Source organism: Malus sylvestris, chromosome 13 (genome assembly GCF_916048215.2).
Source record: "Malus sylvestris chromosome 13, drMalSylv7.2, whole genome shotgun sequence".
Classification (NCBI taxonomy): Eukaryota; Viridiplantae; Streptophyta; class Magnoliopsida; order Rosales; family Rosaceae; genus Malus; species Malus sylvestris.
This window is the reverse complement of record NC_062272.1, coordinates 37,441,025-37,501,972: the sequence shown is the minus strand read 5'-3', so window position 1 is coordinate 37,501,972 and position 60,948 is coordinate 37,441,025. Positions and strand designations below refer to the sequence as shown.

At 37.5% G+C, this 60,948-nt stretch overlaps 1 protein-coding gene and 1 long non-coding RNA gene across 3 annotated transcripts; both read left to right on the top strand.

The window, feature by feature from the left end:
- Positions 1-21,773: 21,773 nt before the first annotated feature.
- Positions 21,774-23,316, top strand: LOC126597261 (uncharacterized). The gene is made up of 3 exons (XR_007614188.1): positions 21,774-21,885; positions 22,380-22,446; positions 23,119-23,316. It is a non-coding gene; the product is annotated as an uncharacterized LOC126597261 (long non-coding RNA).
- Positions 23,317-41,124: 17,808 nt separating this feature from the next.
- LOC126595621 (aspartic proteinase 36-like) lies at positions 41,125-47,366 on the top strand. Of its 2 annotated transcripts, none has more exons than XM_050261904.1 (10): positions 41,125-41,506; positions 41,592-41,721; positions 41,856-42,103; positions 43,353-43,580; positions 44,282-44,435; positions 44,554-44,627; positions 45,105-45,192; positions 45,592-45,667; positions 46,625-46,696; positions 46,858-47,366. In XM_050261904.1, the coding sequence occupies exons 1-10, from the start codon at positions 41,220-41,222 to the stop codon at positions 47,007-47,009; spliced, it is 1,509 nt and encodes a 502-aa protein (XP_050117861.1). In that variant the 5' UTR covers positions 41,125-41,219; the 3' UTR covers positions 47,010-47,366. The 2 variants fall into 2 exon arrangements, with proteins under 2 accessions (XP_050117861.1, XP_050117860.1); XM_050261903.1 differs by having other exon boundaries at positions 41,126-41,506; positions 44,282-44,444.
- The last annotated feature ends 13,582 nt before the right edge of the window (positions 47,367-60,948 follow it).

Sequence of the window (60,948 nt, the reverse complement as noted above, 5' to 3'; positions counted from 1 at the left end):
CCATGATATATGGTTAGATGTCACTCATGACTTGTGAGTTCTTCTAGATGATTAAATGTAGTCGTCAAAGAAGAAAGAGAATTAAAAGTAAGTTTTAATTCACTAAGTGATTGGATTAAAAATAATCAATTGGATTGGTGCCAATCACCTCACTGCCTTGCTAATTAGAACCTAAAATGATTGTTCACCAATACACTCTTGTAGTGAGTAACTAATGGATGATGGAAATAATTAATTGGATTAATTAAGTGTTGTGATTAATTAGAATGTCTAAAGAAATCATAAAAGCGATAAAAGATCGTTTTGGGCTTAAAGAAAAGTTCGGGTCTAATTGGGCCCATTGGGCCTAAACCCATTGGGCTTTTATTCAAGCATATGATGACTTGAAATAATAAAAGCACAAAGCCCAAACAACACTAAAGGGGCCGGCCAAAGGAGGGAGCGAGAGAGTCAAATGTTGACTTGTTTCTTTTTTGTTATAAAAGGAACTTTATAGCACAAAGTTTTATTAGGGTTTTTGAAGTGTTAAAACAACAAAAGAGAAAAAGAAAATATCTCTCTCAACACTCAAAGGGCCCGCCACCAAAGGGGGGTTTAGCTAATCATCTTCTCACCATTTTGGTTATTCCTTCATCCTTCTCACTACTCTAGTGGGTGAGGATCTTTAGAGGTCTTCAACTTTGGAGACTTAAGGAGAACCAAGGAGCACTCATTCTAACAAAGTGGAGGAGGCAAGGAGGGAGGCTAGGCTCAAGGAGTTCCAACAACAAAGGGCTTGAAGGTGGTCCATCCTTGGTCTAAAGTCTAGATCAAGAGGTATAAAACTACTCCTACACTTTGTTCTTCAATAAATTGTTTTTGATGCATCTTACATAAACCTATGCATCTTGAAAGGGATTTGCATGACTATAGCTTTGATATTATTTGATAACATGCTTCCGTTGCTTTCGTATATAAATTTTGAATTGTATATGCATGCTAGTCACTAGAAATCCCACATGAAAACTCATTATTTTCCCTTCAGTCTTGTCGTACAGGCCCCTTTTTAGTGGTTCCGACTTATGTGCAGTGTAGTGCCATATAGGTCATAGTAGTGACTCCGGCTAGATTGACTAATGAGCTATGAATTCAGCCGTACAGATTTATGCAGAGGTTCCGACTAATATGTTATTTTAGTGGTTCTAACATATATAAATAATTGTAGGACATCTTATGGTACTGTATAATTAGTACTCGTCCTACTGGACTGCACCTAAACTTTCTATGCTCTGATTAGGAGTATTTACACTTATATCTCACTCTTATTTCTTCTTGTTTATTAGTACACATTAGTAGCTTTCGATTTTTGTTTATTCGTATAACTCTTATCTTTATCGCTTCCGCACTGTGCACATGGCTACGTCACTCTCACGTGACGGCCAACATGCCTTGATCTCGATCGGGGTGTGTCAGGAACCCCCTCCAAATTGGAAGATTCTAATCCAAATTTTCCGATCTCTCACAGATAATTTTCGATTCAACACAAATATGATTTGTATTGTGGTTTTGTTGAATTAAAATGGGTTTTTCTTTTAATTATTTTGTTGGGGTTTTTCATATTGTTCATATTTTGGGGCTTTCCATATTGACATTTGTTTATTTTTCGATCTCTCACATCTGTTCATTGCTTCAGGAAACCATGGATTTCAAGTGGTTGTTGCTGGGCATCATTTCGGAAATGCAAGTGTGATGGCTCCTCGTTCACAACAATAATTCTAGATCCTTGTTGCAATGATTTGTTTGTGCTTTTCTACAGCTAGAAGATTCACTTAGGAATTTTTTAAGGAATTTTTTCTTAGGAATCAACAATATTTTGAATTGAATCATTTGGGACGTTTTAAACTGAATCAACAATGTTTTGTTAGGATTTTTTTTTTGTTGTTGAAGAAAAAAAAAACCCAAACCAGGCCGAAACTGAACTGGAAAAAAACCGAAAAAAAATTGAACCGAACCAAAATTTTGGTTCGATTTCGGTTTTGGCAAAAAACCAAACTATTTCAAACTGAACCCAGCCCTAGAAGAAACAGGGAAAATGGGTCAATTAAAGAGGTTATTTATTTACTTTCTTTTTTACAAATAATTGAATAATTTACATTCCACTAGGGAAGGGTGAATGATCATTATCAACAAAGGTTGTCACATTTTGTCCTTAATTTAATGTATTTTATCCTCTGGTACTGAGAAGCTACAAAAGTGCCCTTGGTAGGATAAGTAGAAATCCTACGTGGACATTTGTATCCTTGTCACTCTTTGTCCTTTTTCTCGCCTTACTTGATACTACGTGACCTTATGAACACGTAAGCACGAATGAGACGTAAATCGAACGCGCAACGACCAATTTACTCACTTTTCCCCAGGGGGCAAAATGATAATTTTGCACTCTCAAACTTGTTTTTCGAGACAATAGTGGCCTCTCAGTATTCAAGCATGCTGAAAATGGTACCAGGTGGAATATTCTGTAATTAAAATTCAATATATGCTTGACTAACTAGTTAGCGTCATCAATTAATGAAGATCAAAATTGTTAGTTTACCAAAAGCAAGAATAATTAATTATACTTGGTTTACTGAAGAGGTCATAGTTAACTAACGTCCAGTTCAATATACATGTCAATTTGCAAACCCTAGAGACCATAAATCACATGCAAAGGAATAAGGTGTTAGAGATATGCCTTGAAAATCAATCTTTGGAAGAAACCTTTCAGGACAATGTCTGAATGTATGGTTAAGTCTAATACATCAAAAAGGGTAAAGTCAATTATTAGGACTATCTCAATGAACAATATACGTCCAAATAGTGAGTGAATGGACAATGGATCGAAGGAATAAGTAATCTAAAGATGTTAGACTACAGAGACTTTTTTCACATAACCATAATGTCCAAAAAAATCCTGGTCATAAGAGTGTCAGAAGGGCATTGACAATCCGGATAGACCAGTACGTGCTATGTCTGCTTCAATTGGAAGGATGACAAGTCTCAAGCCATTCGTATAGGGACACTAAGACACGTATGTAGGTGCTCGTTAAGGGAATGAGTCCACTTAATGATACGACCAATATTGCATACATTTTAACGCCCTTTAGTTTTTATTCTTGTTATGTTTTTGAGTGAATTTAGTCTGTTTCACTTAGTTTTATGTTTTTCTTAGATTTGAAAAGTGAAGATGAAGAAAGAAGAAAAATGAGCACTTTTGCGATTAAAATGAGTTGGCATGCTGGAAGCAGAAGCTGTTTGTGATCAGTCAACTTTACGGATTAAACTGTACTTCCTCAGAATGAACCAGCTGTTGAGCCTTATACCATTGGAAAGATATGAAAGTTAGCTTTCAGAGGAATTTTACGGTTCGTGATTCCGAGTTTCCTAGAAGACGTTATAGTGGGTTTTGTACCGGATGTCCGCCAGCAAGATTTTACGCGGGATTTGCAAAGAGATTTCAGATTTACAAAGTTTAACTAAAGGAAACAAGCAGAGTAAAAAAAAAGGAAGCTTTTAGAAGAGTTAAAGACTATTCTAAACGGTGCATAGCTAATATATTTAATAGTTTAGTGTGCCACATCATCAACGAACTAATCCAAGTCAGAAGATAAATTCAAGAGTCCCATTCAAGTAAGTATGCCAGCAATTATTCAGGAAAAGAAAGAGGGCAGACCGGGGGACTTTAGGAGGCGGACAGAGAGAGTTTTTGGGGTTTTTTGGGGGTTTTCGAAGGTACAGAGAAGAAGTCGCAGCAAGGAGTGAAACAGAGTCGCCGATCACCTGGGCAATCCATCATCATCGTGTGGAAGTATTTTATGTTTTTCATAATTGTAATTATGTTTTCAGATTTTATGAGTAACTAAACTCTTTTTCTAGGGTTAGGATGATGCCCTAGCATGAATGTTTATGGTTTTTAATGTTATTCATTGGATTTCTAGATTCTTTTAGATGAATGCTTAATTACTGTTTGAATTGTTACTCTTTGTATGAGTTCTTTGATTGATCACCTTAGGGCTTTGCATCTAGTAAGATTGGAAGGTGAATTTGAGGCTGAACTAGCAATATAATTCAATTAGCTTCTTGTGGTTAAGTGTGGTAAATTACATTATTGCTTGACAAAGAATAATGGTTTGCTTGGTTCCCTTGTTTTCTAGAGCGTAAAGAGTCCTACTTGTTAAATTTATGCCTTACCCAGGATAGACTGCATGTTAGGATATATGGTTAGATGTCACTCATGGCTTGTGAGTCCTTCTAAATGATTAAATAAGTAGTCATCAAAGAAGAAGGAGAATTAAAATAAGTTTTAATTCACTAAGTGATTGTATAAGTACTAATCAATTGGATTGATACCAATCACCTCACTGCCTCACTAATTAGAATCTAAAACGATTGTACACCGATACACTCGTGTGGTGTGATAACTAAAGGATGATGGAATTAATTAATTGGATTAATTAAATGTTATGATTAATTCGAAAGTCTAAATAGATCATAGAAGCGATGAAAGATCATTTCGGACTTAAAGAAAAGTTCGGGTTCATTCGGGCCTATTGGGCCTAAACCCATTGGGCTTTTATTCAAGGATAGAGTGGCTTGAAATGATAAAATCCCAAAGCCCAAAAAAAAAATCACTAAGAGGGCAGGCTGTTAGGGTGAAGAAAAGAAAAGGTAAAAGTCAATTTGTTGACTCACTTGTCCCACCTCTATGGAGGAGTTTGAGTGAAAAAGTATTTTAAGGGCTTTTGTGTATTCTTTTCACATATAGAGAAAACAAATCTCTCTCTCTCTTTCTCTCTCTCTCCACACACACACACATAGCCGGCCACCAAGGGGAGAAAAAAAACTAATTATCTTTTCTCCTTTTGGTCATCCACTCATCCATCTCACTACACTAGTGGGTGTGGATCTTTAGAGGTCTTCTACACTTGGAGGCTTAAGAAGAACCAAGGAGCTCTAAATCTTCGAGGTGGAGAAAGCAAGGAGGGAGGGTAGACTCAAGGAGTTCAAAGAACAAAGATCTTGGAGGTGATCCATCCTTCGTCTAAAGTCTAGATTATGAGGTATAAAACTCAACCTTCACTTTGTTCTTCAATATTTTGTTTGATGTATCACTTATGAACCTATGCTTCTTGAATGAGATTTGCATGACTATAGCTTTGATAATATGTGATAATATGCTTCCGTTGCTTATGTATATAAATTTAGAACTATATATGCATGCTAATCACTAGAAATCCCATAGAAATCTCAATATTTCCCTTCAAATGGTATCAAGAGCCAATGTTTATATTTGATGTGTCATTTTGGATTTTATGCATATGGGTTTTGATTTTGTTTTTAACATACTAGTTCTTCATTCTAGATATGTTTATCTTTTGTTTTTAAAGACTTGAAAAGTTATGTATGCAAAAAGTGTTTTGGATACATGAATGAAGAGTGAGTTTTGAACAAAAATCTGGGGCTTTTCTACTATAGGGGAGGGTACGGTTTTGGGGGTGTTTTTGGGCTTGTATTTGTGTTTCTTTTGAGTCACACACACACACACACACACACACACACACTCTTTTAAACTAGAAAGCCAAGGTCACTTTTGTTTTTGGTTTGAAAAACCACCATGAAAGTGCAAATCTTGAAATTGTTTTCATGGTTTTGTTCTTGGTGTTCATCCTTTGCTTTTGTATTTGGGTATTAAACTTTGTTTCAAGAACTTTCCTTGATTTCCTCCATCCTAGACTAGACTAGGACACCATACCCAAACCATACCATTAAGGTCAACAAGTACAAAAGGTAACAAGGAAAAGTATGGGCTCTTATTTTCTTTTAAAGGCTTTTTAGCCAAAATGGTCATTGATATTTGCACAACTCCTCACTTTGGTCCGTGAGATTTGAAATCAATAGAATTGGTCATTGATTTTGTCCACAATCAATCATTTTAGTCCTTGGATAAAAAATTATGTTAAATAAGGATCAAAATGATAAAATTAACCTCAATTTAATAAACAATAGGCCAAAATGATTTGACAAAAATTGAGGATATTTTTGTCATTTTACCCTTATTTTATGGAGATTTTTCATGGAAGGCCCAAACAATTGATTGTGCACATACTTAGGGACCAATTCTATTGATTTCAAATCTTAGGGACCAACGTGAGGAGTTATGTGAATCTCATGGATCATTTTGGCTAAAAAGCCTCTTTTGAAATAATGGGAAAAGTTTGACCTTCTCCCTCTCCCCATCACCATAATCGGCCATACCTATTGATGAGACCTTTGTGGGCTCTTTTGTAATTTTAAAAAGTTGATTATAAACAAATCCCTTGGTGGATAAGTTCAACGACTCAGCAAGAGTGCGGAATTGAGTCTCTCGTTTGGTGGATCTAATCTACTTTCTAATATTTGCGGTTTCACCCATAACTTTTTATATTTGCATTTTGGCCCCACCTCACTAGAGGACAAAAATGTATTGATATTTTATTTTTGTTTGTAGTTTAAACTCATTATAAAATTATTCCCATGTGTACTAAATCTAATTGTTATGTTGCATTCCAATTTAATTATCTAATGTGATTAAGTAGTTAGAAAAATGTTTGGCTATGGACTTGTGCCTTAAACAAAAATTGAACTATGTGATAGGCTGTTAAATTCAAATGGTTTGAACCTTGGGAAAGTGTTTTAATTACCAATTCAATTGGACCACAACACGTTAGACTTTAATTTTTCTCTCCCCCTTAGTATATGGTAATTTGTAGGAATGTGTACAAATCAGTTTGTGATTCTTATTACTTCTCTATTAGTTGAATCCCTCTAGTGCTAGACTACAGTTTCTTTAACTTATGGTAAGGAGACATTAAAAGGGGTTTTAATGAGACTAAGAAATGTTGGGTCCAATGCCCTAATTAGCAATGAATGATTGTCTTTCGTTTCTGATGGCTCAATGAAAAATATTTTAATTGGATTGAAAGTGCATAATTAAAACGACACTACCTTCCCTAGATCTTATTCAACAATGTTGACTCATTGTTGAATTAACCTTATAAGTCCATAGTCATCCAAAGAGTCTAAGATAACTATAAAGTCCAAATTCAGAAGGAATGCAAAACTTCTCTTAGTAGTATATATACATCAAATAGGAATGATGAGGGTTCGAGAAAATCTTAGGGTTTCTTCATCTTCCTCTTCTTAAATTTGGCCGCTTACATCATGGGTGATCATCTTCCTGTAATTCCTTGGTCGTTTCTAGCCAATTTGAATTCATCTCCTTTGAAGTCATCCTATGCATATCGAGTTTCTACGGTTTCACCACAACCTAAGATTGATACTTTGTTGGTGCCTACAATAAAGGGTGGTTTAGTCTCTATTCAGATTTCGAAAGATTCCTATCAGAGGAGTCTTGACAAGTGCACGCATAATCTTGTGGGTAGAGTCTTGCTGCAAAAAGGAAATAAGCCATGGCCTACTTAGGACATGGTTATTCGTTTAAAGAAGTTATGGCCTTCCTTGCAATCCTGGTGGTCCATCCCTATGGTGAAGGCTTTTTATGTTTTCCAATTTGCAACCCCAGAAGATATGCAACACGTTTAGGTAGGTGGTGTTATTTCTCTTCAACCTGGCAACTTGAGGTTTTACCAATGGACCCCTAATTTTTCCCCAAACAATTTCAAAAACACTACTGCACAATTATGGGTCTGGTTTTGGGATCTAGGTCTTGAATATTGGGACCCCACAACCTTATTTGAAATTGCTGAAGGAAGATTTTGTGAAAACATGTTCATTTGAGCAACATCATATAGCATGCAATTAACAATTAAAGACGGAATCATGCTTGCATGCACTTAAAAACAAAACATTACCCATGAAATTCAAAGCCTAGTAGATTGGTGAACCAAAACTCAACTCAAAACAAAGTGAGTTGAAATCATACCTTTGTAGATTCCTCTTTGCATAAGCAAAGGCTAATCACCCAAAGAGAGGGCCTTCATTCCTTGCATCTAAAATCTATGGATTTGGATGGATGAAAAGGTTTCTCCAAGTTCCCAAAATTGAGAACCTCTAAGTATCTTCACCAAGGTTAGATTGGAGAAGAAATGAGTGACCTTGGAGTAGTTAGTATGGCTAGATACACCCTCCAAGGGGCCGGCCTCTTTAGAGAGAAAAGGAGAGACAAGTTCTCACCAATTTTCTCCAAAAGAAACCCTTAATGAATTTTGGCTATAAAGTCATATTTATACCTTAATTCATTGGAGTGGCAAACTTGTAAATAAGTCCAAAACCCACTCCATCTCTAATATGGCCGGCCATTGGGATATTTTTGGACTAATTGGGCCTTTGTGAATCATTATTCATTAAGTTGTCATACAACTTAAGTTAATGGACTTGACGTTCAAAGCCCATTGGGCCTTAAGGTCCAAAACTATCCCGAGGTCTTTAACGAACTTATTTGTTTGATTAATTAACATATTAATTAATCCTTTCCATATATAATTAAACCATTTAATTATTCTTACTCATTTCCATTGTTTCTTCAATCTCCACCTTACACGGTGTACGATCCATTAGGTTCCTTTTAGCGAGGCAGTGGGCGATTAAAACCATTTCAAATCGATTGTGAATTGAAACTTACTTTCAATTCTCCCTTTAGTGATTATACACGTTTAGGGCTTCCACAAACCATGAGTGACACCTAGCAGCATATCATGGTTACCCAAGCTAATCAGAAGAGGTGGAGAACCTATTCAGTTTAGGACAACAAATGCAATACGATCTTTCTCTAATACAATACTCTTGACCACATTGTTTGGTTTGATAGTTTATTTATTCATGTCTACTATCCAATGTGATTCATGTGCTTATATGATTACCTTGAATGTGATTTGGAACGACTTCCTAAATCTCATTCATACTCTGGCGCCAGAGATTCTAAATTATATCATAGAGTATTCTCCCTCAAACGGTTTGAAGGTTAGAGATCCCTTGTTGCGCATTCACTTGTCTCCATGGCTAAGTGGCTTAACCCCAACGATGCTGTGGACACCCCGATGGGTTGACTTTGACATAATCAAAGATCAAGGACTTAACCACAAGACAACTGTGATGCCTCAGGTCAAATGACTACTTTGCATTATCCCAACCATGAGTTCTCATGTGACATGAATATGAGAACTCTTCGTTGATCGTGTTCAGTGAACTCATTCTCTATTGAGCACCTACGTACTTGTCTTGATGTCACACACACCAATGACTCGAGACTAGTCACTCTCCCTGAGAGAAGACACAGGACGTACTGATCTTAACGGACTGTCAATGCCCAATTGGCAATCCTATGATCAGGAACGTTTAGGATGTGTCTACGAAAGAATGGTCTCATGAATCTAACTTCTTTAGATCGTATTCTTCCAATCACATATTCCTTGGACTTATCGTTTAAGCATATAACATTTATATGAGACGGCTCAAACAATAATCTTTGCCCTTTATATTTAAACTAGATTAGTTTAACATGTGAAATGTCCGTAAAGTATCATCATATGATTGGTTTTAGGGCACATTTCCAACAATCTCCCACTTGCACTAGAGCCAATCAGCTTGTTCATCAGTGATGATACCTCTTATGTAGTCATTTCATAAATGGCTGAGTAGTTGGCCTAGACAATGGATATCTATATGTTATCCATAGAAGCAACCTTGAGAATAACGACGTCACCATTATACATGATTCTCAATCATGTGGTTCAGTCTCTCATATGAGTTCGGATCTTGATGAGACCTTGATTCCCTGGCTTGAGCTATCGCCCCATTAGTGTCATACACTTTCTGGTTGGAACCGAATAGAGAGTTCATAAATGAACTTTCCCATCCAAACAACATTGTTGTAAACTTCTATATGGCAATATATTTTGCATTCATAATGGAACACACTAAAGTCATTACTTTAATGTTACCATCCAAATATCTCTTTAGTCATAATAAAGAGATATCTGTTTATCTCTTCATTCATAATGAAGAAACATCCAATGATGGATTAGATTCACAATCTAATACATTTACGCTTCCATTACGTTACTCTAATTCTTCCTCGATCTTTCAGGAATTTATCCTTTAGTATTTCTTAAATACTTAAGGATTCACTTGACAGTTGCCATGGTTCTGATCCTGGGCTTGCACTGACATCATCTTGTACCTGTTCTAGGTACAACTCATATCAATGTTTTTCATACAATATGAAATACATAAATCACCTTTCTGCGTATGCATAAAGGATTCTATTTACGCATTATTTCTTTGGGAGTCAAAGAGTACGTTCTCTTTGAGAAGAGCAACTTCTTAGTCTTACTAGAGTTGTCCATTTGATTGAAGTTTATCATCATATGAGAAACTTCCTAGCATCTCTTGTCTATTATTTAGGGCTTGATATAATCCAATTATATCCTAAAATCTATCATTATAGATTTCCATCCCATGTTTATAGACTATGTCTCCCTTATACATTCTATCGTTATAGAATGCTTAAAGTCATAACTTTAACGAAGAAGTATTCTTTTCATTTCCAAAATTAATATATCATATATATATTTATATTTTAGGAACATGATTAACTCCCATATACATTCTATCTTCATATAATGTTTTAAAGTCATAACTTTAACCAAGAAGTTTTCATTTCATTTCCAAAATTAATATATCATATATATATACTTAAATTTTAGGAACATGATTAACTCCCACTAATCTTTTGTAAACCTAGTAAACAAAAGATTCATTTACATCTTTATGAGAAATCAAACGATTTGATCCTTTTTCTCATAAGATGCTTATAGCTCCCACTAGCTTGCTAAGATTCACGATGGATGGATCTCTACAACTTACATGTCTTGTGATTCATAGTTTTAGACATATGTTATTAAGACTATCTTAATAATGGTTTCGGAAACCCATATTATGTCCAAACATTGAATTACCATTTAGTTGTAGCCAGCAATCTTCGAATTAATTGAAACCAAGACTATTTCAAAGATGGTTTCTTCAAAGTCAACCATTCTCTTTGATTGTAGTCACCTTAAGCTACCAATTAGCTTATGAAGGTTTCATTATTTCGGGTCAAATGGTATTTTACCATTTCCTTGAGTATATATCATATATACACTCAATGTAGTCATAAGGATTTTCATTCTTATTTCTTTCGAATTAAGAGGTGTAACTCTATGACATAGTCATAAAGTTCAAACCATTCAACTGAGACGGTTTATAAATCCTTCTTGACTACCTTGGAGCTTTTGGTATAGGAACTAGGTTGTTATATTTGTTGATTACTTTCTTGTCTCACAAAGAACCTATTCTTTTGAGTTCTATCTCTCGTTCATTTGCTCTTAGGCAAATCACATTGTAGGATTACAATGAACTACCCAACAAAACAACATTTGTTAGTTGGTTTATAGAAGTGATATCCAAAAGTTAATTTAAGGATATCCCACAAGATTGTTATCAAACAAATATTGCTTTTAGCACACAACCCCAAATCTTAACATGCTTAAGATTTGTCTTTCTTTCCAACTACATCTTATGGAGTTATGAAAATTTTGGAAGATCTTCTAATTGACAATCATATTGTTTTAGAAGTATATATATCCTATATATGGGTAATAGATAACTTCTAACGAACCAAATCTTATTCGAGTTCGTTCTTCTCCTAATGGAGAAATTCATTATCTTATGATGCTATTTTCCTTGATATCTATCAAGGAAACTCATCTAAAGTGTTACTTTTCCTTGGATCAAATCTAAGGAGGTAATTACTTTAGATGTCTTACTCATCAACTTACATTTCTTGAACTCTTTGAAACATTTTTACAAAGTATTCGGACTTGTGTTTATTCAAAACAAACTATAGTCCAACTGAGAGTGATCTTCGGTGAATGTCATATAACATGAGTATGATTATGTTGTGGACAAGTGCCACTAACATCTAAGTGAATTAACCTCAACAACTTTGTGATTCTTTCTTCTTTCCAAAAGAATAAAGATTCGAACATTTCGCCTCTATACAATTTTAACAAGAAGGTATTGGATCCGGATCTAACGATCCAAAGCATCCATCTTTCACCAACTCGTAACTTATGTTTTAGAGGTATCACAACTTAGTTGGGATTAGTCACTACCTTGCAACCTTTTGGGTTTTAAGCATCGTAGTATTCTAAACAGTTAACACTACCATATCATCTCTACTATAGAGACAATCAATTAGATTACCATAATCCAATCATTGATTAATAAAGAACAATGTTTTGTCAAACAAAACATTCATCCATCTCTACTATAGTGACAGAATTAAATTCCTTAAAATTGGAATGTAAAGACAATCTTTAGTTTTTCCAATTTCTTTGGTAGTTCATATGAGGAAGTAAGTACTATCTGCTTTCGCAAAGATCTATATTTTATTCACGTTCCGAATGTGAAGCACCTTTTCTTCTCTCATATTTCTTCTACTTCTTATTAGTCACACTTTTACAACAATTGTAAAACATAGTTACTAATACGAAATAAAGCATTCAAGTAGAAGAACCAACTGTTTTGAACTATTCAAGAACAATTTACAACACCTTCGAAAGGTGTGTTCTTGACACTTGCAAGACATTTCTTGCAAATACCCCTTCCAATGTCCATCCTTTCATAAAGAAAGTTTATTCCCTTGGAGTTATTTTATCTTCTTCATTTGACTTTCACCTTTGCCTACAATAGTCATGGTCCCTAAACTCCCACTATCTCTCTTGAAACTTATTTTAATTGTGTTATACACATCAAACATTTTGGAGAGAATGTGGTTTATTGTTCACTACATAGTTTACAATAAACTTAGTGAACTATAAGGATAGGGAAACAAAGGTGAAGTCCTTGCCTAGTTTCCGTCTCGTTAAGTGGTTTATCACTTCAACACTCAATAATTCAAAATCATCATAAGTCCATGTTGATGGACTATTTTTGTCAACCAACCATTATGTTCTAAACATAATTACAAACTTTCAAGAGTTGTTCAAGGCAACTCTCATTTCTTCATACAACAATTTGTAAGTGAAGAATCATGGCACATAAAGTGTCCATGCCTTTGTGCTTTCTTCTAAAGTTCCTTGTTCATGTAACAAAGAAACAAGCACTAATGTTTGCATTTCTTTATACAACATTTTGTAATTGAAGAATTATGACATTAAAAGTGTTGTCCTCTTTATGATAGACCTTTTCTAACATATTCTTCTAATGATACATTATCAATAGGAAGATTGTGAGGATGAGACTACTTAGGTACATTTACAAGCCATTAAAGACAATCTATGGTTTTGTAGTACCAAGTCCGGAAACTAAAGCTTTCGGCTTTTATTTGTCAAGTGTTGGATAGCGTTTGCAAATATATTGGTAAACAAATACATAATGAATATAAATTGATTGATTTTAAGCCATTTGATTCGGGTCTTTAAATCAAATAGCACCACCCACTATTTTTGGCAAATTCCATATCCCTCATTGGAATCCGAGAGTTTTGGAGGAAACTCTTAGTAGGGTATGGGAGACTCACTAGTACCAAGCCCACCTCACAATGATATGATGTTGGCTAGCATTAATAATAATGAGAGAGTACGCTTACTCATTTGCATCTAATGCAAGTACCCATCTTATTTGGCCTCTAGAGAATGTCACCTCACAATGATATGATGTTGGCTCCATTGCACTTAGTTAAGTCATTCCCACCATGCTTAGTTCGTGAATGGGTTCAAGAATAGCCTCACGATGATACGATGTCGGCCATCCTCGTTGCCTACACTCACCTCATCAAGTATGTATATAGACTCCTCCTGAGTATAAGCATGCACTTTGCACTCCCCCATGATAGGGTGAAGGCGGTGTACAAGTCATAAACGATTGGAGCCTACCATGGTGGAAGGCCACGAAAGAGTGTTCAAAGCACTCTCACGCTTATCAACTTAATAATGGTTTGGTTGAGGGTTTTAGGTCTCATCACATATAAACATACATTTTAATCTCTATTAAAACAATTTTGGTCCTATTACAACTATTGGTCCATTTGATTGTTTTTAGTTGTATATAATACTCCCACTATGCTTATAAAACGGTTTTTAAAGCAAGAGTATATGATACTACTAACATAAGGTTTGCATTCATTGATGGACTATATAGTTGCCTTAGGGCCTTAGGATGACTATGAACCTTTGTTTAGATTCAACACGAGCCTTGTGTTGAATCTCGGTCTAGGGATGGAGATTGATTTTAGTTACGCGTTTAATCACATTAAGGCGTGTTGTCTTAGGGGCGTTGGACCCAACTACTTCATTTTCATGCATATCATATAAAGCAAGAAAGAAGTACTTCAAAGTAAAGGTGAGCTTATGCTCATTACAACATTTGCATAAAACAAATTACTTTAAAGTAAAGAAGAGCTTATGCCCTTTTACAACATTTGATCAAATCAAATTACAACCAAAATCTAATCTACACATTCCCATGGTTCAAACAAATTTGAAACGGCCTATCACATAGCTCAATTATCGTAGGCTTAGGTTCATAATCACCCTTTAATTAATTAACGCTTTAACTAATTAAATTGAATGCAACATTTTCATTTGGTTTTTGTATCCATAAAATTGATTTAAATGGAGCTAAATGAAATGAAAATCCAATTCTCATTTAAAGAGACAAAACAATTTTGTTCTCTACCTAATTTGGGCCAAAATGCAATTACCACAACCTTTAGGCAATATTGCAAAAACATAAACTTTTGGGGTCACTTTGTAAGAACACAAAAGTCCACTACTTCATGTAATTACACTAGAACCCAAAATTTAAACAATGTAAAAGCTTCATTAAAGGAGCAAAACAATTTGTCCTTTAGCGTTTTTGGACCTAAACGTAAAAACGTAAACTTTTGGGCCAAAGTGCAAATACACAAAAGTATCAAAACTTTATGTAATTGCATAAAAGGCCCCAAAAGTACCCCCACTAGGGGGTGGCCGGTTTTGGAAGAAGAAATGGAGTGATGTGTGTGTTGATTTGTGAGTTTTGACATAAAGTAATCAAGTGGTGCAAGTGGTGTGTGTGAAAGGAAATTAATCCTTACACACCCACCAATATCTCTTACACCATTTAAACAAATATCTAAAACATTTAAACATTTGAAAATTCATAAAACATAAACTTTATGAAATAAATCAAAACTTTGAATCAAAACACAAAACCTTTTTGTTCTTGGCAAAAATGTCAAGAACAATGAAGAACATTCATGAAAAACCCAAAAAATTTCCATGAACATTTTTCATCCAAAAACATCCCAAAACTATTCAAACTTTAGGGAAATAACATATAACAAAACTAGGGTACATAGGGGTTCCAAAAGTCACTTTAAAACACTTTTAACAAGTCAAACAAGAACCCAAAATTTCACCCTATGTATTTGGCCGAAAATCCCCAAAATCTTGGCACCAAATTTTAGCTCCAATATTCATGCTCATAAGAACTACATCTACAACATTTGAGATGGCAAATTTTCTAACAAAATTTACATTCAAAGAAACAAGAATAAAGCTTGTAACAATTACAACTTTTAAATCACAAACTATGAACCACAAAACCCAAAAGGATTCACCAACTACTAGACCTAGGCTCTGATGCCACTTGAAGGAAGATTTTGTGAAAACATGTTCATTTGAGCAACATCATATAGTATGCAATTAACAATTAAAGGCGGAATCATGCTTGCATGCACTCAAAAACAAAACATTACCCATGAAATTCAAAGCCTAGTAGATTGGTGAACCAAAACTCAACTCAAAACAAAGTGAGTTGAAATCATATCTTTGTAGATTCCTCTTTGCATAAGCAAAGGCTAATCACCCAAAGAGAGGGCCTTCATTCCTTGCATCTAAAATCTATGGATTTGGATGGATGAAAAGGTTTCTCCAAGTTCCCAAAATTGAGAACCTCTAAGTATCTTCACCAAGGTTAGATTGGAGAAGAAATGAGTGACCTTGGAGTAGTTAGTATGGCTAGATACACCCTCCAAGGGGCCGGCCTCTTTAGAGAGAAAAGGAGAGACAAGTTCTCACCAATTTTCTCCAAAAGAAACCCTTAATGAATTTTGGCTATAAAGTCATATTTATACCTTAATTCATTGGAGTGGCAAACTTGTAAATAAGTCCAAAACCCACTCCATCTCTAATATGGCCGGCCATTGGGATATTTTTGGACTAATTGGGCCTTTGTGAATCATTATTCATTAAGTTGTCATACAACTTAAGTTAATGGACTTGACGTTCAAAGCCCATTGGGCCTTAAGGTCCAAAACTATCCCGAGGTCTTTAGCGAACTTATTTGTTTGATTAATTAACATATTAATTAATCCTTGCCATATATAATTAAACCATTTAATTATTCTTACTCATTTCCATTGTTTCTTCAATCTCCACCTTACACGGTGTACGATCCATTAGGTTCCTTTTAGAGAGGCAATGGGCGATTAAAACCATTTTAAATCGATTGTGAAGTGAAACTTACTTTCAATTCTCCCTTTAGTGATTATACACGTTTAGGGCTTCCACAAACCATGAGTGACACCTACCAGCATATCATGGTTACCCAAGCTAATCAGAAGAGGTGGAGAACCTATTCAGTTTAGGACTACAAATGCAATACGATCTTTCTCTAATACAATACTCTTGACCACATTGTTTGGTTTGATAGTTTATTTATTCATGTCTACTATCCAATGTGATTCATGTGCTTATATGATTACCTTGAATGTGATTTGGAACGACTTCCTAAATCTCATTCATACTCTGGCGCCAGAGATTCTAAATTATATCATAGAGTATTCTCCCTCAAACGGTTTGAAGGTTAGAGATCCCTTGTTGCACATTCACTTGTCTCCATGGCTAAGTGGCTTAACCCCAACGATGCCGTGGACACCCCGATGGGGTGACTTTGACATAATCAAAGATCAAGGACTTAACCACAAGACAACTGTGATGCCTCAGGTCAAAGGACTACTTTGCATTATCCCAACCATGAGTTCTCATGTGACATGAATATGAGAACTCTTCGTTGATCGTGTTCAGTGAACTCATTCTCTATTGAGCACCTACGTACTTGTCTTGATGTCACACACACCAATGACTCGAGACTAGTCACTCTCCCTGAGAGAAGACACATGACGTACTGATCTTAACGGACTTTCAATGCCCAATTGGCAATCCTATGATCAAGAACGTTTAGGATGTGTCTACGAAAGAATGGTCTCATGAATCTAACTTCTTTAGATCGTATTCTTCCAATCACATATTCCTTAGACTTATCGTTTAAGCATATAACATTTATATGAGACGGCTCAAACAATAATCTTTGCCCTTTATATTTAAACTAGATTAGTTTAACATGTGAAATGTTCGTAAAGTATCATCACATGATTGGTTTTAGGGCACATTTCCAACAATTGCATCACAAATAGGTACTCCAATTAAGATTGATCCTGCGACTTTGAACAAGAGCATTGGGCTGTATGCTCGGGCTTTAATTGATGTGGATCTTTCAATTAATCCACCTTTTAAGATTTTAGTGGAGCATGCTCATGGTGATTCTTTGTTGGTGAGTCTTGAATTTGAAAAGTTCTCATCTATTTGTTCTAGCTATGGCAATATTGGACATCACATCCAGAATTGTAGAGTTAAACAAGGGGAAAACTCTCCATCACAGGGGCGTAGTAGATCAAGGTCTCGCCATTGACATAAGCGTGAAAGAGTGGTAAGTAAGTATGTCCCAAAGGATGCTGGTAAAAAGGTAGTTATTAAGCCAACTCAACCAAATTTACCCGATGACAGAGAAAGTCCTTCTTTTGTGAAGCAGACTACCTCTGATATTCCTACAGTCCCTGTTATAACTCGTTTAGAGTCTGATCATTCTATGCTTGAGAGTGTTGATCCCATAAGTTTCCCGACTATGGTTGTTGTTCCTGTTCAGTCTTATTTGAACAATTTTGCATCAGTAGCTAATGTCAGTAATATGAGTTTAACTACCGAGGTGACTCCAGTTGTCGATGTGAGTACTCCGGTATTAGACCATGTTGTGAATAATGCGACATTGGTTACGAATGTCAATTTTTTTACATCGGGTGCAAATAATATGACTCTAGTTGCAAATCCATTAGCTAATGAGGTTGATGTTATGGTTGCTCACATAAGATCTAATGATGATGATGGCTTTACCCCAGTTGTCTCTAAAAGAAAGAAAAAAACAATTTGGTCTTATACGTAATGAGCCTCATGGCACCAGGGCCTTTATGGCTAAAACTAAGCCTTCTTTATGAAGTTACTATATTGGAATGCCTGCGGGGTAGCAAATGCTTCCACTCGTCGGGTTATAACGCGAATGGTTCATTCTCACCATCCTTTTATGCTTTGTTTATTAGAGCCCTTTGTCTCTTTATCTTCCATTAAGCCTTCCATGTGGAGAGCTTTGAGATTGTTTCCTGTGCCTACCAATGATCGTGGATCTCAAGAACCTAATCTTTGGTTACTTTGTCATGTTGATGTCACTCCAACTGTGCTTTCCGTAACTACTCAACAACTTACAGTTTCTTGTATCTTGGATTCAGTATCTTGTACAATTGCTTATGTTTATGCTAAAACAACGGTGGTTGCACGACATCAGTTGTGGTATGATCTTGCTTATGTGAAGTCTTTCTTTGTTAACGGTCCATGGGCTATCATTGGTGATTTCAACTGTGTTTTGGGTGCTTATGAGAAGCGCGGGAGTGTACTGCCTAATGCTAACTCATGTTCTGAATTTCAGATGATGTCTTAGGTTTGTGAATTGGTCCACCTTCGTACAAAAGGGATATCATACACTAGGGGTTGTGGGGTTCACAGGCAAGTTGAGATGCGTTTAGATCGGTGCCTATGCAATTTTTCTTAGATCGAGACATGGTCTATTTCAAAAGTTTCTACTCTCACTCGCTTATGTTCATATCATTGTCCTTTATTATTATCTTTTTCAAAGGCGGAGGTGGTTGCTCGGTCCCCATTTCGTTTTCAAAGAGCTTGGTTCGAGCATCCTGATTTTATGGCATTTGTATCCACTATTTGGCATGACTCCAACTTTTTGGGTTGTCCAATATTTGTGTTATCCGCTAAGCTTCGCAAATTGAAACAAAATTTGAAAACTTGGAACCGGTCATGTTTTGGTAATATTCATGTGAATGTGGATTCTGCCATGAGTGATCTTGATCTTATTCAAAATGAAATTGATACTTTGGGCCCTACAGATGATAGATTGTCCAAGGAGGAGGAATTGTGTTTAAAGGCTCATGATGCCTTTGGATTCAAGGTATTTTTTTAAGGGACAAATCTCATGTTCATTGGCTGTCTGATGGTGATCACAATACTTCTTTTTTTTCACTCCATGATTCACTATAGGAAGCTTCATCATTCTTTTTCACACATTCGTAACGGGGAAGTGATGTTGGAGGATCAGAATGCTAATAAGGATCATATCATCTCTTATTTTTCTAACATGTTTTCAGCTGATAATAATGTGGTTAATACAGGTCTGATGGAGCGGGTTATCCCCCAATTAGTTTCAGTGGATGATAATCTTGCCCTCACTGTTCTTCCATCAGAAGAGGAAATTTTTAAAACAATTTGTTGAATGGATTCTTTTAGTTTGCCTGGCCCAGATGGTTTTGGAGGTTTTATTTTTTTGTTAATTGTTGGAGCATTGTGGGTCAAGAAGTGGTTAGTGTTGTTCGTAGTTTTTTTTAGCATGGTTTGGTCCTTCCTCATTTCAATTCCAACATGATTGTGCTTATTCCTAAGGTCCCAAATGCTGACTCTGTTTCCCAAATGCGGCCCATTCCCCTGGCCAATTTTTCTTTCAAGATTATTACTAAAATTATTGCTGATCGTTTAGGGCCTATCACTTCTCGTATTATTTCACCTCAACAAAGTGCTTTTACAAAGGGTCTTTCGATTTCAGATTCTATTATTTTAACATCTGAATGTATGAATCTTCTTGATGCTAAATGCTTTCGTGGGAATGTTGCAGTAAAGTTTGACATTAAGAAGGCTTTTGATACTATAGATTGGAAATTTCTACTACGGGTCCTTCGCTCATTTGGATTTTCTAATATTTTTGTGGACTGGGTGCAGGCAGGCCTGGCAATTCCTGACACAACCCGATAACCCAACACGACACGAAATTAACAGGTGTTCGGGTCGACACGATAACGAATCGGGTCGTTATTGGGTAACCCGATAAGCACTGGTTAAGATAAATGGTTGGTTCGGGTATACACGTGGGTAACACGATACACGATAAGCAAAATATTAATTTTATAATTTTATAACCCTAAAAAATACTATAATAATTACATATATATATATATTAAATTAAATATTAAAAATTGGTGACCATTGGATCGGCTTAAATATACATATCATTCAATTTCTTAAGTGTTATATGTACAAAATAAATAAATTTAAATCTACTCAATAAATAAATAAATATATATATATATATATACACACCATTGAACTTGATGGGATACGAATTCTACGAAACCAATTTCAACGATCCAACCGTCAAACTTGTTTGTATATGCTTCGAGATCGCATCAGCAAAAAATTGCAAAAAACAAACATTCAGATATCAAGTAACGGGACAAAACTTTTCGACGGTTATCAACGAAAAATCACGATTTAACGGTTATTTTAACTCCGATTTTGATGATTGTTTATAGCTACACTCCTTGACCCTATATGAATATAATGAATGAACTTGATCTTCAATTTAAAATATTTACACCAATCTTATGTTATACTTAATGAAAGTATGAATAAACTCTTAAGTATTAGTTAATCTATTGTTTTGATGGGATACTCATTCTATGAAACTAGTTTCAACAATTCAACTGTCAAACATGTTTGTATATACTTTGAGATCGCATACGCCAAAAATTGCAAAAAATAAACATTCAGAGATCAAGTAATGGGACAAAACATTTTGACAATTATCAACGAAAAATGTGACGACCCATCCCTAATTTTCCTATGTAATTTCTCCTCGAGTATGTGTTTTGACGACTATGCCTTACTGGCAAGTGACGTGGACTTATTCTTATCGCTTTCCATTTTATTTCTCGCTATCGCATTTAAATTGTACACGCTAGTACGAGTAGACGTAGATTTTAAAGTGTAAAAATATCTACTTCGGATAGATTTCGATTTCCTTTTACTGTAGGAAATATAGAAATCTATCCCTTGGATTCCTTTTAAACTCATCCCGTGCACTCTCTGCATCACTCCACTTTCAGCCATCCTATCCCATCTTTTCCTTATATTCTGTCCCCCTCTATCAGAAAAAGCAAAGCAAATTTCAAAAACCTCACTCTCTCTCTCTTCTCCCTCTCCCACGCCACATTCTTCTTCTTTTTCCTCTGCAACTCCATGAGCAAGCTCCAAAGCTTGTAGATCGAACAAACAAACTACATCATCATGCTCATCTCAGTCCCACGATCACGACCATACCCCTGGTTCGCGTGTTGACCGAGTTTTGAACGTCCAACTCGGAAGGTCCGACTCAACGAGTTCGATACTACGGTTTTCAAGCCATGCATGGCTAAGGTAAGCCTTAGGAAACCCTTAGAACCTTCATTTCACTTCTATGGGTTGTTATTGATCCTTTGTTTTTGTTTTGAACGTGTGGTTTTACCCAGAAACTCGAGAAGAAGGAGAACCCGAAGTTTTTAGTACAAGAACCGTGGCCATTTAGTCATTTTCAAACCATTTTTCTGGTCAACCTCGACCACAACTGGACTTCTTCTAGGTACAAACGTGTTCTCTACATTCCTAACTTCAAAATGGCTTTTGAATCACTAAGTTTGGTTAAGTAACGAGTTAGAAATCAACTCTGGAAGTTGGGAAGAAAATTTTAGTTTTCTGGAAAATTTCAGCTGTGGTCGTTTGGCCACTTTCAGACCAAATTTCTGAACAACACGAACTATATTCGAACTTTCTGTAAATTGGGATCGGTATATCACATTCCTAGCTTTAATTTAGATTTTGTAGAAGTGAATTTGGTTGAGAATTGAGAGAACAATATCACATTCCTAGCTTTAATGCGCGCGTGGACAGCCACTTTGGGCGGCGCGTGGGGGCGTGTCCGGCCTCCGGCCGGCGCGTGGCTGGTACGTACGTGTTCATGTCGTCGAGTAGATCAATTTCATATATTTATACTCTAGGTTTGAGCAAACTATGGGCGTTTTATTTAGGTTTCCGTTATGTGCTTTAATTAATGTTATTTAGTTATTTTACATATAGGGGAAACTTATTCCGAGGATTTTCGAGGCCAAGCTAGGCTCGGGGGCTACAACCCAGCGACGTACTTGTGAGTGGGCAGTTGCTTTATACCTATATATATATTTATAGTTTCCATAAATGCATATTATGTCACTTTTACGCCTACATTGCCTAGTATCATTATTGTGATATAAATTGTGATAAATGCTGCTATATGGTTGTGATATTACTGTCATGGCATGCATACGTGCTTGTGTACATGCTCATCTTGCTGCACCAGGTGTTAGTACTCGCCCCAGGGCCAGGGCCAGTCCTTCACGTGTATGTTCACATCCGCACCGTTCGCTCACCTTGGATCCAAGTTTAGGTGCCAGTCTTGTCGGGTAGATTGCATTAGGCGATCCGACTTGTATGTGATGTGCTTTTGCACCAGTTTCACGTGATCGTAGTACTAGAGCATATTGATTACACCCAGTCCTGTTCATGTCAGAAACCATCTGTTCGAACTTGTGTGTCAGCTTAGATGAATGAACACTTAGTTATATTGATTATCACATGATTATTATTGTGGCATATGATACATCATTTACTTGGCATATTTCTGGTTATATGGCTGATATATTGGATTTTCATACTTACGTAGTATGTTTTGAGGAAACTATACTTGTTTTACGGCGAGAGGTTAGTATATTCAAAGATAAAGGTTTTCTTATAAGCATTGTTTTACTGACCCACTCAACTTTGTTTTTTGCCCTTCCAGGACCTAGATAGCTGTACTCTCTGTGGCACTCGAGGAATCACGGCAGTTCTGACATTTCCTTCTGTTTAGACGTATGAACTTATCACTACTATGTAATAAGTGTACTTTGGTTGCCTTGACTACTCTTTCGTAGTCTCACTGTCTATTACGCTCTGAATAATTGCAGTGGGTTCAACCCACGAATTGCGCACTCTTTCACTGTTTAGTCCTAATTAGTTTTAATTTTATTCACTTTTTGCATCACTTACCCTTATGGTTACGTCACCTCACGATGACGGCCAGCATGCTTCGACCTTTTGATCACTCATATATTTCATGCATTTATACCATTCATTTCTAAAGTCTTTGGATGTTTTTGTGTTAAAATTGTGGCATTTTACCTTACCTTGTGTTAATGTACAGTTAATTTTGTTGTAGGATTAATTTCAAACAAAATGGGCAGAAAAGAATAGAGAAAAGACAGAGTGCAACACGGCATTAAACAACGGAAGGAAGTGGACTATCAAGAAATTGAATAATAAAAGAGGAAAGGGAGACTGACAGCTAAAAGAAAAGAAAATAAAAATAAAAGAATAAGTGGGAAGGCATGGGTATGATGGAGGAATAAAGAAAGCAAAGCAGAAGAAATAATACACGGCAAAGAGAGTTGGGTGCGTAGGTTATAAAGGAAGGACATAAAGAATAAAAGATTAAGAAAGAAAACGGTGTGGAAAAGGAATGATGCCAACATTATATCATTGTGCGACATTGTTCTCTAGAGGTCAACTAGATGGGTAATCACAAGAGATTGTTGTGAATGGGTAACTCTATCTGTAACACCCCAACCCCCAATTATATGTATAATTTTGTTGTTCCCCAAAATGTTTATGAAATTATCAATTTAGTCCATATTCCTTTACCCCAATTGAGTTGCCACGTGGCAGCACCCTAACAAACTTCACATTTCTCTCTCTCCCTTACCCCGTGACCCCTTTCCTTTCTCTCTCTTTGTCTCTTCACTCACTCTCCTTTCTCTCTCTCGAAACTTTCCTCCCTCTCCCTCTCTTGCACCATGACCACAACACAAACACACATAGAGCTACATCACCTGCGAGGAAGACATCACCATCATCATCTCCTTTATGCCGTCTCTCTCTCTCTCTCTCTTATGTCGCCCCGCGACTCGGCGAACCTAGAAAACTCTCCAGCGAGAGTTCTTCATTTTCCGGTTAGGTAAGCCTCGTATTTTCTTATATTCTTCGTGGGTTGAAGTGATTCCATTATGTTTACCAAGGCTTTAGCACGAAATCGGCTCGGGTGTACTAAACCCATTTCCGGTGAAACTGTGGGTGTCGAGGAGCTTTCCGTTCACCTCTGGCCGTTTCACGGCTAATAGAAGGTATAAATCTCCTCCCCTCGTCTCACTCTTCAATTTGATACCTAGATCGGGGTTTAGGGTGAACGTTTGCAGTTGACCGGAGCTATAGAAGCTCCGACTTTCTTCTCCGTTTGGTTCCGTCGACACTAGGCCTTTCAAACAGTCCCTAAAGGTCTCGGGCCTTGGGCCCATGGTGAGTTAGCCCAAAAAATCCAACTTGTTATTTGTTCTTAAGTCCCAAAGGGCCTTTAAGGCCAGTTTCAGTTAAAGGGCTTAAAACCCAACCCCCTTTGCAATAAGGCCTTCGGGCCGTGTGTGTGTATGTGTGGGTATGGGCCCAAGCCTAGACAACCCTAAACCTATCCCAACCCAAAACCCATTTTCTTTTACTTAATTTGTTTTAAATCAAATAGGGCCCCTTGGGCCATTTTCTAATAAGGGCTTTAAGCTCAATCTCTAAACCCTTAGGCTTTTGGACCTAAGTCCTAATCCGAATCCAAGCTCAAAACTCGTTGACCTAGTTTGACCCAATTGACTGACCCGTTGACTTTGACTTTCAGTTTTCGTCCGAGACCCCCTCGGCTAATTTCGACTTCTTGAATCTATTTCCGATGTCCGTTTTCCCAAATTAGATCGTTTGAGTAGAGTTTGACTAAATGTGCTATTTATGTGCTTAGGGGCAATTATTGTGACGTTTCCGTCTTCGCTAGTGGTGCAGTTTCTGGCGGCTAAGTACTGTGAGTGGACCCCTTCTAAAATTACATGATTTTATAGTTCAATTACATAAATGAATAGCATGCCTTACGAGTTTATAATTTGATTTTATGTTAAGCATGTTTAGTGAATTTGTTGATTTCCGTCTCGTGTTTTTGGTGAGGAATTAATTGTTGGCCTATATTGAGCTATATTTTAATATATATCGTATTTTCTATAAAAACCATAAACTGGTAGACTATCTGATGAATGACGATAGGATGCTAGAACATGTTTTCAAAACTCTTCTTTATAGTATAAACGATGGATGACTTTATACTATGAAGTGGTTATTTTTTAGAGGTGTAACTAATTGTGGGTACCTAGTGGACACTATGCCGCCTGGGGCAAGGATCTGGTGTTCGCAGTTAGGCCAAGAGAAATAATCCCCAGCGAAAGGCTTAGGGACATGAAGACAGGCATTGGGCCGAGAGGGAGTTATCTCTAGCTACGGGCACAGAGACTTAGGTGCAGGCATTGGGCCGGGAGTATTATTATTCAATGATCTTACTGGCAGCACACCGCGCTTACGAGATGATCTGTGGGATGGCTACGATCACAGAGACTTAGGTGTAGGCATTGGGTCGGGAGTATTATTATTCAGTGATCTTACTGGCAGCACACCGCGCTTAAGAGATGATCTATGGGACAAGTGATGTTTTGATTTCCGTGATGTTTTCCGCGATGTCTTTTGAGATGTTTACGGCATGCTGGGGTTTTCAGAGAAACCTATCATTTATTATGCTAGTAGTTTTCATTATTAAAACTTTGGGGGTTAGTATGTTTATAACTGTTTTTTTATTATGTATGTATATAAACTTGGTCCACTCACCCTTGTTTTGCACCCCCTTTCAGGATTTAGAATCGAGGCATACGATCCTGACGTCAACGTTTTTGCATTGGCATATTCGAGTCCTCTCGGTGTAGGACCCACATCCTTTTATTTATTCAATTTTATATTAATTCTTTTAAAGCTCTAGTTAGTTGTATGCTCTGAACACGTTCCTAAATTATTAACTCATTGTATTTAAATTCATAACCCTTATTTACTTCTTATTCTTAGCTTTTGTATCAATTAATGGCTTTCAACACCTTCGGGTGTCAGCCAGCACGTGTCTATCCTGGTATTCGGGGAATATCAGGGTCGAGGCTTGGTAATAATGAGCATCTCGTAACCCTCTAGGAGCTTTCTTTGAAATGTCCCTGATTCCATCTTGAGGGATATGAGATTTGCCAAAAATAGTGGGTGGTCTCAGTCGTTATGATTTAAATATGGTTGGAAATGCACTATCAAAGATACTCGACATGCATTGCCTTATGGGGCACAATTTCCCATCATAGTTTCGTAATGTCAAGATTCTCCTTACCTTGGAAAAGATTGCTTACGTACCAGAGAAAGCTCCACCTCACATACCTTCTGGCCCTGAGGCCATTGAGGATAAGCATGCTAAGTATGACAAGCACGCTGAGGATGATTCACAAGCCAAGTGCTATTTGCTAGCTTCCATGAATGAGGAACCATAGAGACAACATGACGATATGGAAAATATGGTTTCCATCATACTCCATCTAATAGAGTTGTATGGTGAAGGGACGCGCAACCATCGCTTCAACACTATCAGTGCACTTGTGAAGACCAAAATGATCAAGGGAGCTCCAATGCATTAGCATGTACTGAAGATGATTGGATTTATTGAACAATTGAACGGGATTGGCCCAAGACTTCATCTTGGCTTCACTTTCTGATTCGTTCTCGCAGTTCATAATGAACTGCAATATGAACAAGATAGATAACACTCTCTCTGAGTTACTAAATATTTTAGTAGCCGCTGAGAGGACTATGAAGAAAGAGAGCATTGTAGGGACTGCAGCTGTGGTCCACAACAAGCCACCCACTTGCAAGGCCAAGTTGAAAGGCAAGGGCAAGGGGAATGAGAAGAAGTCATCCGCTCCTAAAGCATTTGGTTTTTGTATCCATATAATAGATTTAAATGAAGCTAAATGAAATGAAAATCTAATTCTTATTTAAAGAGACAAAACTATTTTGTTCTAAACTAATTTGGGCCAAAATGCAATAACCTCAACTTTTGGACTATATTGCAAAATACAAACTTTTTGAGGTCACTTTGTAAAAACACAAAAGTCCACTACTTCATGTAATTACAACTAGAACCCCAAAAATTTCAATAAATACAAAAATTTCATTAAAGGAGCAAAATAATTTATCCTTTAATGATTCTAGGCCTTTACATAAAAACGTAAACATTCGGGTCAAAGTGCAAATATACAAAAACATCAAAACTTTATGTAATTGCATAAAAATCCCAATAATACTTCCATTATGGGGGTGGCCGGTCATGGTGAGTAGTGATGGTGTGTGTGAATTGATTTGTGTGTTTGAAAGGTGATTAAAAGTTGTAAGCGATTGGTATGGTGTGAATAGTAAAAAAAGTATGGGTGTTTGAAAAATCATACCATCCATTACTAACAAAAACAAATAAACAACCAAACACCCTTTTTGAATCAAAACAACAATCTTTTTGTTCTTGGTATGAACAACAAGAACAAAGCAAGAACATTGAAGAACATCCATGAAAACCCATAAGAGCTCCATGAATGTTTTCACTCAATAAAACTCAAATTTTCACTTACTCAAAAGAGGGTTAATATCCTAAGGTACTTATGGGTTCCTAATGTTACTTTAAAATACTTTTAACTAGACAAACAAGAACCCAAAAAATTCACCCCTTGGATTTGGCTGAATTTCCCCATAAACATGGCACCAAATTTTAGCTCCAAAATTCATGCTTAAATGAACTACATCTACAACTTTTGGGATTGCTAATTTTCTAACAAAATTTACATTCAAAGAAGTATCAATAAAGCTTGTAACAATTACAACATTCAAATCATAAACTATAAAAATAAAAAACCCAAAATGATTCACTAACTACTAAACCTAGGCTCTGATACCACTTGAAGGAAATATTTGTGAAAACTTGTTTATTTGAGCAACATCTATGCATGCAATTAACAATTAAAAGGCGGAATCATGCTTATATGCACACAAAAACAAAACTTTACCCATGAAATTCAAGGCCTAATAGTTGTGGTGAACCAATACTCAACTTAAATCTTAAAGAAAGGAGTTGAGAAACTTTTATACCTTGGAAGCACATATTTGCTTAGCAAAGGATATTCACCTATGTGAGGGCCTTCTTTCCTTAGTCTCCTTACTCCTTGACTCCATGGATGTGGATAGAGTAACTTTACTTCCTGCCTCCATGACTTCTTGGATGGATGAAGAAATGGATTCTCCAAGTTCCCAAAATAAGGAATCTCTAAGTCTCCACACCAAGGAAAGCATTGAGGAAGAGATAAGTGACCTAGAGGAAGAAAGATTGATAGCTATTTTCCTCTAGGGTGGCTGGCCTCTTAAAGAGAATATGAAAGCTTGTGTTCTTTCCAATTTCCTCAAAGAAACCCTTATGAGGGAATGAGTTATAATTTCCTTTCTATAGCCACTTACATTGAGTGAAATAATTGAAATTAAAATCAATTCTTCCTCACACGCTCTATGGCCAACCATGTGGGTTCATTGGGCTTTCATGCCCTCGGTGTTTTCAAGTTGTCATACAACTTGAGTTATTGGACTTGACATTCGAAGTCCATTGGGCATTGAAGCCCAAAACTAACCCAAGTTCTAAAACGAACTTATTCATTTGATTAATTAACATATTAATTAATCATAACCATAAATAATTAAACCATTTAATTATCCTTATTCATCTCCGTTGTTTTTTCAATCTCTACTTTACACGGTGTATGATCCATTAGGTTCCCTTTAGCGAGGCAGTGGGCAATTAGAACTCTTCAAATCGATTATGAATTAAAACTTACTTTTTAATTCTCCCTTTAGTGATTATTATACACCTTTAGGGCTTCCACAAACCATGAGTGACACCTAATAGTATGTCATGGCTACCCAAGCTAATCAGAGGAGGTGGAGAACCTATTTAGTTTGAGATTACAATCCAATACAGTCTTTCTCTAATACAATACTCTTGACCACATTGTTTGATTTGATAGTTTATTCATGTCTACTAGCCAATGTGATTTTCTTACTTATATAATTACCTTGAATGCGATTTGGAACAAATTCCTAGATCTCAATCATACTCTGACCAAATATTCTTAATCATATCATAAAATATTCTTCCTCAAATGGTTTGAAGGCTAGAGATCCCTTGTTTGCATTCACTTGCCTCCATGGCTAAGTGGCTTAACCTTAACTATGCCGTGGACACCTTTTGACGAAGTGACTTTGACATAATCAAAGATCAAGGACCTAATCATAAGACAACTATGCTACCTCATGTCAAATGACTACTTTACATTATCTCAACCATGAGATCTCATGTGATATGAGCATGAGAACTCCTTGTTGATCGCGTTCAGTGAACTCATTCTCTATTGAGTACCTACATGCTTGTCTTGGTGTCAGTCACACCAATGACTCAAGACCAGTCACTCTCCCTAAGAGAAGACATAACACGTACTGATCTTAACGAACTATTAATGCCTAATTGACAATCTTATAATCAGGAACGTTTAGGATATGTATACAGAAAAAAATGGGCTCATGAATCTAACTTCTTTAAATCACATTCTCCCAATTACATATTCTTTGAACTTATCGTTTAAGTATATAACATTTATATGAGACGGTTTTAAACAATAATTTTTGCCCTTTATATTAAACTAGATTAGTTTAACATGTGAAATGTCTGTAAAGTATCATTATATGATTAGCTTTAAGGCATATTTCCAACAATAAGAATATCATTGATGAAAACAATGACAAACTGATCCATATAAGGTTGGAAGATTTGGTTCATTAGGCCCATAAATGTTGTTGGTGCATTTGTCATAACGACTTCTAAATGCAATCTCATGTACATCTTCGTGTTTGACTCGAAGTTGGTGGTAACCAAAATGAAGACTAATTTTTGAGAAATATAGAGCACCTTTTAAGTTGATCAAATAAATCATCAATCCTAGGCATATGGTACTTGTTCTCTATAGTGATTCTATTCAACAAACGGTAGTCAAAACACAACCTAACGGTGAGATCATTTTTCTTCACAAATAATGCAAGAGCACCCCAGGGTAATGTACTTGGTCAAATAAAACCCTTCTCTTGAAGCTCTTGAAGTTACTTTTTGAGTTCCTTTATTTTTGTTGGTGCCATACAATATGGAGGGTATAGAAATAGGTGATGCACCTGGATATGTCTTTATGGAAAATTCTATTTCTCAGGTGGGTGGTAATCCATGTAAGTCTTCTATACATCAACAAAACCCCTCACTACTAGTATAAAGTCAATTTCGGATTCATTTATACCTTCTGCCATCATTTGAGCTATTACTCTCAAATAACCAACTTTACTCTCATCCAAGATCAAATCAGGTTTCGAGAAATCCTTATCTCCATAGAAACTAAAAGTTTCTCCATCAAGGGTTGTCATAGTCACTAATTTCTTATCACAATCAATAATAGCTTTAAACTTTGTAAGCAAATCCATTCTAAATATGACATCGTAATTCAACAAGTCACTAGATCACAATCAAGCTTATGATGTAATATGTCTATTGTAGATGACCTACACACAAGGTTAACTTCCACACAATTCCCCAAAGGAGATCCAATCAATAACGAAAATTTCATAGATCCACTCTAATTCTAGAATAGATGCAAATGATGTGGATATTAATGAACTTGTAACACCAGGGTCAAACAATATTCTAGCCAAGGAGTTGAAGACTAGAAAAGTACCTTCCACCAATATTTGATTATGTTGTTCAGCCACTTGATCAACAGTAAACACTTGGCCCTAAGCAAGTTGTGTTGGCCTTCTTGGACCAACTGGCGCTCTAGGCTTAACTTGTACAGGTCGGCCTCCTTGATGCTGTGATTGTGGGTTAATCGGAACATCCCTTGGGTAATTTTGTTGTTGATATGGAGCATGATATGGTGGTCGTGGAGCATGAAACTGTGTTTGTGGAACTCGAGGAGTTAGATTTTGCTGCATCCTTGGACATTCCCTCTGATAGTGTCCATTTTGCCCACAATGATAACATTGAGCTAGCCTAAATCCTCCCTTGCGAGGTTGGTATCTAGGAGTATTAAAGTTTGTATGCTTGCGAGGTTGGCATCAATATGAAATATTCCCACAAATGGTATGCTTGCCTTTCCAGGTAAGTGCAAGCAACCGTCACTTTCAATTCTTCAAGTATCACCTGATTGTTCAAACGCCTTGTCATTTGTCGTAACCACTCTTCAACGCCGATTGGACCGGCTACACCTTTAAATACAAGTGGTTTGACTTGCGAAACTCTCCTTGGATTCACATAATACTATCTGTATCACTTTCTTGATGGTGTTCCCTATTTGTTTCCCTTATTGCCTCTACCATGTCTTGTATGGCTGCAATAACTCCAGCATTGCCATTAAAGTCATTGTTGCGTTGGTTTTCCATTCTAGCCATCTCAACAATGAAATAAGACAACTGGTAGTTCAATACTAACAATGAAATTCTTCTTAATTTGGCTCTAGTACACTAAATATTAAATAACATGTGAACATCTAAAAGTCACAGTAAATAATGAAAGAAGAATAGAGATAACAAAGCACACATATTATATATATTTCACAAACATGTACAATTACACTACAATACACACTTTATAATCCAAAAGGCTTATTCAAACTAAACAACTCTATGTACAAGGGTTTTCCTTTTATTCAAGCCACAAAAGGTTGCCCCTATGGATCCAAACTATTCTATTTTATGATGACTCCACAACTGTCCTTATCAACCTTCATCGTTTGGATTGATCAACTCTATAACTAGGATTGGAGGAGTTACGTCCACCACCAAGTCATCATCAAAACTTATCTCTATCACTTCAAGTTCAAAAACAGAATGGTTTTACTCTGTTGATTCTGGAGTAAAAACAGGGTGTATTCCTCTGATGGTATCCTTGGAATAACAAAGCCTCAGCATCTGGCCAAGGTCGTTTGGCCTCTTTGGGCAGCTATAGTATCAAGTACTCCTTATTCTGTCCAAAGGCCAATCTCCTTCGAGATATTTCAAACGGACCTTGCAAGCGATGTAAGGTCACTTGCATTTGCATCTCTGGGGTATAAAATCTACGTGGCATTCCAATTTCAAGAATTTCATCACAAAGTGATGAAGCAGCGTCTTGATTCAGGGACATCTCATATGATATGGGATCTGCAGGATTAGCACCATTGTGTCCCCAATGGAACCCACCAAAACTTTCCATGCTATTGGACGACTCCATTTCTCCACATCATGTAAGGATTAGCATCCAATACATAATAGATGAATTAGTTTAAGAAGAATAATAAAATTCTTATTATTCCAATGAACTATTATGTCATATGATCTCTTAACCTATTGAACTTAACTTATTAATGTCAACCTAGTGCTTTGATACCATTTTGTCACACCCCAATTTGAAGTTTATGGTCAAGTCTTGAATTAAGGTGTGAATCACATCTCAACAATAGAATAAGACTACTTCCATAATTAAGATGTGACGGATTAAAACAAATAAATGAATAACTCCAGAGCAACTAACAACAACAAACGTTACAAAGGTTTTTCTTTACAGTACAACCTTCGTTTCAAATACATAAGGCAACCAACTCTAGTGTGGAATTCTTGTTCCTTATTCAAACAAAACTTCTTGCATAAATTTAAAACTTTAATTTACATAATAAGGTTTCATAGAAAATACTCAAAACACACACTCTAATTAACATTCTAAAGATCTTTTAGACTTCCAGTGAAAGTCGACTACCTTTCAAGTTTCTGGTTCAACACCCGTCAAATAATTCATAAGGGGTGACCTACTAGCTCAATAGGGCAATAGCCATCCATTTAACACAATGAAAACAATGATGATGCATGAATGTAATGTTTCCTCTTCATCCTACTTTTGTTAACCTAATTAACAAATAATTCCATATCTTTACATTAGTCATCTTCTTAAACTCTCACTTGCAAACCCGGAACACGAGTAGATCATTTTATCATACTCTAACTAAAAGGGCTTCACTCCCTTAATTCGTGCACTTTGGGCTGAACATATATCTTTGTTAGGTACTCAAGCCCAAGGGGAGAGCCCAACCCAATAGACTAGTCCAATAGGTGGGAGGACCCCAAGGACTTAGGAACCCCTACACCCCCATAAGTGTAATCGATGTGGGATCATAACATTACACCACCCTTCGGAAGCCGAAGCCCATGACGGCCCTTACTCTGGTGGCTTTCACTCTTAACGGCTGCGCACCCTTTGCTTGTCCCGTTAAGGTAGCCCTTTCCAGGTTGCCCCCTCCGCAGCGTCGGGAACCTAGGCTCTGATACCAATGTTAGGTACTCAAGCCCAAGGGAAGAGCCCAACCCAAAAGACTAGTCCAATAGGTGGGAGGACCCCAAGGACTTAAGAACCCCTACACCCCCATAAGTGTAGTCGATGTGGGATCATAACATTACACCACCCTTCGACAGCCGACGCCCACGGCTTGCCTTACTCTGGTGGCTTTCACTCTTAACGGCGGCGCACCCTTTGGTCATCCCGTTAAGGTAGCCTTTTCCAGGTCGCCTCCTCCGCAGCGTCGGAAACCTAGGCTCTGATACCAATGTTAGGTACTCAAACCCAAGGAAAGAGCCCAATCCAAAAGACTAGTCCAATAGGTGGGAGGACCCCAAGGACTTAAGAACACCTACACCTCCATAAGTGTAGTCGATGTGAGATCATAACAATCTTAATGCCCCGAAAGTGGACTCAACTACTTTTAGTTTCATATTTCCATAAATCTCATATTTTTCCAATTTTGGACTCCAACAAATGATCATGTAATGATCACAGTTATTCAATTCCACTTATACTTTCCCAATGATTCCACAATGTCTGACACAGTTATTGTTCATGATATGATAATTATGAAACAATATTTAATGACATTTCAAATTCACAATATTCTTCAAGAAATATCAACCAAAAGCAAACTCATAAGCATTTGAATCATGTTATCAAGTAGTCACGCGGTCATGCTGCATCAGCGTGCAACCAAACATTCAATAAAACATCATCGTAGAATTCAAAATTTATCGACGTCATCGATAAGTGTAAGATTAATGATCAAGTGAGACAATACTTCAGTTGTCAGAAACTTCATTCACCTTCAACATCTCAAACAAAATTGACTAGTTTCTTAGCCAAAAAGGAAATAGGGCTATGCAAAGTTTTGTTAAGAACTACCGATAGAAATTGCCAAGACCAAAGATATTTTGTATTTCATAACATCTTATGAGGATTTTCAATTTTTCAACAGTCCCAACCTTTTTGGAAATGGATAAGAATAACGTCTGCTACAATAGAGTCTCATATGAAAAGTATCTAATCTAAATAAAAACAACGTTTGAAGAATTTGATGTAAAGCTGACTGTCGATGTTTAGTGAACTTGACCTCGTTGTTGGAGTAGACAATAAGGTTATCGATAAGAAAATCACGAATTCGTCGGAAAATGGGTGGAATAACTGGTCAATTAGGTTCATGAACGTCGCTGGAGCATTCATCCACTTGTTACAAAATGCAATCATTGGGAAAATCTTTTGAGGGTCCACACGAATTCCCTCAGCGGAAACAACAAGCTCAAGGACATTGATTCGGTCCAACCAAACTAACACTTGCTAAATTTCGCATCCAACTAGTGCTTACTCACTTTCTCCGATACAAACTTCGGATATTTTGAGCAATCTCCATATAAATACGACTCTGCCAGCCATCCTAGGGAACGCAAGTTGTAGAGTAACATTACCATTTCAGATCTTCAACTGGTCTTAACCAGACTTCCTCTCACTGAGATTTTTCCATTTCATGTCACTTCAATGTAATCTGACTCTGCCTGCCATTCCTAGGGAATGCATGTTGTAGAGTATCGGTCCGTTGTTGAAAATGGTCCATCATTCCATTTCGTCACCGATGAGGCATAATCCTGACACAATTTTCATACATCAGATAAGGATGTGGCAATTCAGACAAAAAGAAGATTACACAACTGTGTCGAAAAAAGCACTAACAAACGGAAGCCAAGACATCCAAATGATATCAAGGCCGACACACTACTACCGTAAAAGAAGATCCTAAGTATGCTCTAAATAAACTTGGCTCTGATACCAAATTGACACGCTCGACCCTGATATCCTCCAAACACCAGGGTAGGCACGTGCTGGCTGACACCAAAGCATGACGAAGCCATATTAACATGCATGTAAAAATATGAAGAAAGAACGAACGTAAATAAAATAAATTTAACTATAATGAATATGCAAATGTGGGAATGTGTTCAGAGCATACAACTAATCAAGAATACAGTAAAAGGAATATTATGAATAGGTACGAACAAAAGAATGGGTCATACACTGAGAGGACTCAAAGATACTGAAGCGGGAGTGTCCTAAAGGGGGAGGAAAACAAAGCATGAGTGGACCAAGTTTTTATATAAGTAATACTAAAACAATTACTCTTCAAATGTACTAACCCCCAATTTTAGAAAAACCCATATAGCTAATAAGTAGTAGGTTTTTTGAAAACCCTAGCATGCCATAAAACCTTCATAAAACATATATCATATATAGTGTGCTTAGTAGTAGTATCACAATCGCCCAAAGGCACTACATCGCCTGCCCAAAGGCATATATAAATCTTATGCCCAAAGGCCCTACATCACTCGCCTGAAGGCATATATAAATCATTCGCCCATAGGCACATAGTATGAATAACCACTAAGTAAGAACAAAAAATCATAAACATAATCTTTTCAAAATATATCTCATTGGAGCTCAATAGCTCAAACATCATATCATAAATCCATAGGAGCATTCTAGCTCAAATCATCATCATAAACCATGTTCATAAGTATATATAATCATAAATATTTCAAAGAATGTAAATTTGATAAAGCATGATATTTCATAAAGCGTAAATCTGATAACTCATAAACGTTTCATAAAATGTAGTCATAAAATCAGTTTTTCATGTATGCATTTCTAGTAATAAAATCATGCATTTTGGAAGAGGTCCACTGACAGATACTCCGTCACCGAAGAGCTACTCAAACTAGAGAGGAAGGGGTCGTCACTAAAAAACACACCTAAGCACATAAAGGGACCAATTAGTAAAACCCTACTAAAACAATTGTATTTGGGAAAACAGAGCGCGGATTTGGAATAAGGACGTCAAAATACCCTAAGAAGGGTCCCGGGAAATTTTTTTTAAAAGTCAACGAAAAGTCAACAGGAATATTCCAAAGAATATTCCATCGGGTCCAGCTTTGGTCGGATCCAGTTCAGATCCGAGTCAGGTCGGATTTAGGCAAGGTTCTAAAAAATGCTAGGCGCTAGTCAGGCGGTAGGCTAGCGCCTAACGCCTAGGCAGCTAGGCAAGATCTAGGCGGGCGCCTAGGCAGTCTAGGCGGATTTAGGTAAATTTATTGTATATCTTGTAAATAAGTGCATATTGACACTTACAAAAAAATTATACTTATATGAAATCTATAGATAAAATAATAAAAGAATGATAAAATGTAAAAAGAATATCCAAAAAGTCTAAAATTTAAAAATACATTAAGCCATATAACTTAAGATATTTTGAATGGTTATATCTAATTTTTTTTAAATTAAAAGTAAAAATCGTGGGTTGGGTGGGTGGTTGAAATTGAAACTTCTAAAAAGGTGCATGCATGCTTCCCCATTTCAGCACCACATGTATGGTGTGACCTCCCTTCCATCCCTAGTCCCCATCCCTCACATCAACCATGGAGACCATTTTGACACCTTGAAAACCGGAAACTTTTATTCTTTTTTATTCTTTCTCCTTTTCCTCGTCATCTTCGTCTTCTTTCTGTTTCCTCTTCTTTTTCTTTATTTTTCCGTCTTCCCTCTGTAAATTCTCCTTTTTTTTTCCTCTTCTTCTGTTTTGGGCTGTAAGTTCCTCTTCTTCAATGGATTTTAGAGAGAGGGGATAAGAAGGTCCTGGTGCACAAAGAGAGGGAGTCGAAGCGACGAGAAAGTTCTGGGTATTTGTTTTCAATTTCTTCAATGGATTTTAGACCGCCTAGGACGCCTATGAGCGCCTAGGCGGGCACCTAACAGCTGCCCGATTTTTTTTCTTAATGATTCGGACTTAATCGCATCAGCACACCCACACCTAGCTTAGGTCAATTTTTAGAACACTGGATTCAGGTCAGGTTGGACAACTGGTCGGGTCAAGTCGTTGGTTTGGGTCAAGTTGCTAAGTTGGGCCAAGTTACTGGGTTGTGCCTGGTTGCTAGGTTTTGGATCCAATTTTTAGGTTGCGAGTTAGGTCGACCCGGTTTTAGGCCGTGGGTCGGCTAGAATCTGGGTAGGGTTCTAGAGCTCTGTTTGAGCTTATTTCTTCACCATTTTTTATGTTCTAGCTATGGAAATGAAGCTTGAATGTGGAGAAGAGGTTCTTACCAATTTGGAGCTGTATTGTGGCCGAAAAATGACTGCAAGTCACGGCATCCCTCGTCAAAAACTGGGTTTGTTACCCCCGAGCTATTTCTGTGTCTAACATGTGAAAAACAACTTTAAACCTACCTTAATCTAACCCTAAAACACAACCCAAATGGTTCTAGGGACCTACCTACGTCGGGGGTGGCGCAAAATCGCCTTGGGTTCATGGCGAATAAGGTGAATAGTGGCATCTGCGACTGTTGAGTTTCCAGGACCTTGGTTTGGGTCCGAGATGACGATGTTCAGGTGGTGGTTACGATGGTTTGCTGGTGTTGTTTGTTGTTCGTGTGGGTTAGTGCCTCGAAAAGGAGAGGATAGTGCAGCGGTGAAAGGGAGAGCTAAATGAAAAGAGAGAAAAGTGAAGGGGAGAGACGAGAGAGAGAGTTGAGGGAAAAGTCACGGGTATAGGGAAGAAAGAGAGAGGGCCGAGAGACCAAAACAAAAGGGTGGGCCCCACTGGCACACCAAACAAGCCCAAAAAGGACCAACATGAAAAATATCTCACACATGTGAAATTACCAATTTACCCTCATTTCGAAATTTGTAAAATTCGGGACAGGTCGTTACATATGCTTAACTATTCATATGCAATGCTTGTAGTTTTCATTTGGAAGTTTTGTTTAACTTGGGGGGAGTATGCAAAAGTATACTCACTTCATCTTAATGTACTATTTTCCCAATGATTAGGAGCATTTTTCCCACTGGGTTTTTGCTACCTAAGTAGGTTTTGACGAGGCACGCATCCTTGGCTAGTCATACTCTTGTGAGCTCTTCTACTTACGTGCAAAATATTTTTGACTAAATGCAACTTCTCACTTTTCTCCTTAGTCTATGGGTTATTCTCCCACCCTGGGTTTTACCATAGCGAGGTTTTGTGAATTCTAATGCCAATGCATACTTTCCTTAATTTAAGACTCGCATTTGCCCATTATGCCGACGACTGAATCAACTAATCTACTTCATTTGCTGAAGACCTGATGCGATGTTTTGTTTGAGTATTTACATACTAAATGGGGAGTGTTGCAGTCTTATGATAGGAGCATATATATGCGACTTAGTTAGCTTGTTTTTTTGCATTTACATAGCTAGTTTATACTTATTATAGTGTTTTAAGCTATTTTCGTGTGTTTTCAGGTTCAAATGACAAAGTTGGCAAGAAAGTGCAATTTGGAGCAGTTTTGGGCCAAGAATGGATAGCACATGCATGGAGCAAGGTGGATGGACCGTTTTTGAAGTTCAAGAGGCTAAGAATATGCTAAGAAAATGAAGAAAATAAAATCAAGACAAAGAAGATGGAATCAACTAAAAGGAAGGAACATTATCTTATCCAAACTAACCTTATCTTATCCAAACTAACCTTATCTTATCCTATCCTATCCTAATTTTTTCCTACCTTAATTCCAGCTGCAAGGGGGGATCAATTTCACATTAAATCACCTAAATACCCCTTTTTGGAAGCCCTATTCTTGATCCTAAGTGGTGCCGCACCCTCTTATCCTTTAGCTTCTAGAAGTCTGCCGGATATCCCATTCTAGAAGCTTTGTGCCGAATTTCCTAGTCCTTTTTCCCTAGGATTGTGTAATCCTTCTCCTCCACAACTTTTGTGCCGAAACCCTAGCCTATAAATACATATTTTCTGACCACAGTTTCGCACACACAATAGAGAAATAAGAGAGAAAAATATACATGAGTGCCGCAGGTTTCTGAAGGTGTTTGGAGGCTTGTGACGTGCTTGCAAGGAAAAGGAGAGCCTTTGTGCTGTGCCCTAGCACCCAAGGATTGTGCCAAATCTGCCATTAGAGTGCTGGAGTGCTTCTGGGTTCTTTCTATCCTTAGTTTTAGTCTAATGTTTAGTTTAATTTGGTTTTCAATTATGATGAAAATGTGGAACTAATTTCGTTTTAGTTAGAGGAGAATTCAAGGCCATGAACATATGTGTGATATGAATTGATTACATCTAGTTATGATTTCATAAATCGTGAATGCAATTTACTTATCTGTTTGATTGATAACTTGTTTTTGTGAGTTGATTAAGGAGGCCTACTTAGTTTGCATGCATGAATTTGATGCTAGGATATAAGGGAATTTCACCTAATCGTTATGAACTTATATTCACAAGTAGTAAAAGTCACTAGTCATGATTGTGTTAAGTGAATTCTTGGCAGGAGTATCATGCAGTTCATAGTTATGAATGCCTTGTTAATGCTTATGATTTTCATAGAACTTAATGATATTTGATATGTATCTTTATTATACAATTTATGTAGGGAACTTGATAAGAATAATTTGGTTGCATCGCTGAGTCCAATTTAATGAATTTAGGAAAATTTGAAAGTTAATTTGTGCTTCTCACGATTAATTTGGGGCATTGTCGTTCATGGTTTATTGAAAGAATAACTGGAAATCGATTTGTATGCATATGTGTCATGTGTGGAGAAGGACCCTCTAACTAGTCATTCACCCTTTAAATCACCAATTTCGTCCAAAGTATTTAGAGTCTTTAAATCTGTTTGCTTTTAGTCTTAAATTCGTCAAAAAACAAACCCCCCCCCCTTTCTTTTTCGTGTTCTTAGGTTAGAATCTGTCTAGATTGGTTGTTTTTCATTGTTTTGAGTCTTTTGAGTTCAATTTTCGTCCAAATCATCCTCTAGTTATTGTTTTGAGTCAATTTAACTTAGTTTGTGTGTTTTGAGTCAGTTTAGCTTGTTTTGAGTTGTTTGAGTCTAGTTTCAGTTTTTAAGTTTAATTTGTGTTGATTAGCGTCCCTAGTTAATCCCCGGCCTAGAATGATCCCTACTTACGCGTACTACAATTATCTTAATAGGGTTTAATTTGTGTGCTAGTTTTTACCACATCATCCTATTTGTCTAGGAATGTGATCTTATAAATCCTATCATATATAGGATATCGTTAGTAGATTATATCATATCTATTAGACTATATATTATCTAATTAGAGTTGTAATTCTACCTTCCACTATAAATAAAGGCACAATGGGATGAGATAACACACACTTTATAATTACACGTCTCTCTTTTTCCCTCTACTGCTGCCACACCCCATCTCTATATCCTTTATAATAATTCAGTAAATTAGGCCCACTATAATTTTGCCTATTTAATTTGCTTAGTTTATTAAAACGACAAATTTTTTTCAACGGAATTTAAATTTCCAAATGCCAACAAAGAAAGGAAGCAGTTAGCTTTTGTTATGCGACTGCGCAACTGCGTATGAGTGGGTGTGGGTCCCACTACAGTGAAGCCTCCCACCAATTTGGCTTTCAACGAAACCAAAGACTTCCAAATTCTTCTCTTTCTTTCTTTCTCTCTCTCTTCTGGCCTTTCCGGGTCTCCTTCTCCATGCAACAACCCATGGCTTCAACGACGGTGTCGATCATGAAGGTGGTGGCGGCGGCCACTCCGAGAACCTCGTTCTCCAGCTTCGCACTGCTGTTCCTGCTCTTGATTTCAACCAAAATCACAACCACCTTCGCTCTCAACAATGCCTTTCTGAGCGTCAAGTACAAATACGCTGGCCGCGAACCTTCCTTGAGCGCCCTTAAAGCTCACGATATCCAGCGGACTCTTCGATTTCTTGCCGGCGTTGACCTCCCTTTAGGCGGCTCTGGCCGGCCTGATGCCGTCGGGTACCCATTATTCTCTCCCCCAATTCTCATATATACATATATATACATATTGTGTGTTTGGGTAATTATTATTTTTTGTATGTAGCTTATACTATGCTAAAATTGGCATTGGAACACCTACCAAGGACTACTATGTACAAGTTGATACAGGAAGTGACATTATGTGGGTCAACTGTATACAATGCAGAGATTGTCCACAGAGAAGCACACTTGGTGTATGAGATTGAAACCTCTCTTTCTGCTTCTTTACTTCGTTTTCTTTTCGGGTTTTCGTTTTTGTTTCTGCCAGCTGAATTGGTAGTGAATTTTTATTTTTTTTTTGCTTATTTGGGTTATTTGGCTATGACAGATTGATCTTACTCTATATGATGTTAAGCAGTCCTCCACTGGTAAATTAGTTCCTTGTAATCAAGATTTTTGCTTGGAGGTAAATGACGGTCTGCTGTCTGGATGTACGGCTAATATGACATGTCCATACCTGCAAATATACGGAGATGGAACCTCAACTGCCGGTTACTTTGTCAAGGATATTGTGTTTTATGATGGAGTGTCCGGTGACCTCAAGACTACGTCTGCCAATGGGAGCGTCATTTTTGGGTAACTTCTTCCTACTTGATATGCTATTTTTTAGGCGTATGCATGGTAAGTTACACATAACTGTTCAGGGAGAAACAAGTTCTCAAATCAATTACTAATTCACCCATATTGAGAGTATTAGTGGTCAAAGTAGTGATAGCAAACTTGTTCTGTGCATAAAAGTTGATAAAGATAGTTATTTTCGGCTGTAATTGTGGTGTGAGGAAAATTTTAGTTCAGGATTGGGAGAGTTTTGGCAAAAAAAATTTTGGAGGGGCTGAAACACAACTTGAAGTGTGGAATATGGATAGTATCGGTGGTGTAGGAGTGATTAAGAGCTTAATTTGATCAATCAATAAAATGGATGCTTTGGAGGGTGAACAAAGTATGAACGAGTTGTTTACAAGGGATAAATTTTATTAAAATTCATTTGAGGGTCTGGTTTCTAAGGAAGAAAGATCTGACAGAAGTAAAAGACGAAGGTGAGATGAATTAAAGTTTGGGATACAATTCAAAGTTGTTTCATAAAATAGCGAAGGCTACAAGGGTGAACAAGAATTTGACAAACAAATGGAGGACGGGTTGTCTTATTGAAAGTGAGAAGAGCATTGTGGAGGAGTTGAAGGAATTGTCTACTAGAAATGACGGGGTATGTTTGAGAAGCTGTTAAGAATCTATCATTGAAGGTAACTTGTTTTAGACCAGCTAGTTTGGTGAAAGGGTTCTACAAGATATAACCAAAGGCGTTGTTATTAATATTGAGGGAGGTAACGACACAATCTTCGTTTCGCAAGGGGAATAGTGGGAAAATCTTGGGTCTGGTGTTATGATGAACTGGTGGACAGAAAATCATGAGAAAATGAAGGCTTAGTGTTTAAATTTGATTTCAACAAGGCGCATGATGACTTTGACTGGAGATTTCTGTGAGCTCTAGAATACTTTTATGGTTACAAAAGTGGTAAAGCAAACAGCTGTTTTTTTGCTGATGAACTGTGTAATTAGGACAGCAGAGTTTTTTGTTCTTACATCTTTTGGGTTGACTGCTTGTCCCCTGCTGAGCAATGATATTCTACCTACTTGCTTCATTCTCATCAATTACTTTGTATCAAAGGAAGTGGACAAGCAGTTGTATGATTGTAGGAGGAAACAATCTCTCTGTCTAACACACACAAATGTCTGCTCTTGTCCGTGTGCCCAAATGCATGTGCACGTATATGTGTATGGGTATGTTGTTGGAATTTATATGGTTGTTTTGACATATGTGCAATAGGTGTGGTGCTACGCAATCTGGTGATCTAGGCTCATCCGGGGAAGGGGCACTGGATGGAATACTTGGTTTTGGCAAATCAAATTCCTCAATTATTTCACAGCTAGCATCATCTGGGAAAGTGAAGAAGATGTTTGCTCATTGCTTAGATGGAAAGAATGGAGGTGGTATCTTTGCTATTGGGCGTGTTGTACAACCAAAAGTTAACATGACTCCCTTGGTACCAAATCAGTATGTGTTCTATTCTTCGTTTTGATATTGTAATGTTTTCAGTCATTTTATTTATGTTCATTTAAGTGGTATTTTGTGCTCGTTTTCTAGCTAGATAAAACCAGTGTTTTACTTAATACTTTTTATTCCCATAGTGGTATTTTGTGTTTCAAATTTTTCTTTGTTTGTTATGTATGATAAAATAGAGGAGAATCATCAGATTTATAATATGAATCAGATTAAAAGACCAGCTTTCCAAGAAGTCAAGCAAGCAATGCAAACATTTAATCTTATTAAGTTTTTAAACATATAAAATATTATAAACTGTAACAGCAATTCAATTCGACTGTTCTCTTAGACTGTTGAAGATAAATTCTGATTTATAGTAATTCAAAGGCAATAAAACAAAGAAGACAGGAGAAGGATAGAAAACCTTCTCATTCATATTTTCTTTTGAAAAATGTCTAATCTCTTCTTATCACCTGCTAAATATATAAGTTATCCCTGCATTTTCTTTTCAAAAAATGCTTTTAATGACCTTAAAAAAAAGTATCAAATATTATAACTTCTATATTTTCCCAAAAAGTAGAATATCATCTAATAGTTTCCTACATGTTCGTGCATAAAATTTGCAGTTTCTATTGCATCGATGAGAATGCCACAAAACAAATGGCTTTTGTTTTGTTGGAAAATTAAGCTGCAGTTTGTTATAAAAATTTTAGGCCGCACTACAATGTCAACATGAAATCAGTTCAAGTTGGCCATTCTTTTCTAAATCTTCCACCAGATGTATTTGAAGCGGGAGATAGAAAAGGCACAATAATTGACAGTGGCACAACATTGGCTTATCTTCCCGATGTGATTTATCAGCCCTTAGTAAGTAATGTATGTGATATGCAAGACCCTTCTCTTTTGTAGATTATCCTTAATATTTCCCATTCATAATTATGATTTTTTTTATGTTGTGAATATTGACAAAATGTTTTCTTATTAGATTATCGCTCAGCAGAATGATTTGAATGTTCAAACTGTTCACGGAGAATATACATGCTTTCAGTATCCAGGAAGGTTGGGTGTATTCCATTGTGAATTTTCGTTTAGGAGATAATAGCAGATAACAAAGTTGTATTGTATTGAAATTTGAAATTTTATTATTTACAATTTTTTGAATGTTTGAGTCATTAAGATTTGTTTGGAGCGATATATTATTCTAGAATGAAAATGCTGATTGGATCTCTATATAAGTGCTTAAATGCTAACTGGAATGGTAAGTCCTGAAGGGATGCGTCATCCGTAAATGTTAAAAGGCGTATAAGTAAATACGTTCTTGTGTGGATACAAAACAATCTATTCATGATCTTGTACTTGTTCCTTTGGAACAGATATTAGATATTTGCCAAGTGACTGTCAGTTTTTTGTTTTCATATAATGCTTGTCCATTATGTTTATGTTTCTTATTCAAAATAAATAAATTGGTATAGTGCAGGACACTGGTATAGTGTAGGACGTTTTCCTGATATTTGTACCTTTTGTTTCTTATTGCAGTGTTGATGATGGATTTCCTTCGGTCATCTTTTATTTTGAAAATTCACTTTCTTTGAAGGTTAATCCACATGACTATTTGTTCCCTTATGTAAGTATTAAACTGAATTTTTTTTTCAGGCTTTGTTGATACATTTTTCTTATTCAGGTTTACCCATATGACTAGCTTGTTTTGCATTCATATCCTTTCCAACTTATTGGCTTTGGATTTTAGTATTCTGTGTTTAGCTTATGGCCCCAGCTAGCATACTTATTCATCTGGTACTCAATCATGAACTTTATTGTTATTCGTTTATTTACAAGTGACGACACTTCTATTAGGTAGAGTCCATCTAAAAAAAATAAAAAACGATATTTCTCCTCTTTGCTACTATTTTTGTTTTTGAAAGTATGATAAATATTGATTGAGTTATTAATGCGAGTATTGTTACCCTCTCATTTTGATAATTTCTGGTTTCTGTTACTTCTACTACAATCAATTACTGTACAGGAAGGCTTTTGGTGTATTGGTTGGCAAAACAGTGGGATGCAATCAAGGGATAGGAAGAACTTGACTCTTTTGGGAGGTAAACCTCAAAAATTTGTTTGTTTCATTCTTAGTTTTAAGTAGTGACATTTCAGTTTCTTGAGTAAATATAGAACTTCCAAAATAAAAGGTCTAGAATCGTTAGAAATAGCTATTTTCAGTTTAGTTGATACTCCGGCATTTAAGGTAAGACTTCCCACTTTTGTATTTTTATAGGTATTGTAAGTAATTGTAAGAGTAATATAGAACTTCCAAAATAAAAAGGCTAGAATCGTTAGATAACTATTTTCAGTTTAACTGATACTCTGAAGTTCAAGGCAGGACTTTCTTAGGTATTGTAAGTAATTGTAATATCAATTTTCTTTTAAAGATTTATAGTCAAGAGAAATCTAGTAAATAGAGGAGTCACATAGGGGTGTCTTGATTGTTATGGTTTTTTTTATAAGAAACAAAGAGGAAAAGTAAAAGGAAAGATGGACAAGAACAAACTGCCAATGGAGATATCGTATTTCAAAGTTACATTAATACAGTTCATGCTGACTCTCACACCGTTGCTGTGATAGCCATTGATACTTATGATTCTCAAAGTTACATTTACTTTAGGGTAAGATGAGAGTCTATATAGATTCACTGTTGGGATGCCAATGAGAAATTGCTAATGGACAATTGAACAAAATGTACTAATTAGACCTTATGTCCATAATTTTCTTTTATTTGATGTAAAATCTGGTTTAATAAAGAATAATTTTGGGTTTAGCTCTATACTGTGGTTCCAGATATCATAAAAAGCATAATATTGTAAGTAAATATGATCAGTCTTCATTATAAGCTATTATAGTCATGTGGAATCAATCTTCAAATGCAACTAATTACTGGTATAAGTCTGTAGAGTTTAAATGGGCATGGTATACGTTGGTTTTTCTATGAACTAGAGCAAGACATAAGAGAGTTGCATGAAATTCATGGCGATCTTGATCATTTCAAGTGTTTCTTGCAGATTTGGTACTGTCGAACAAGCTAGTCCTGTATGATCTTGAGAATCAGGTCATTGGATGGACTGAATATAACTGTGAGTGTCATGTTATTTTTTGTTCTTAATGTAAATCAGTGTAAAAAATATTTATGCAGGTTGTATCGTTCATGTACTATGAGTACATGTGTTAGACACTTTTGTCAAATGTGGGTTTCCTTTCTCTTTACTAATTTGAACTTTTCTGTGGTCAATTTCAGGCTCGTCGAGTATTAAAGTACAGGATGAACAGAATGGAACAGTGCACTTAGTAGGTTCCCACTATATTTCTCCTTCTTCTGCCTCCTATTTGAATACCCGATGGGCTATAATCTTCTTGTTGCTAACCATGGTGCTGCACGGTCTAGTTTAGTGAAGAGACACAGCTAAAACAAAATACTGACAGCTAGAATTCAAGATAAAAGAAATTAAAAAATAGAGAAACTATTATGAAAATTAATTTTGAGATGGTGTATAGAAGGGTTGTGATTAGTGGGTCTAGATTAACACCGAAAGTGAAAAGAAAAGCTAGGATAGACTTATGGTTTTGAAGCTTCGCTGTGCATTTGTATTATTCCGCCCATTGTGCATTTATGGAGATCTATGAGCGGTTATTAGCTTCAAAATGCTTGAGAATATTGTATTTTGCTTCAAGTCTTGAATTGTCTCGGCTTAGTTCCTGACGTGATTGTACATAATATCATTAGTACATGTGTTCTTTTTGGGGCTTGATCTACTGGTTCGAGGGCTGCGCTGTTAAACTTGACGGTTATTGCTTCAGATTTTGTACTGCAGAGATGAATTGCCCGCATATCATGTCTAATTTCATCCAGCACATACCATAGGCATGTTAAGTTTCACATTAACAAAAGTTAAACATCTTATATCCCCAAACCCGCATATTCGAATGAGGTAAATCTGCGTTACAGACATAGAGTTGTGGTAACCTTACTGAACTAGTTGAAAATTTAATGTTTTGCCTTTTGGCCATCCTTTTTCTTTACCTCTTGCACTTTCTTGTTAGTTATGTTCCTCGATTTTCTTATGATGTGTTCCATCCAACGGCCATAAATTCCTAGTCAATGTAGTCCCAAGTTAGGCAGTAAGTGATATGCACCTGACAACATCACCAAAATAAATTATAACTTCGTAGGCTACAATGAGAGTACTTAATTTTTCTTTAGTAATCCGGGACTATTGAGTAGTTTGGACATGAGAGATGAAGATAGACTTTAAAATTGACTAAGAAATCAAACTTGAAGATTGTTTAAAAAAGTGGGCTTTTTGACAGGCTAGACTATCGAAGACAAACTTGAGAATGACTGGAAAATCCAATGATAAACCCCAACAAAGGATCGATAAGCCCCAAGCAATAAGTGAGCTGATGTTTGCCATAATTTTGGATGGGTTGAGGTTGAAAAAGGGTTTGCCTATGAAACAACTTGGGCCGTAATACAAATGATATTTTACACTAAATTAATTGAATTGAGGAGTATTCAAACTCGAGTGCATTAATTAAATTAATCAAAATGAGGAGCATCCGAAACCCTCATCTTCACACATAGCCTGTTTTTCACTTTCGTAGTCATTCTGTACATTACTTTTAATCTTAAATTATGAGTTAATATTGCAAGCTTAAAGCTACTTCTTTCATCAACTCGGTTTCTTTGGATCAACAAATACTGCTTAAATTGCAAGAACCATCAAATTATTTAAAAGCAAAACAAATTAGGGTATACTAACTAGCTTTTTTTTAATTTTTTTATTTACTCACTCTTTGAAAATACCATATTTTAGGATACACGAGATACTTTTGGTGAGAGTAATTGAAGGAAAACGTCTGCAAAGGTGCCAATGGCAGGGCAGTGTTAACTTGAGGATACAATCATCGACGCGAGCAATTGGAGCTGTCTGGGATTCACCAGAGCTTGAGGAAGCTTCCACACTTCAAGTGAACGTTGATGATTGCGCACATTGGGCACTTTTCACTTCCACCGCCCCACTTGGGTCTGTTGCACTATTGGAGCTCCCTCATTGGTACTGCATTTTGCTCCCCATCCTGCAACATATATATCAATATTAACCAAGTTAAAACACCCAAGTAAATATTTTGAGAGAGAGAGAGAGAGAGAGACCATGGGGGAAAAGAGAAGAAAGTGTAAGAGAAGTGCAGAGAAGAAGGTTGAAAGCTGATTGGCAATGCATTGTGGATTTTTCAAATGTAAGATAATCAAGGAAGAAGTTTAAAGTGGTTGGTGGCTGGTGTTGTCACCTTTTGAAAGAGAGCAACTTACGTAAAACGAGTACATTATCATCATGGTATTTTGTGTCAAGGATCCAACACTATATGGATGAAAACTTGCATGTCTTTGTATCATAAAAAGGTCGTACCCAGTGCACAAGGCTCTCGCTTTACGCAGGGTCTGGGAGAGGTGAATGTCGGCTAGCCTTACCCCCATTTTATGGAGAGGCTGCTCCCAAGTCTCGAACCCGAGACCTACCGCTCATGGGCGAAGGCACTTGTCATCGCACCAAGTGCGACCTCTTCATGTCTTTGTATCATCATGCCATAAAAATCCTACTCTGCGTGGAATGCATGAACCTCTTTAATTCTCAGAGAGTGGAGAGTGTCTGTAAACATGAAAATTCTGTAACGAATAAAACGAGAACACGTGTATAAAGTAGATTTGTATTGATGAATTTGTAGGGTTACAATCTGTATTTACAGTTTTCCTCTGATTCAGTCTTCAAATTTGATGTAGATGCGTAGGTTGTTGATCCAAGGCTCGCAATGACTTGATCTTGGACGAATGATTGAACGATTGCTTCAAGTTTTGAGCTTGAAACAATGCGTGGATAGTCATCACCTCAAAGCTGCGGCAAAGGTAGTGTTGATGTAGGATTTTGTTGATTCAAGGGTCTTGGCGACTTGATCTTGAATCGAACGTCGTTACAAGTTTTGAGCTTGTAACAAAGTCTTGAAGGAATCAGCACAGGTGCTTGTTGATTCTTCAAGTGAATGCTTCGGCTTTGGTCGAAAGAATGCTTTGGCTTTGGTTGTACGTTCTTCAAAGAGAGCTTTTGCAGCGTATTAGTCTTCAAAGATTTGGCAGGGGTTCTCCTTTTGTGAGAATTTCGGCCCTTCAATGTAGAAATTGTCCACCCTTATGCTTGTCTTAGGACCTTGTATGTATAGACTTCTCAAAGCTTGCCTTGGGATGGATTTGGCTTTGATTTATATCTTGATTTGTCCATGGGAGAATTTGGGCATGTTTTGTGTCTTAATCATAGTCTCAAATATCGATAATATTGACGACATATTGAGGATATTTTTTTTTTTTCGAATCATGGATATTTCGGAACATATCCATGTACATATCATACAAATATCGACAATATCGACGATAATATCGGAAAATATCGATGTCGATAATTTCGCTCACACTTCAGCAATATTTTGTCAAAATATCGGTGTAATATCACTAAAATATCGAAAATATCGATGTAAAGGAAGGAAAAAAAAAAAGGAAAAAAAAGAAAAAAAAGGTGTCAAAATATCGGTGTAATATCGCTAAAATATCAAAAATATCGATGTAAAGGAAGGAAAAAAAATAAGGAAAAAGGAGAAAAAAAGGGAAAAAAGGGAGGAAAAAGAACACAAAGGGGATTTGAACCCCTCCCATTTTACTCCTCCAACACCTTAACCACGATATATCACTTATGTTTTAGTGATAATATGCTAAAATATTTATATTTATATGAGTGGCATGTTAACAATTACATGCAAAATTATTTTGGGGATTTATCATTTGATGAATACTCTTCACAATAAACTTACTCTACACATAGAGATGATGAAGATAGTGAAAAATTTGAACCTCATAGGAACTTTATGTGGTACTAAATCACTCATGTATCTTACCATGCAATGTATAAAGTGTAAAATATTGTAGTAAATCATTATATATAAATGATTATGGTGTGTTTAATCTTTTTTTCATTAATTACTACATATTTTCTACACTCACAGTGTTTGTCAGCTTGCTGTATAATCAACTTAACTCAGTTAAATCCATCATGTAATGCATTTCCTTCTAATTTTTTTTGATAAACTAATAGATAATTGACTAATAAACATTCTCCAAAGTTTCAATAAAAATTTCCAAGTTTTTCTTACAATTTCCGTGGTTTTTATTCAATTTTTATCGATATCGATAATATCCCAATATTTTCATCGAAATTTTCATGTTTTTGGACTACCGATATTTCCGATATCATCGATATTTTATACCATGGTCTTAATTTCAGCCATTTTCCCTTACCTTGGTCGAATTATAGGGTTTGTTACCTATTTTGTGAGCAATCTTTAATTCTTGCTTGTTTTCTGAAGATGTTTTGGCTTTCTTTCCAGTTTTGGGAGCAATTTGGACCCCTTACCGATTTTAAGAGGGATTTTCTCCCTTTTGCCGCATTTTAGGAATGCTTTTGAGCTTCCTTTGCTTGATTTGTGCCACTTGTCATTGATGACTTGTCCATTTGTGATGAGTCATATGCCACGTGGAGCTTTGTGATGCATCATTTGTATGCAACGACATTTACATGTCTACAAATGCCCCCACGTGGAGCTTTGGTGATTTCCTTCAAGGTTTTGGAAAGATTTAATGCTTGCCCATGGGTAAGTAGGATTTGCATTTTTTTTCTTTTTTCCTTACCATTTTTTCGGCCAAGGGGGTGTTTTCCCTCCTGGTTTGGGAAACTTGAAGGCTTGTCCTTGCCTTGGAGGGATTCCCTTTTGTATTTTGGCAAGGAAGGGTACTTTCCTTTGATGTTTTGGAAATTTTAAAGCCCTTTCCTTATTTTTTTTGTTTCCTTTTGCTGATTTTTTTTTTGTTGCAAAAACATCATGTTTCCCTCCTTGTTTGCCGAAATCAGCATTGCCTTTTTTGCTTTGGAATTTGCATCCTTCTTTTGGTTGGAATGTATTTCCTTCTTTTGATTTTCCTTTTGCTATTTGGTATCTATCTTCCCTATAGCATTAGGAAGCAATTGACCCTTATTTATAGGGCAATTGGGTGTGTGTGTGTGTGTGTTTTTTTTTTCACAAACTCTTCTTGTCGTGCAATGCTTGATGCTGCTTGCCGTGCCTTTTGTTGTGGCTGTTTGTCGTGCCTTTTGCTGCTGCTTGGTGCAGCAAGATTACACTGTGTAGTGCCTTATGGTCACAGTTTTCCCTCGGTGGTGACATTGTCGTGTAGTGCAAGAAACTGCTTACGTAATCGTTGTGGCTGATTTCTTTTCGTCGTTGTGACTTTGTCATCGTCACCCTTCAATTCTCACGAGGTTTATCTCGCATGTCTTTTGCTTTAGTGAAGCAATTTTTTTTTCTTCTTGCCACCCCACTCTTATGCTTATGTTGCCTTGTTTGTTTTGTTGTAGCCATGGTATTTTTCAAGTGCTTTAAGAGCAATGCCATTACCATTCTTGCGAAGGAAGGCGATTTGCAAGATAGGGGAACGACGTTGAAGCTTTATGCGCCGTTGACTGACCCTAAGGCGCTTGTTCATCCTGCGAAAGACAACTCGATGCATATCAAGTTGTGGTCTTCTGAAGTATCTTGGGACGTGACATATTTTGGTCAACCACATACGACGAAGAAGGCGTGTATGTCGAGGATTCTTATCTTGAATCCTTCACACCATGTTCATGACAATTCATCGGCTTTGGTTAAGCTTCTTGGTGATCGCATCCGTTGCGGAGCTATATCTTGGAATGGCATCTTGTCTACTACTGGAGAGGCCATTTTTGTTGAGTTTTATTAGGAGTGGCTTGAAGATGTCTTGAGCCAATCTAAAGATGTACTTACCAACGTGGGTCTTTATCATCCTGTGTACGGATCTTTGTTTAGTTATGATCGTCATCCTTCCGTCCTTTGTGCTTTTTATGAACATTGGTGTTCAGCAACCAACACACTTCACACGTCACAAGAGGAGATGTCGATTTCACTTTGGGTTCTCCACAAGATAGGAGGCTTGCCAATCCAGGGTAAGTTTTACTGCGAGGTTGTTCCTAGCTTTGAGGAATTTTCTCATCTCAATAGCCAAGGATTGCTTACGAGTTGCCGCTATTTGTTTTGGGCATATCACAAGCCTTCCCAAGAGGCTTAGGGTAAGTCAGGTGTGAAGATTTCTTCATGGATCTAATTTTGGTATTGGGATGCCATGAAGTACAAGAAGCCTTCGAAAAAAAGTGGCTGCAACAAGAAAGGGGACTCAGACCTGTCAGGTGCCATTGGTTCAGCTAGGCACCATGTCCCTACCGAGTTGAAAGTGTATGAAGATCTTGGCGTAGCGTCAGAGCACGTGGAAGAATCTTACCAAGTTGCTCTCTTAGCTTGTTGGCTTTGTAAGTTTGTTTTCCCCAAAGACGACGTTAACTTTATCCTGCCCGGTGTCTTTAAAGTGAGTAGCAAGATGAATGCAGGTGAATCATTTAGCCTTGCTATTCTAGTTTTAGCCAACATTTACAATGGCTTGAGTATTGTTTCGAACTCAGCGAGCACTGAAGATTGTGTTGCGGTACTTCCCTACCATTAGGTGTACAGTTGGTTGGTTGAGTACTTTGGCACTTATTTTTCTTCATCGACTTTAGACAAGTTGGGGCCTGCTTCACCAACTTCAGTCAAGTTGGGGCCTTTGATGACAAAGTACTTTGGCGTGCTTTCAGCGAAGAGCTTTGATTATTTGCAGGCACGAGCTTTGTTTAGAAGCTGTGAAGGTTTGAGAATGGACCATCTAGTAAGGGTTGGCTCAGCGCGGTGAGGCCTTATAGATGATTCTCACCTTCGTTTCTCAGACTTGTCTTATCTTATAAGTATTTGTCAGAGTATGTTTCTTTGCGGCAAGGAGATCGATATATTGTTCAACCATATAGCCTTCACCATTTCAGCAAGCTATTTAGTTTTGTCCAATGTGTGCTAGGCAAGTTGAAGGAAAACACAAATGCTTCTATCACCCTGCCGACCAAGGACGAGTTCAAGAGTAATCCCGTGACCCATGCCTACGTAGGTTGGTGGTCAAAGGTACATCGTGAAGACTTAGGGATGGCATGTGACACCAATTCTTCTCATTCACGAAATGATGCACCGAGAGAGGGTTGTTCTACAGTTCCTACGCAACTGGCACCTTTTTATTTGTGCGAGTGCAGCTCCTTTGCAAGATAGACATGCGACTTTAGCTCCCAATGCCTGTGCTTATCTTCTCAACATTTGGATGCTTCTGAAGAGGCGGGTGACAAAGTTGATTTGCACGAGGATGAACTTGTTTTGTGGAAACATCCACAAGTTTTGAACAAGCAACCACATAAAGGTGTTCTGGATGACAGTGATGTTAATTTCCATCATAAGAAGAAGAAAGTGTTTAGGCCTTCTTAGTTTGATGGTCATGTGTCACGTGAGAAAGATGTATGTATTTCCTTCTTTCTTGTGATTTCTTCTACTTTTCTTGGTTTAGCTTTTGTTTCTAACACTTTTCCTTGTCTTCTTTAGGTTGGGCCTTCTTGTTCTTTTGATTTGGCGAACGCAAGCATTCATCCTTTACAGAGATGTTATTTGGAAGCAATCTACCTATAGACGAGGAGATTGGGGATCCGCCTGGTGCAGAGCTTGTTCCAAATCAGCCAAGTTGCCCAAGTTTTCCGTGTGTAGGTGTAGGTATGCAATAGCCCGTCATGCGTCCAACACCTTTACCAGCTAGCTCTGAGATCTCTCTTAGAAGGCTGAACTTTAGTGGCATGGAGCAGCTCATCCATCGCATCAACCTTCGTGTAGCCATGGATATCAAGAACCATATTGAGAAGAGGATTTCAAAGTGCCCATTGTAACGCCCCGCCAATCTAATTTGGAATTTACTCTTAGTGGTAGGCCAAAAGTGTCCTAGTTACCCTTTATGTTACTAACCATACTAACATTTCTTTCTTTGACAATTTTGCACTAATATTTAATCTTGCACATTTTATGGCTGCATCTAACTTTCTCGTTAGACTACCTATGAACCCTTCGAAGGGATCAAGCCAGTTGTAGTTCTTAATACAATGTTAATCCATTTTCTAAATCATTCAAGTGACTACCAATCACAAAACTAGGTTCAAACAAATGACCCACACCAAATGCATATCATACATGGATTCAGAATATCGAAAATAGCTTTAAAAGACAGCATTGGCCCTTTGGCCACGCTCCGCCGCAGGCGGCAGATTCTAGTGAACAGAAACCTGGTTTTCCAATGAACTCCAAAAATTACCAAATTTTACAGGAATGTAGAGTACAACTAGGGGAATAATTTCCATACCTAGGCCGAAGTCCAATTCAGCCGAAAAACACTTGAAATTAGCCTCGATCCGTGTAAAACCCTAGAACTTGGTGATTTCGATTTGACACCATAATGACTTCGATGCCCCATCCAATGCATGGGCTTTGTTCCTGAGGGTAAGGTGAGTCTATTAATGGTGGAAATTGATTGAGTTAGCTTCATGGTTGGCGGATCGCCGTCTTACACCCATTCCCATGCCCCCGGTGCTTGTTTGTCAACAAACCGAGAGTAACAGCTCAAATTGACGTGAAAATGAAAGAGATGTCGAGAGAGTTCGAAGTGAGGGTCATTTTGACACCGGTTTTGTCATCAACGGTGGCCGGAATAGAAGATGGAGTTAGGTCGGATCGGTGAGTCAATTAGATTCGGTGTCCTCTTTCCTTCCCTTATTTCCCTCATTTCCTTCCCTCTCATTAGTCTTCTCATCCCCCCTTGGCCACAGCCACACACGTGGCTTATCTCTACCAGAACAGTCCTCCACCTAAATATAGAGCTTTCCAGATTCGTGGCAAAAAAGACTATTTTGCCCTTACTTTCGTTCGTTTCTATTTCATTTGTTATAACTCCGCTTGTCGAACAGTTTTCACCTACATGCTCGTAGGGTCACCCTCTATTTAAATATATATAGAAATACAATAAAATATATGAGGATAAAATACGTCCTCGTATAATTATGTTAACCAAATAGTGACATTTTTGTCATTTTCCACTTAATGAAAAATTATACAACATAAATAATAATAAAATCCGGAAGTGGGATTTCACATTTTTCCATTCGAATTTCATTACAATAAATCGATCTATTTTTGCTTTTCCTCCACATAAACAATAAAATGAATATCCACCACATTTCTAAAATATTCAAGGTATTACACCTATTGGAGGACCTTGCATTGCTCAAGGAGGACTTGTCGAAGCTTGTTTTTGTGATTGACAACCTTAATGTTGATTCCTCGCTCTTAAGAGTCAAGATTACCAAACTTATGGCCGCCTCAACTGAGTATTCTTCTTGGCATGTTGTTTCCTTGAAGAAGTTGAATCCAGAGGTTAGAGCTCAGCAACTTGTGGCAATAGACTTATCAATTGCCCTAGTTTGATCTTCTTAGCAAGCTATTTTGGAAAGTTATCAAGCCACAGGGACTTCTTTAGCTTCTGTCCAGGCATGTTTAGAAGCATTGGCATGAGAGTGAGAGCAATTGGAAATCGAAGCATCAAGACTTCAAGGTGTTCTCTCAGAGCAGGAAGCTACACTTTCCAAACATTAAGAGGAGATTATATGCCTAGAGTAAGAGAAAGGCATGGCCATGGAAGTGCTTGCTTAAAGGTCGTCGTCGTAGTTTTAGGGACATAGCTTTCAAGTAGTGTCTTCCATTTTTGTGCTTTAAGTCTTCTTTGTTTTTGCTTACTTTGTAATAAGGCTTTGTAGCCAAATTATTCCTTTAAAGAAATAAAGTATTCAAGCTTTGAATTTGTTCTTTATTATTCAAAGTGTTTGCGTTTGGTTGGTGATGTGAATGTACTTTAAGTTTTGAAGTTTCAAGTTGCCTACATACCCTCAGTTGAGGAGGGATCAAATCATGACGTAGTTTAAAGGAGTGATGGATTTTTGATGGTTTTGATGATGATTTTAATGGTGATTTTGCCATACACAGTTTATGCTATTGCGGACCAGGAGTGTTTGGTGTCGCCTTTTAAGGTCATGCGAACAAGGAGCATTGTATGTCACCTTTTAAGCTCATGCAAAAAGAAGCATTGTATATCACCTTTGAAGCTCGTGCGTGCGAACAAGGAGCATTGTATGTCACCTTTTAAACTCGTGTGAACAAGGAGCATTGTGGCATGTGCCATTTAGGCTCGTGCAGGCGATGAGCTTTATGCCATGTGCAGTTTAAGCTTTTACGGGTGAGGAGCATTGGGTGTCGCTTTTTAAACTTGTGTGAACAAGGAGTGTTAAGTGTTGCCTTTTAAACTCGTGCGAACAAGGAATGTTAAGTGTCACCATTTAAACTCGTGTGAATAAGGAGCATTGTGCCATGTGCAGTTTAGGCTCACGCAGGTGAGGAGCATTGCTTGTTTGGTTTAGGGGTAATAGCGCTTTAAGAACCTGCCGTTGATGGGGCCGATCTTTAAGCAGTCTTCAACCATGATTCAGTAGGCGTCGTTGGTGTAGACCTCTTGTATTATGTAAGGTCCATCCCACTTTGATGTGAACTTGCTTTTTGTTTTGTGAGTTGTGATGATAGGCCTACAAGATCTCCAGTTTAGGAAGACCTTGGGCTGACCTTCTTGTTGAATGCCTTAGATGGTAGCATTCCAAGTGTTGTTGAGCTTCGAGCCTTATTTCGTCGAATGCTTCCAACTCTTGAAGTCGTAGCTTTGCATTTTCCTCTTCAGTCAAGCCTTCTTGTATGGCCATCATTCGTGGGGAGATTTGACTTTCGAGTGGCAGAACAACTTCCACACCATATACGAGAGAATAAGGCGTAGCTTGCGTAAGAGTTCTATGTGTCATCCTATATGCCCAAAGTGCTCCGCTTATTCTTTCGTGCCAATCTCTCTTTGTTCGGCCAATCACCTTCTTCAGAAGGTTGCATGATACATTGAAGACTTGTGTTGCTTGAATTTGTATTTTTTGCAAAGCTCATCCATGAATCGGTTGGAGAACTATTTTTCATTGTCGGTGATGATGTAGCAAGGCACATCAATCAATGGATGATATTCTCTTTGATGAAATGGACGACAGTTTCCTTCTTAACTTCCCTTAGGGGTATGGCTTCAGCCCACTCGGAGAAGTAGTATGTTGCAGTTAGGATGTAGACTTCTCCTGCATATGACTTTGGTGTGATTGGTCTTACGACATCCAATCCTCATGCATTAAATGGCCATGAAGCAACTGTTTGCTCAGGCAGTTAACATATGAAGTTGGCGTGGATTCAGTGCCGTTTACAGTTTCAGCTCATGCAAGCAACGAACGTTTATGCCTAGTGTAGTTTTAGCTCATGCAGGTGATGAGCGTTGTGCCTAGTGCAGTTTTAGCTTGTGCAGGCGATGATCGTTGTCTTCTGTTCAGGCATTGTATTGCTTCGAGTCACGAAACTCTATGCAAGTGCGGAGTTGCCCTAATTTTTTAAGGACAACATTTGAGTTCCTTCTCGAGTTTATAACCTCTTAAATGAAATCAGCTTTGATCATTTTGACAATCTCAGCTTCATCCAGGCTTGAAAGTGCATTGACAACGGTTTCTTGCCTCCTTTCCTTGAGTTGTGATGGCGCAGCAGTGACGTCATCCTTGGGGATTTCATCTTCTTTGTCTTCTTTGATCGTGATGTGGAAGACGTCTTGGACCTCTCTTCAGTGCCGTCGTCTTGGACTTGTTGGCGTGAAGATTGGCCAGTGTGGATGATGGTGCACCTCTTTACCTTCAGTTGTCCTTTTGTGTCAACTTCCAAGGTTGTTGGCGTTTTATCCTTGAAGGAATCAAGCTTTGAACGTCGTCTTTTCCTGCTAGACTGTCGAGATTTTCTTCCTTTGGCATTATCTTCCTCTTCCTAGAAGGCTTCTTGGTTTTTTTAATTCTTTCTAAGGCCAATCGTTGTGGAGGAGAGCTAGTCGAGTTGCTTTGTTTCTTAGGTTTTGACAACCTTTTGAACACAGAGCTTTGGGGTGTTGGCATGTTAAGTCATTTGAAGACGGAAGTTTGGTCTTGACCAACAATGAGATCAAGTGCCGAAATTTTAGGTTTAGACCAATTCAGCCTATCGAAGACTGACGTTCTAAGGGCAGGTTTAGGCTCATCTTGACTTTGTTCAACGCTCACGCTGATGTGTTTGGTGTAAAGCCCAGTCCAGCTTTGTTGTTGTTAACTCCGTAACCATGTTCCTTCAACTTTTTTTTGAGTCTCGGTGAGGTCACGTTCTTTGTCATTGATGGTGTTTGCATTCTACTTTCCAAGATTTGAAGATGAGGGGAAATCGTACCCAGCCTTTGACATGAGTTTGTAGGCTTTTGGGTCGAAACCTTCTTTGGTCCTCTTGGTTGGAAGAGAGCTTGGTTCCACCCCCTTTGGCAGGGGTTTTACGAAACCTTGTGGTGGTTTTGAAACTTTTGCGTTGCTTAGTTGTGTCAAAGGTAAAACTACATTTGTCTTGAACAGCTTTGCATCACCCTTGTGCAGCTATGTGTCGGCTTTGCTTATGTTCCAGTTTCGAACAAGGATTGCCCATTCTTTCTTCTTGATATGGGGACGTATCGAAAGACAGGTGTGTTTGGTCCTTTTGAGGGCGTCATACTGCCTTTAATTATCGTGGGCTTAGAAAGCTCATCGTTGTTTTTGCTTGAAGATGGCACGGCTTCCCCATCTTGTTTCTTAGGCACGAATTTCCACTATTGTTTCTTAGCTGCGGCTTTACCTGTGGATTTGATCTCTCTTGGAAGAGCTTCGGGCACCATGTCTTCATCCATGTAGAACTTGGTGTCCGCGAAGTGTGATTCGGCTTCGGTGAATGGCTTGGTGTCGCCTTGTATCACCTTTACTCATTCTCGGAAGAACTTTAAGCATTGATGAAGGGTGGACAACACTACTCCATTCTTGTGGATCCAAGGCCTTCCTAAGAGTAAGCTGTATGATGTTCTTGTATCAATCACGTGAATAGTATGCTTGATTTGAGTTCACTAATGGTCAGATCATGCCCATAGCTTTTTGTCCTCCTTGGTTAAAACTTTGGATTTGAAAGCGGCTTCGGGATAATTCATCCACCTTGATGCCGATTATGGTCATTGTTGACTTTGGCATGATGTTTATGGCCGACCCCCCATCCACAGGCACGTGGTTGATTTTGTTCTCACGTACCCAGAGACGAAGAGAGGACAGGGTGAAGCTTTGACCCTACAGCAAGTCTTCATCAGTGAAGTTGATTGTGTCATGGGTGGTACAACATGTGGTATATTCATATGGCCGAGGCTTGAAGCCTTCGTCTTTGCTTTCTTGCACAGCGTGGTCGTCGGGACTCACCAAGACCGTTAATAGTGTTTTTTGCATCTCCTTGGGCAATCGTAGTGCTTCCTCGATGCTAAAGTATACTAGCAGGGCTTCTTTGGGCGTGAGGGTCTTTTCTTCCTCGACAATGATAGCTTTGCCTTTTGAGGGCTATTCTATCTTTATTTCAACCATGTGATAAGCAACGGTAGTGCACTATTGGAAGAAGTCCCTCGAGAAGTACTCGTGCAAGGAGACAGAAATACGTGGCTCTTGCTTCATAGGTTCCCTAGCGTATACTGGCTTGGCAACTCTTACGCTCCTTTTGGGCTTCCTATTGGTGTGGCCGTGGTGTTTTCTCCCTTGTTCCACCTTTGGCCGTGTGGCTTATGGTCTTGGCTTCCTTTTCTTTTTGTAAGTCACTAGTGTCCACCATTCTTCATCGTTGGTAGGTGTATTTTGGTTGCTTACCCCCAACAATTGTTGTGCAGAAGGTTCCGTGTAGCTTGAGCTGAAGGGAATATTATGAGATTCTAGAATGGGATTTCATAATGACTATCATGCATATACAAATCAAAATTTAATATACGAAAGCAGCGGAAGCATTTATAACATATTATCAAAGCTATAGTCATGCAAATCCCCTTCAAGGTTCATAGGTTTATATATAATGCATCAAAACAATTTTTAGAAACAAGAACAAAGTGAAGGTTAGTCTTATACCTCTTGATCTAGACTTAAGACCAAGGATGGACCACCTCCAAGGCCTTTGCTCCTTGAAATCCTTGAGCCTAGCTTCCCTCCTTGCCTCCTCCACTTTGTTACAATGAGTGCTCCTAGGTTCTCTTCAAGTTCCCAAAGTAGGAAACCTCTAAAGATCCTCACCCACTAGTGTATTGAGAAGGATGAAGGAATAACCAAAAGGGTGTAAGAGATGTTAGTAAAAACCCCCTTTGGTGGCCGGCTTTTGT

Excerpts from the sequence above, each read along its gene's own strand:
- LOC126595621 (XM_050261903.1), top strand. The coding sequence starts at position 41,220 with ATGCAACAACCCATGGCTTCAACGACGGTGTCGATCATGAAGGTGGTG. Across the intron at positions 41,507-41,591 it reads GGCCGGCCTGATGCCGTCGG|CTTATACTATGCTAAAATTG; the intron begins GTACCCATTATT and ends TTTTGTATGTAG. Across the intron at positions 41,722-41,855 it reads CACAGAGAAGCACACTTGGT|ATTGATCTTACTCTATATGA; the intron begins GTATGAGATTGA and ends TGGCTATGACAG.